Source organism: Eucyclogobius newberryi, unplaced genomic scaffold, assembly GCF_026437365.1.
Source record: "Eucyclogobius newberryi isolate DKJ021-1_F unplaced genomic scaffold, fEucNew1.0.hap1 SCAF_341, whole genome shotgun sequence".
Lineage (NCBI taxonomy): Eukaryota > Metazoa > Chordata > Actinopteri > Gobiiformes > Gobiidae > Eucyclogobius > Eucyclogobius newberryi.
In genome coordinates this window covers 428-71,672 of record NW_027315992.1, presented here as the reverse complement: position 1 = coordinate 71,672, position 71,245 = coordinate 428, and the positions used below count along the sequence as shown (strand labels likewise).

Genomic DNA, 71,245 nt, shown 5'->3' with positions numbered 1-71,245 from the left:
GGACGTTTTGGTGTGTCGCCGCCTCTCGTGTGGGACGTTCTGGTGTGTCGCCGCCTCTCGTGTGGGACGTTCTGGTGTGTCGCCGCCTCTCGTGTGGGACGTTCTGGTGTGTCGCCGCCTCTCGTGTGGGACGTTTTGGTGTGTCGCCGCCTCTCGTGTGGGACGTTCTGGTGTGTCGCGGCCTCTCGTGTGGGACGTTCTGGTGTGTCGCCGCCTCTCGTGTGGGACGTTCTGGTGTGTCGCCGCCTCTCGTGTGGGACGTTCTGGTGTGTCGCGGCCTCTCGTGTGGGACGTTCTGGTGTGTCGCCGCCTCTCGTGTGGGACGTTCTGGTGTGTCGCCGCCTCTCGTGTGGGACGTTCTGGTGTGTCGCCGCCTCTCGTGTGGGACGTTCTGGTGTGTCGCCGCCTCTCGTGTGGGACGTTCTGGTGTGTCGCCGCCTCTCGTGTGGGACGTTCTGGTGTGTCGCGGCCTCTCGTGTGGGACGTTCTGGTGTGTCGCCGCCTCTCGTGTGGGACGTTCTGGTGTGTCGCGGCCTCTCGTGTGGGACGTTCTGGTGTGTCGCCGCCTCTCGTGTGGGACGTTCTCTTTTGTCGCCGCCTCTCGTGTGGGACGTTCTGGTGTGTCGCCGCCTCTCGTGTGGGACGTTCTGGTGTGTCGCCGCCTCTCGTGTGGGACGTTCTGGTGTGTCGCCGCCTCTCGTGTGGGACGTTCTGGTGTGTCGCCGCCTCTCGTGTGGGACGTTCTGGTGTGTCGCCGCCTCTCGTGTGGGACGTTCTGGTTTGTCGCGGCCTCTCGTGTGGGACGTTCTGGTGTGTCGCCGCCTCTCGTGTGGGACGTTCTGGTGTGTCGCCGCCTCTCGTGTGGGACGTTCTGGTGTGTCGCCGCCTCTCGTGTGGGACGTTCTGGTGTGTCGCCGCCTCTCGTGTGGGACGTTCTGGTGTGTCGCCGCCTCTCGTGTGGGACGTTCTGGTGTGTCGCCGCCTCTCGTGTGGGACGTTCTGGTGTGTCGCCGCCTCTCGTGTGGGACGTTCTGGTGTGTCGCCGCCTCTCGTGTGGGACGTTCTGGTGTGTCGCCGCCTCTCGTGTGGGACGTTCTGGTGTGTCGCCGCCTCTCGTGTGGGACGTTCTGGTGTGTCGCCGCCTCTCGTGTGGGACGTTCTCTTTTGTCGCCGCCTCTCGTGTGGGACGTTCTGGTGTGTCGCCGCCTCTCGTGTGGGACGTTCTGGTGTGTCGCCGCCTCTCGTGTGGGACGTTCTGGTGTGTCGCCGCCTCTCGTGTGGGACGTTCTGGTGTGTCGCCGCCTCTCGTGTGGGACGTTCTGGTGTGTCGCCGCCTCTCGTGTGGGACGTTCTGGTGTGTCGCCGCCTCTCGTGTGGGACGTTCTGGTGTGTCGCCGCCTCTCGTGTGGGACGTTCTGGTGTGTCGCCGCCTCTCGTGTGGGACGTTCTGGTGTGTCGCCGCCTCTCGTGTGGGACGTTCTGGTGTGTCGCCGCCTCTCGTGTGGGACGTTCTGGTGTGTCGCCGCCTCTCGTGTGGGACGTTCTGGTGTGTCGCTGCCTCTCGTGTGGGACGTTCTGGTGTGTCGCCGCCTCTCGTGTGGGACGTTCTGGTGTGTCGCCGCCTCTCGTGTGGGACGTTCTGGTGTGTCGCCGCCTCTCGTGTGGGACGTTCTGGTGTGTCGCCGCCTCTCGTGTGGGACGTTCTGGTGTGTCGCCGCCTCTCGTGTGGGACGTTCTGGTTTGTCGCCGCCTCTCGTGTGGGACGTTCTGGTGTGTCGCCGCCTCTCGTGTGGGACGTTCTGGTGTGTCGCCGCCTCTCGTGTGGGACGTTCTGGTGTGTCGCCGCCTCTCGTGTGGGACGTTCTCTTTTGTCGCCGCCTCTCGTGTGGGACGTTCTGGTGTGTCGCCGCCTCTCGTGTGGGACGTTCTGGTGTGTCGCCGCCTCTCGTGTGGGACGTTCTGGTGTGTCGCCGCCTCTCGTGTGGGACGTTCTGGTGTGTCGCCGCCTCTCGTGTGGGACGTTCTGGTGTGTCGCCGCCTCTCGTGTGGGACGTTCTGGTGTGTCGCCGCCTCTCGTGTGGGACGTTCTGGTGTGTCGCCGCCTCTCGTGTGGGACGTTCTGGTGTGTCGCCGCCTCTCGTGTGGGACGTTCTGGTGTGTCGCCGCCTCTCGTGTGGGACGTTCTGGTGTGTCGCCGCCTCTCGTGTGGGACGTTCTGGTGTGTCGCCGCCTCTCGTGTGGGACGTTCTGGTGTGTCGCCGCCTCTCGTGTGGGACGTTCTGGTGTGTCGCCGCCTCTCGTGTGGGACGTTCTGGTGTGTCGCCGCCTCTCGTGTGGGACGTTCTGGTGTGTCGCCGCCTCTCGTGTGGGACGTTCTGGTGTGTCGCCGCCTCTCGTGTGGGACGTTCTAGTGTGTCGCCGCCTCTCGTGTGGGACGTTCTGGTGTGTCGCCGCCTCTCGTGTGGGACGTTCTGGTGTGTCGCCGCCTCTCGTGTGGGACGTTCTGGTGTGTCGCCGCCTCTCGTGTGGGACGTTCTGGTGTGTCGCCGCCTCTCGTGTGGGACGTTTTGGTGTGTCGCCGCCTCTCGTGTGGGACGTTCTGGTGTGTCGCCGCCTCTCGTGTGGGACGTTTTGGTGTGTCGCCGCCTCTCGTGTGGGACGTTCTGGTGTGTCGCCGCCTCTCGTGTGGGACGTTCTGGTGTGTCGCCGCCTCTCGTGTGGGACGTTCTGGTGTGTCGCCGCCTCTCGTGTGGGACGTTCTGGTGTGTCGCCGCCTCTCGTGTGGGACGTTCTCTTTTGTCGCCGCCTCTCGTGTGGGACGTTCTGGTTTGTCGCCGCCTCTCGTGTGGGACGTTCTCTTTTGTCGCCGCCTCTCGTGTGGGACGTTCTGGTGTGTCGCCGCCTCTCGTGTGGGACGTTCTGGTGTGTCGCCGCCTCTCGTGTGGGACGTTCTGGTTTGTCGCCGCCTCTCGTGTGGGACGTTCTCTTTTGTCGCCGCCTCTCGTGTGGGACGTTCTGGTGTGTCGCCGCCTCTCGTGTGGGACGTTCTGGTTTGTCGCCGCCTCTCGTGTGGGACGTTCTGGTTTGTCGCCGCCTCTCGTGTGGGACGTTCTGGTGTGTCGCCGCCTCTCGTGTGGGACGTTCTCTTTTGTCGCCGCCTCTCGTGTGGGACGTTCTGGTTTGTCGCCGCCTCTCGTGTGGGACGTTCTGGTGTGTCGCCGCCTCTCGTGTGGGACGTTCTGGTGTGTCGCCGCCTCTCGTGTGGGACGTTCTGGTGTGTCGCCGCCTCTCGTGTGGGACGTTCTGGTGTGTCGCCGCCTCTCGTGTGGGACGTTCTCTTTTGTCGCCGCCTCTCGTGTGGGACGTTCTGGTGTGTCGCCGCCTCTCGTGTGGGACGTTCTGGTGTGTCGCCGCCTCTCGTGTGGGACGTTCTGGTGTGTCGCCGCCTCTCGTGTGGGACGTTCTCTTTTGTCGCCGCCTCTCGTGTGGGACGTTCTGGTGTGTCGCCGCCTCTCGTGTGGGACGTTCTGGTGTGTCGCCGCCTCTCGTGTGGGACGTTCTGGTGTGTCGCCGCCTCTCGTGTGGGACGTTCTGGTGTGTCGCCGCCTCTCGTGTGGGACGTTCTGGTGTGTCGCCGCCTCTCGTGTGGGACGTTCTGGTGTGTCGCCGCCTCTCGTATGGGACGTTCTCTTTTGTCGCCGCCTCTCGTGTGGGACGTTCTGGTGTGTCGCCGCCTCTCGTGTGGGACGTTCTGGTGTGTCGCCGCCTCTCGTGTGGGACGTTCTGGTGTGTCGCCGCCTCTCGTGTGGGACGTTCTGGTGTGTCGCCGCCTCTCGTGTGGGATGTTCTGGTGTGTCGCCGCCTCTCGTGTGGGACGTTCTGGTGTGTCGCCGCCTCTCGTGTGGGACGTTCTGGTGTGTCGCCGCCTCTCGTGTGGGACGTTCTGGTGTGTCGCCGCCTCTCGTGTGGGACGTTCTGGTGTGTCGCCGCCTCTCGTGTGGGACGTTCTAGTGTGTCGCCGCCTCTCGTGTGGGACGTTCTGGTGTGTCGCCGCCTCTCGTGTGGGACGTTCTGGTGTGTCGCCGCCTCTCGTGTGGGACGTTCTGGTGTGTCGCCGCCTCTCGTGTGGGACGTTCTGGTGTGTCGCCGCCTCTCGTGTGGGACGTTCTGGTGTGTCGCCGCCTCTCGTGTGGGACGTTCTCTTTTGTCGCCGCCTCTCGTGTGGGACGTTCTGGTGTGTCGCCGCCTCTCGTGTGGGACGTTCTGGTGTGTCGCCGCCTCTCGTGTGGGACGTTCTGGTGTGTCGCCGCCTCTCGTGTGGGACGTTCTGGTGTGTCGCCGCCTCTCGTGTGGGACGTTCTGGTGTGTCGCCGCCTCTCGTGTGGGACGTTCTGGTGTGTCGCCGCCTCTCGTGTGGGACGTTCTGGTGTGTCGCCGCCTCTCGTGTGGGACGTTCTCTTTTGTCGCCGCCTCTCGTGTGGGACGTTCTGGTGTGTCGCCGCCTCTCGTGTGGGACGTTCTGGTGTGTCGCCGCCTCTCGTGTGGGACGTTCTGGTGTGTCGCCGCCTCTCGTGTGGGACGTTCTGGTGTGTCGCCGCCTCTCGTGTGGGACGTTCTGGTGTGTCGCCGCCTCTCGTGTGGGACGTTCTGGTGTGTCGCCGCCTCTCGTGTGGGACGTTCTGGTGTGTCGCCGCCTCTCGTGTGGGACGTTCTGGTGTGTCGCCGCCTCTCGTGTGGGACGTTCTGGTGTGTCGCCGCCTCTCGTGTGGGACGTTCTGGTGTGTCGCCGCCTCTCGTGTGGGACGTTCTGGTGTGTCGCCGCCTCTCGTGTGGGACGTTTTGGTGTGTCGCCGCCTCTCGTGTGGGACGTTCTGGTGTGTCGCCGCCTCTCGTGTGGGACGTTTTGGTGTGTCGCCGCCTCTCGTGTGGGACGTTCTGGTGTGTCGCCGCCTCTCGTGTGGGACGTTCTGGTGTGTCGCCGCCTCTCGTGTGGGACGTTCTGGTGTGTCGCCGCCTCTCGTGTGGGACGTTCTGGTTTGTCGCCGCCTCTCGTGTGGGACGTTCTCTTTTGTCGCCGCCTCTCGTGTGGGACGTTCTGGTGTGTCGCCGCCTCTCGTGTGGGACGTTCTGGTGTGTCGCCGCCTCTCGTGTGGGACGTTCTGGTTTGTCGCCGCCTCTCGTGTGGGACGTTCTCTTTTGTCGCCGCCTCTCGTGTGGGACGTTCTGGTGTGTCGCCGCCTCTCGTGTGGGACGTTCTGGTGTGTCGCCGCCTCTCGTGTGGGACGTTCTGGTGTGTCGCCGCCTCTCGTGTGGGACGTTCTGGTGTGTCGCCGCCTCTCGTGTGGGACGTTCTGGTGTGTCGCCGCCTCTCGTGTGGGACGTTCTGGTTTGTCGCCGCCTCTCGTGTGGGACGTTCTGGTTTGTCGCCGCCTCTCGTGTGGGACGTTCTCTTTTGTCGCCGCCTCTCGTGTGGGACGTTCTGGTGTGTCGCCGCCTCTCGTGTGGGACGTTCTGGTGTGTCGCCGCCTCTCGTGTGGGACGTTCTGGTGTGTCGCCGCCTCTCGTGTGGGACGTTCTGGTTTGTCGCCGCCTCTCGTGTGGGACGTTCTGGTGTGTCGCCGCCTCTCGTGTGGGACGTTCTGGTGTGTCGCCGCCTCTCGTGTGGGACGTTCTGGTGTGTCGCCGCCTCTCGTGTGGGACGTTCTGGTGTGTTAACTGCTTGGCGTCCTCTGCACAGATGGGCGTGGTCTGTGCGCAGCAGCCTCTGGAGGGTGAACTCCTGCAGAGGTGTCAGCAGCTGCAGTGTCGTCTCTCCACGCTGCAGATCGAGAACGACGAGGTACCAACTTTTATCAGAACTCGTTTTGTAAGATTCAGATTTTCCTTAATAACAACAATGACTTTTATCGCACATTTTATTCCGTATCGTGATTTGGGCCACATTTCCTGGCGCTCTGACCCTGATCCCCCCTGCCCCCGTCCCCGTCCCCTTCTGTGTGTGTCCCAGGTGAAGAAGACGATGGAGGCCACGCTGTCCACCATCCAGGACATGGTGACGGTGGAGGACTACGACGTGTCCGAGTGTTTCCACCACAGCAACAGCATGGAGTCGGTCAAGTCGTCCTTCAGCGAGTCGTACCTGAGCAAACCCAGCCTGGCCAAGCGCCGCGCCAACCAGCAGGAGACGGAGCAGTTCCACTTCACTGTACGTCAGGAGGGTTCAGGGGACGGGACAGGGACGGGGACACTTCACTGTACGTCAGGGGGATTCAGGGGACGGGACAGGGACAGGGACACTTCACTGTACGTCAGGGATTATTCAGGGCACGGGACAGGGACACTTCACTGTACGTGGTTATTCAGGGGACAGGACAGGACGGGACACTGTTACATTGAGATGAAATGACTCTTGATAATACCTTTTTTTAAACTCAAATGTCACTGGCATCGTCACGGCAACAATGGTGAATCTTCTGTTGTAGAAGCTGAAAGAGTTTCTGGAGGGAAGGAACCTGATCACCAAACTCCAGGCCAAACACGACCTCATCAACAAGACGCTGGGAGAAAGTCAGTATTCACCCTTTTTATCCTTTTTCCTCCTCTTTTCTTCCGTTTTCTCCCATTTTTAAAACAATTTTCTCTTTTCTCCTCTCTTCTCCTGTACTCTGGGCTCCTTCTGCTCTAGTGAATTACATTTTAGACTTTTGTGGGTTCTATTGTTCATTTTAAACGCTTTATATTGGTATAAAACTGTTTAATATTAAAGACTTTCCGTTCAAAACTACAAAACTGACTTCTCGTAGGTTTTTAGTCTGGAAAATGCCATGTTTGAACCCAAAGTCCCAAAGGGGTACGAAGTTCAGTCTTTTCTGGTCATGAGTTACCCAAGTGTGGGACAGCAAGTGTGGGACAGCAAGTGTGGGACAGCAAGTGTGGGACAGCAAGTGTGGGACTGCAAGTGTGGGACTGCAAGTGTGGGACAGCAAGTGTGGGACAGCAAGTGTGGGACTGCAAGTGTGGGACAGCAAGTGTGGGACTGCAAGTGTGGGACAGCAAGTGTGGGACTGCAAGTGTGGAACTGCAAGTGTGGGACTGCAAGTGTGGGACAGCAAGTGTGGGACTGCAAGTGTGGGACAGCAAGTGTGGGACAGCAAGTGTGGGACTGCAAGTGTGGAACTGCAAGTGTGGGACTGCAAGTGTGGGACAGCAAGTGTGGGACAGCAAGTGTGGGACTGCAAGTGTGGGACAGCAAGTGTGGGACTGCAAGTGTGGAACTGCAAGTGTGGGACAGCAAGTGTGGGACTGCAAGTGTGGAACTGCAAGTGTGGGACAGCAAGTGTGGGACTGCAAGTGTGGGACAGCAAGTGTGGGACTGCAAGTGTGGAACTGCAAGTGTGGGACAGCAAGTGTGGGACTGCAAGTGTGGGACAGCAAGTGTGGGACTGCAAGTGTGGGACAGCAAGTGTGGGACTGCAAGTGTGGGACAGCAAGTGTGGGACAGCAAGTGTGGGACAGCAAGTGTGGGACAGCAAGTGTGGGACAGCAAGTGTGGGACAGCAAGTGTGGGACAGCAAGTGTCCACAGCTCACAGGAAATAGCGCGTCTGCTTTCCAGATGCATTTATTTTTAGTCTCACATATAAAGTCTATGATAATAGTAAAAAGAAATATAGTTCATTGAATTTGTGTGTTTGCTTTGGGTTTTAGTGACTTTTAATCATATTTCTTTGGACTTTGTAGAAAACCACGATAATGACAAAGTTAAACTGATTAAACTTTTACAGAATGTGTTAAAATGCACTGTCCCTGAAATGAAGAAATAAATTAATAAAACACATAAGACACATTGTTTTTAATTGTGGTAAATATTAGATTTTAGGTTCAGTCTAATTCATTTCTTTAAGTGGTTTGATTTGCACAAAAATCCGATCGTTGTGATTTCTGGTCTTATGAACGTCGGCTGCTGTTTCAGGCTCAAATCTGATTATTACTAAATCTGATGCGAGTAGTCTGATTTCCTCGAGTAGTCTGATTTCCTTCTGATCTTGGTCCCTCTGATTATTCACATCACGTTTTCACACTTTGCAGGTCATTTGAATAAACTTAAATGAGAGAGAATGAGATTTTTGCGTCTGAAATGCTGTTTCCTTCACCACAGGAAGATGAGGCTAAAATGATCTAATGTGACACAAATGTAAAAAATGGTTTAGAATTAGTTAAAAAATCATCGTTCTTTGTTTTCCAAATACAACAGTCTAAATCCAATAATGATCTGATTTATGTCAGACGTGTTATCTGATTATTCTTATTCCATGTCATTAAAGCGATTAAGTCGGAGCCTGAATCTGGAGTAAGAGTTTGTAGTTTGTTTTCACCACATGAAACATGTTTGTGATGTGGAAGTGGAAGTGGAAGTGGAAGTGGAAGTGGAAGTGGCTCTAATCTTGTCACATCCTGTTTCCTGTTTCCTCCAGGTCAAAAGACCGACTGTTGCCTCGCCAGGTACTGTACACCCACACTCACTGTAGTTCTGACCCAACTGTAGTTCTGAAATAGACTTTACGTGTTGTATTTATGTTGTTTTTCCATGTTTTCTTTCAGTGGACGGAGGAACTCGTCCGTACGGAAGCAGGTATGAGCTTTTTACTGCCGTGTTTGTGGAAGTCATTTACAATATTTACAAGTGCCTTCTCCAGGAATGAATCTAAACTTTAGTCACTTCACCATTTTAAAGCACAAATGTGTAAATGTGTGTGGAATAAACCTGGACTAAACCAGGTCTAAACCAGCACTAAACCTGGACTAAACCAGGTCTAAACCAGGACTAAACCTGGACTAAACCAGGACTAAACCAGGTCTAAACCAGGACTAAACCTGGACTAAACCAGGACTAAACCTGGTCTAAACCAGAACTAAACCAGGACTAAACCTGGACTAAACCAGGACTAAACCAGGTCTAAACCAGGACTAAACCAGGACTAAACCAGGACTAAACCTGGACTAAACCAGGTCTAAACCAGGACTAAACCAGGAATAAACCAGGACTAAACCAGGACTAAACCAGGTCTAAACCAGAACTAAACCAGGACTAAACCTGGACTAAACCAGGTCTAAACCAGCACTAAACCTGGACTAAACCAGGTCTAAACCAGGACTAAACCAGGTCTAAACCAGGACTAAACCTGGACTAAACCAGGACTAAACCAGGACTAAACCAGGACTAAACCAGGACTAAACCAGGTCTAAACCAGAACTAAACCAGGACTAAACCTGGACTAAACCAGGTCTAAACCAGCACTAAACCAGCACTAAACCAGCACTAAACCAGGACTAAACCAGCACTAAACCAGGACTAAACCAGCACTAAACCGGGAACAAACCAGGACTAAACCGGGACTAAACCGGGCTAAACTCCCTGGTCATCTAAAACCTACAAAAATCTAGTGGACATGTGGTTCAGCGATGTCAGCGCTCGTTAAGCAAATGTCATTTACATTTATTCCTCCTGATGGTTATTATATATATATATATATATATATATATATATATTTATATATATATATATATATATATATATATATATATATATATATATATATTTATATATATATATATATATATATATATTTATATATATATATATATATATATATATTTATATATATATATATATATATATATATATATATATATTTATATATATATATATATATATATATATATATTTATATATATATATATATTTATATATATATTTATATATATATATATATATATATATATATATATATATATATTTATATATATTTATATATATATATATATTATATATATATATATATATATTATATATATATTTATATATATATATATATATATTATATATATATATTATATATATATATATATATATATTATATATATATATTATATATATATATATAGTAAGTCACTCTGTCATTCATGTTGCATTAGAGTGTGTTCTCTCCACGAGCTCTCCACGTCTCTGAGTCGGATGTGACAAAAACCAACAAACAAAGAAGAACACGGTGTCATAGCAACAGACGAGTGTGTGTGCACCGGGGGCCCTAGTGCGCTCACCGGGGCCTATAGTGTGAAAATGAACAAACATGAACCTTGATTCATTCTGCTATTTGTTTATTTATTTATTTATCACTTCTTCTTTCTTGTAATAAATGTCTCAGTTGGAGCAGGTTTTACTTAACAAACATATTACATACACATGTAACAAACATGATCCTGACTCGACCTGCTTCTGAACACGAGGAGCAGTTTGACCTTTTGTGTCTCTTTTCTCTCTTTTCTCTCTGTTGTTGTGGTTTGTTGTGGTCAGGACTCCGGTGAGGTCATCCCTCTGATGGTGGAGAGCTGCATCCGCTTCATCAGTCGTCACGGTGAGGAGTGTGTTTCCTGTAAACGGCCTTGAAGTGCACGTGACCCGATGTGGCCACGCCTCCTGATTTGGCCACGCCTCCTGATGTGGCCACGCCTCCTGACGCAGCCACGCCTCCTGACGTGGCCACGCCTCTTTCTGTTTGTGAATCGTAGGTTTACAGCACGAGGGAATCTTCAGAGTGTCCGGGTCACAAGTGGAGGTCAACGACATCAAGAACGCCTTCGAGAGAGGTACAAGAGGAGTTAGATTACAAGAGCAAATCTGTGTTAAAAAAGCATCAGAAATGTCCAGGTTTGAGCCGTAAACACGACTTCATTTATGTATCTCATTCATATTCACAATAAACTCATTCATATTCACAATAAACTCATTCATATTCACAATAAACTCATTCATATTCACAATAAACTCATTCATATTCACAATAAACTCATTCATATTCACAATAAACTCATTCATATTCACAATAAACTCATTCATATTCACAATAAACTCATTCATATTCACAATAAACTCATTCATATTCACAATAAACTCATTCATATTCACAATAAACTCATTCATATTTAGCTTTAGTTTGGTTTATAATTTGACTTCCTGGTCACATGGGCAGCTGTGACATCACTCTCGACCTACAAAGACTGAAACTGGTTTAAATGACGTAAAACATAAAGTATACGACAAATACAAATACATAAAAACACTAGTATTTGCTGAATGATTGTTTGAACTGTCAGTCAAACTTTCCTGTAAATGATCTGTGTATTTGGAGTAGAAGTTGTGATACTTCTAGTTAAAATCAAGATGTTTAAACTTCTAACGAGCGCGGTGATCCTTTCTCTCCTGGTGGACGAGTGAGGTACTGCATGTGTTCTACACGGCTTTAGAAATGTATAGAATTGTAATTTATTGTAGATTTTCTTAGTAATAATTCAGTTTATATTTTGTGAAGTCTTCTTGATCACTGCTTTAACACTGACCGTCTCTGACCGTCCCTGTCCTGCTGAAGGTGAGGACCCTTTGGCCGGAGACCAGAATGACCACGACATGGACTCTATCGCTGGCGTCCTGAAGCTGTACTTCAGAGGACTGGACACGGCTCTGTTCCCCAAGGAAGTCTTTCACGACCTCATCTCATGCGTCTGTACGTATCCTCTGCTCCTCTTCCTCTGCTCCTCTTCCTCTGCTCCTCTTCCTCTGCTCCTCTTCCTCTGCTCCTCCTCCTCTGATCCTCTTCCTCTGCTTCTCCTCCTCTGCTCCATGAGTGCGTCTCCTCTCTGCGTCTCCTCTGCTCAGTGGTTGCAGTGCTGTGTGACACCAGTAGGGGGCGTAGTACTTGTGACTCCTGGTTCTCGACACGAGTTTCCCCAAAACCACCAAACACACGAGCAACAGACAAACCTCCAGCTGAAGCTCTGACCCAGCTCAGGATCTGGAGATAAGACCCTCACCCTGCATTTGACCCGCACATGACCCACACGACCCGCACATGACCCTCACACGACATGCACACGACCCACACTTGACCCGCACATGACCCACACACGACATGCACACGACCCAGATCTGGAGGTTCTCTTTAAGGCCTGTAGACAGTGGTCAAGATCAGGACAGGACCAGATCAGGACAAGACCAGATCGCAGATACAAGTGGTGTAAAGTAGTTTCCTCCCTTAAAGACGGTGTGAGGAGCTCGGAGTAGAGCCGCTGCTCCCTCAGGTGGACAGAGGACATTAGCATGTGCTGCTGCTGGAGGGACTTGTGTTTGTCTTTAGAGGAAAAGTGAGATGAGCCTCATAAACACTTGACCACCGGGCGTGAAATGTGCTTGAATATAGTTGTGATACTTTGATACTTTGATACTTTGATACTGAACGTTTGTGTGTTTCAGCGATGGAGAGCCTCCAGGATCGAGCCGTCCACATCCGGAAGGTGCTGCAGCCTCTGCAGAGCAAAACTCTGATCATCATGAGATATCTCTTCGCCTTCTTAAACCAGTGAGTGCCACCACACAACGGGCGGGGCCAACGGGCGGGGCCTTGTCCTGTGGACAAATGAAGGACGCTCTGGGTCACTTTACACGCCATTAGACCTGGTTTAGGACTGTTTTACTCCTGATTCTTAGTTAGAGCTCCTGAGCCTGTATTTTACCTCCAAACACAGGTAGAGTTAGTCCAGGTTTAGACCACTTCTAGTCTAGTTTAGTCCCTCTTGCTCCCTGCTCTGACCCTTGGTCTGACCCTTGGTTTGACCCATGGTCACATGTCTGGTGGCGTTTAAAGGTGAAGCAGCTGTACCTAATAAAAAGGCCGGTGCTTTGGCGACGTCTGCGTCGTATTTGGAGAAGTAGAAATATTCTCCACATTCTTGAACCGAGCGACGTCTCAGACGAGTTATTGAAGTTATTGGAGTTATTGAAGTTATTGGAGTTATTGAAGTTATTGGAGTTATTGGAGTTATTGAAGTTATTGGAGTTATTGGAGTTATTGAAGTTATTGGAGTTATTGGAGTTATTGGAGTTATTGGAGTTATTGGAGTTATTGAAGTTATTGGAGTTATTGGAGTTATTGGAGTTATTGGAGTTATTGAAGTTATTGGAGTTATTGAAGTTATTGGAGTTATTGAAGTTATTGAAGTTATTGGAGTTATTGAAGTTATTGAAGTTATTGGAGTTATTGAAGTTATTGAAGTTATTGAAGTTATTGAATTTTCCGTTTCTCGTCTTGATTATTTGCACTTGAGCCACATCTGACTGGACAAAGCTCATACGACTCATCACACAGACATATACATATATATATATATATATATATATATATATATATATATATATATATATATATATATATATATATATATATATATATATATATATATATATATATATATATATATATATATATATATATATATAATACTATCTGGTTATTAGCATAATAGATGCTAATAACCAGATGAATGTGAGAGTAAATACTGCAGAAGAATGTTCCAGAGCTGTTCCAGTGTTGCAGGGGAAGATCCTCACTCCAGTTATGTTCCTGGTGTGTTCACGTTGTGTTCCTGGTGTGTTCACGTTGTGTTCCTGGTGTGTTCATGTTATGTTCACTTTGTGTTCATGTTATGTTCACGTTGTGTTCCTGGTGTGTTCACGTTGTGTTCACTTTGTGTTCCTGGTGTGTTCACGTTGTGTTCACGTTGTGTTCCTGGTGTGTTCACTTTGTGTTCCTGGTGTGTTCACGTTGTGTTCACTTTGTGTTCCTGGTGTGTTCACGTTGTGTTCACGTTGTGTTCCTGGTGTGTTCATGTTATGTTCCTGGTGTGTTCCTGGTGTGTTCACGTTGTGTTCACGTTGTGTTCCTGGTGTGTTCATGTTATGTTCACTTTGTGTTCCTGGTGTGTTCACGTTGTGTTCCTGGTGTGTTCACGTTGTGTTCCTGGTGTGTTCATGTTATGTTCACTTTGTGTTCCTGGTGTGTTCACGTTGTGTTCACGTTGTGTTCCTGGTGTGTTCACGTTGTGTTCCTGGTGTGTTCATGTTATGTTCACTTTGTGTTCCTGGTGTGTTCACGTTGTGTTCACGTTGTGTTCCTGGTGTGTTCACGTTGTGTTCCTGGTGTGTTCACGTTATGTTCCTGGTGTGTTCACTTTGTGTTCCTGGTGTGTTCACGTTGTGTTCACTTTGTGTTCCTGGTGTGTTCACGTTGTGTTCCTGGTGTGTTCACGTTGTGTTCACGTTGTGTTCCTGGTGTGTTCACTTTGTGTTCCTGGTGTGTTCACGTTGTGTTCACTTTGTGTTCCTGGTGTGTTCACTTTGTGTTCCTGGTGTGTTCACGTTGTGTTCCTGGTGTGTTCATGTTATGTTCACTTTGTGTTCCTGGTGTGTTCACGTTGTGTTCACGTTGTGTTCCTGGTGTGTTCACGTTGTGTTCACGTTGTGTTCCTGGTGTGTTCACGTTGTGTTCCTGGTGTGTTCACGTTGTGTTCCTGGTGTGTTCCTGGTGTGTTCACGTTGTGTTCCTGGTGTGTTCATGTTATGTTCCTGGTGTGTTCCTGGTGTGTTCACTTTGTGTTCCTGGTGTGTTCACGTTGTGTTCACTTTGTGTTCCTGGTGTGTTCACTTTGTGTTTCTGGTGTGTTCACGTTGTGTTCCTGGTGTGTTCACGTTGTGTTCACGTTGTGTTCACGTTGTGTTCCTGGTGTGAACACAACGCACAACGCAGACGGGCTGGACGTAAACTCCGAGAGAAGAGAGGAGAAAACAGGAAGTCGGTTCCCACCGTAGTCATGGGTAACGTGAGGTCCCTTCAAAATAAAATGACGGAAATAGCGAGCCTCATGCGGTCCCAGAGGATTTATAGGGACAGCAGCGTCTTGATTTTCACAGAGACCTGGTTAACAGCAGAAATGCCAGACTCTATTGTAGGATTGGACATTTTTCATCTGCTGCGGGCGACAGAACGAGAGAATCCGGGAAGAAAAGAGGTGGAGGTCTGGCGGTGTATGTGAACACGAGCTGGTCCAAACCCGAACACTGCACAGTGAAGCAGCAGCTATGTAACAGGGATATTGAACTATTGGCTATTGGCATGAGGCCAAATTATCTGCCCCGGGAGTTCTCACATGTGATTTTGATCGCAGTCTATGTGGCCCCGTCTGCCAATGCTGAAAATGCTTGTGAAGCACTGCTCTCCTGCACTTGTAGGCTGCAAACACAGCATCCACAGGCTCTCTTCCTCATCTCTGGTGACTTTAACCACGCTTCTCCCTCTTCTGTTCTACCAACATACACCCAGTATGTCACCTGCCCCACCAGAGAGAATAGAACATTGGACTTGTTTTTTGCCAACACCAAGGAGGCTTATTCTTCTTCCCCCCTCCCTCCCCTGGGCAGCTCGGACCACAACCTTGTACATCTGAGGCCTGTGTATGAACCCATCGTGCGCAGGCAGCCTGTGGTGTCCCGTGAGGTGAGGATGTGGTCTGCTGAGAGCGAGGAGGCTCTGAGGGACTGCTTCAGCACCACTGTCTGGACTGAGCTTTACGACCCACATGGGGAGGACATCAGCACCATCACAGAGTGCATCACGGACTACATCAACTTCTGTTTTGAGAACATTGTTCCCTCCCGGACGGTGCGGTGTTTTCCAAACAACAAGCCATGGATTAACCGTGAACTGAAGGCTCTGCTGAAGGAGAAGAAGAGAGCCTTCAGGTCAGGGAACAAGGAGGAGCTGAGGACTGTGCAGAAGGAGCTGAGGAGGAAGATCAGGCAGGCTGAGGCCGGCTACAGGAGGAGGATGGAGGAGCAGCTGCAGCAAAAGAACATTCTTGAAAACCATCTCGGGCTTCAAAATCCCCCCTGCCCAGACAGAGGGGGATCTACAGTGGGTGAATGATTTAAATGCTCACTTCTTGAGGTTTGATCAGTCACCCGCCCCTCCCCCTGCACAGCTGCATGCTCCCTCTTCCACAGCTGGACAATGGCCTGCATCTGTTCCTCTTCGCTTATCTGCCCCGGACCATCAGCTCCCCACTTCGCCTGGACTCACCCATCCCCCCAGCACACGGTCCCCCTGCCAACCACTGACTGTCACAGCAGCACAGGTGAGGAGTGAGCTGAAGAGGATTAAAGTGAGGAAGGCAGCAGGACCTGATGGCATCAGCCCCAGGCTCCTTAAGTCCTGCGCAGATGAACTGTGTGGAGTTATGGAGCATGTCTTCAACATGAGCCTGAAGCTGAGGGTGGTACCACAGGTCTGGAAGACCTCCTGTCTGGTACCTGTGCCTAAGACACCGCGCCCCAAAGACCTCAACAGCTTCAGGCCAGTGGCTCTCACGTCCCACCTGATGAAGACACTGGAGCGGCTGGTCCTGGACCACCTCCGCTCCACCGTGAGCTCAGCCATGGACCCGCTGCAGTTTGCATATCGGCCTGACATCGGAGTGGAGGACGCCGTCATCTCCCTGCTGCACCGCTCTCTCTCTACACCAATTCAACACCATCCAGCCGCTGCCCCTGAGGGACAAGCTGGAGACGGCTCCTGAGGGACAAGCTGGAGACGGCTCCTGAGGGACAAGCTGGAGACGGCTGGTGTGGAGTACGACCTGCAGAGTGGATCACAGACCGACCCCAGTTTGTGAGAGCCCGGAACTGTGTGTCTGACACTCGGACCTGCAGTGTGGGGGCGCCCCAGGGCACTGTCCTTGCGCCCTTTCTCTTCACTCTTTACACTGCAGACTTCAGACATGACACGGACAGCTGTGTCCTGCAGAAGTTCTCTGACGACTCTGCCATCATCGGACTCATCACGGACGACGATGACGCGGAGTACAGAGGACTGGAGCAGGACTTTGTGGAACCACCTCCTCATCAACGCGGGGAAGACCAAGGAGATGGTGGTGGATTTCCGCAGACGCCACCCCACTGCCCCCTCACCAGTGAACATCCAGGGACGGGACATTGAGAGAGTGGACTCATACAAGTACCTGGTGTTCATCTGAACCACAAACTGGACTGGACTCATAACACAGACTGTACAGGAAGAGCCAGAGTCGGCTCTACCTCCTGAGGAGACTCAGGTCTTCAGGAGTGACAGGGCCACTCCTGAAGACCTTCTACGACTCTGTGGTGGCATCAGCCCTCCTGTAGGTGTGGCCTGCTGGAGCAGCAGCATCACAGAGAGGGAGAGGAAGAGGCTGGACAGAGTCATCAAGAAGTCCAGCTCCGTCCTGGGCTGTGCTCTGGACTCGGTGCAGGAGGTGGGGGACAGGAGGGTCCTGGCTAGATTCACATCTATGCTGGACCATGAGTGTCACCCCCTGCAGGACACTCTGTCCCCTGCAGGACACTCTGTCCGCTCTGGAGAGCAGCTTCAGTGAGAGACTGATCCACCCTCGATGTGTGAAGGAAAGGTTCCGTAGGTCTTTCCTTCCTGCTGCTGTCAGACTTTATAACAAACCCTGTTAGTCCTGAACACTCACAATACTGACCTAACCATGTGCAATTCTGTCATATGTGCAATTACTGTTGTGATTCATGTGCAATGGTATTTATTTGTCTATGGGAGTTTTTATTTATAGGAGATCTTCTACTGAAAGTGTTTTTCAGACTTCCTATAAGTGATCTGTTCTTCTGTATCTACCTCTGTATCTACCTGCGTTGCAACAATGAAATTTCCCCATGTGGGACAATAAAGGATTATCTTATCTTATCTTAAAAAGGTTGAAATATTTAGGTATAAATTGTATTATTGATGAATAGCAGAAAATCGTTGTTCTTTTTTATTTAATAACGCTGCTGTCTTTGTTCTAAAAGCTGCTGTCTTTGTTCATGTTTTAGAGTCGAGATAACAATTAAAATGATCCAAATGTGATTATTTTAGATTAATGGGAGAATAAAAGTGACTCTAATCAGTCTCTAGTGTTAGTATTGTGTCTGGTTTGATTGTTTAAGGCTGAAATGACTTGTACATAAAGTAACCCCCTGTCCCCCCCTCGTCCCCTCGTGTCCCTCAGCTTGTCCCAGCACAGTGAGGAGAACATGATGGACCCCTATAACCTGGCCATCTGCTTTGGCCCCACCCTCATGTCGGTCCCTGAAGGCAATGACCAGGTCTCGTGTCAGGCTCACGTGAACGAGCTCATCAAAACCATCATCATCCACCACAGCCACATCTTCCCCTCCGCCCACGACCTGCAGGGGGCGGTGTACAGCGTCCCGGGGGCTGGAGACCATTTCTGGTGAGAGCCTCGTGTTCTGGACAGAGTTTGGTTCCAGATAATCATTTAAAAGACAGATTTAGCTTGATGTTGTTGCTAAATGTTCAGTTTGTTCCTCTGTAAAGCTCTAAACGGCTCCGTTTATGTGTCTTAAACCACATATTCTGTCCGTCCGTCTCATAAACTGTTGCTTCTCCCGCAGTGACACGCACTGTGAGCCCCCCCTGGTGGAGGAACCGGCTCCTGACCTCTCAACCATCGAAATGAACTTTGGTAAAAATCCTCTTCAGTCTATGAAACATTTATGTAATATACACACTGTTTTAGAAAGGAATTATAAATATTACTGTAAATGACTTTCAAGTAACATGCTGTTGTAAATATTACTGTGGAAATATGTGTCATACATTTCAAATACTAACAAAATACTGGCAAACGCCCTCTGCAGGTTTATGTCTTGATATTGCATAAATAAACTGAAGACACAGACATTTGTGCTAAAAGCAGCTCGTGGACTTTTACTGTGTCGTTACTAAGAGACACGTTATTTACTTTCATAAACATAAAAACTCATCTCTGATTCATTGATACCATTTATTACAACTAAAACAATCCCCAAGTGATGTATCCAAGGTAACCAAGTCATTTTGGAGATGGAACTGAGTAGAATAATATTTCCTTATAATGTGTGAATTATTGCTCTTTCAAAATATGTGAGTGTAATACCTCATTCGTCCAGCAGGGTTCCATCGATTAAAACATTCAGTTGCATCATCTGGACTCAAACAAGTCATTCTCAATCTGCAGATCCCCTTATATCCTGCTTAACTGTTACTGACAGTCTTTTCTAAATGTATTCAAACGTCCCTGTTCTTGTCAAAGTCTAAAAGCTGCTTTAATTCTCTACTTTCTTGAGGCAGATTTGATTGAAGAAGACATAATTGTGTCTTATTTGTCCCGTTTCCTGTGAGCTTTGCTGCTTTGCCTCTCGCTCAGACGTGCAGCACAGTTTGGACGCTCTGGCTCTCCTGCTTTGCAATAACCGGCCTTTTTCCATCTCTTTCCTCCACTTCCTGTTTTTTCTTCCTGTCTGTCCGTGCCACTTCCTGTCCCCGTCCGTTTCCTTAAACACAGGCTCGTTGGCTGTTTCAGACCTGGACCCGTTTGAAGTGGTGGCCCGCTTCGACTACACCGGGCGGACCAATCAGGAGCTGTCCTTCAAAAAGGGGGCGGTGCTTCTGCTGCACCAGCGAATCTCCACAGACTGGTGGGAGGGGCGTTACTGCGCCAAGGACGGCCTCATCCCGCATCAGTACATCATCATCCCAGAGTGAGAATCACACTTTATTTTATTACAACTTCATAAGGAAATAATATTTAGTAGATTTTGTCCATCTTTTCCTTTCATTTGTGGAGATTTTCTCCAAGAAGGAAATAAAAACACTAATAACAACATTTACTGTGATTCTCTTCATATTAGTCACATTTCTGAATTCATTATTATTTTGTCTATTAAAACTTATGAAAATGCCTCTTAATGTTAATTTCTCAAAACAAACTTGTAATAATTTACATCTAATAAAACATTTTTAAAAAGTCTATGTTTTAACAGGAGTATGTGTAGATAATATAGATTATTATGTCTATTATTATTATTATTATGTATATTATTATTATTATAATGTTTATTATTATTATTTCTATTTAAGAGTCAAAACTTTTAAATGGGTCAGGATTTGGACAAAAACGTTTCAGTTTTTTTTATTTCCATGTCCGACAAACGAAGTGAATAAAGCAGCTTAAAGACACGAGTAAGAAACTTTTTCATATCAGGAAACTGTATTTGACTGTGAGGATTCTTCACTAAACATCTAAATATAATTCCGTTTAAACTAACATGAACGTTCACTTTCTCTAACCATATTTATGAACACAAATACCACAAATATAACATCTTATTGGGCTGAAAATAGCAAAGACAAAGCAAAAGTCTGTATGTAATGACTGCGAGGGGCGGAGCTGGGGGCGTCGTCTATGTCTGTCCTCAGGGCGTCCCTCCTTCCCGGTCCAGTACATGATGTGGTGTGTTCCTCAGGCCCGATGGCGGCAGAGGAAGTCCTAAACTGGACCCGGACATGAAGGAGCTGCTGGAGGAGCGAGTGGCCACCAGGGGCAGCGCTGCGTCACCCACTGGAGCTCACGTGGCCGACATTTACCTGGCCAACCTCAACAAGTACGTTATTACTCACGTCACGACTGCTTTAGCACACACATGACTCTGTTTATGGACCTGAAGAAATAAGAACGTGTCATTTTCATCTTCTTATAAGTCAAACGTTGTAAACGTTTTAAAAGTGTGAAGTGTGAAGTGTGAAGTGTGAAGTGTGAAGTGTAAAGTGTGAGCTGTTGTGCAGGATGAGGATGCGTCCCGAGTCCACCGGCGTCAGGAGAACCTTCCGTGGCTCGGACAGCGACGCCACATGTCCCAGCGCGGGCGTCAGGACCGCCTCTCTGCCTGTGGGGGGCGCTCTGGTGAAGGAGAGCCCCGACAAGAGGCCGGTCAGTGCCCACAGCATCCTCAACTCTGTGACCAGGCACTCGTCCCTCAAGAGCAAGGCAAGTGACCCCTGTGTGCTCAGGTCTGTGCTCTGTACTCAGGTCTGTGCTCTGTGCTCAGGTCTGTGCTCAGGTCTGTGCTCTGTGCTCAGGTCTGTGCTCAGGTCTGTGCTCTGTGCTCAGGTCTGTGCTCTGTGCTCAGGTCTGTGCTCAGGTCTGTGCTCTGTGCTCAGGTCTGTTCTCAGGTCTGTTCTCAGTATGTCCCTTTGGTGTGTTCAGGTGGAGAGCCCGCAGTTGCGTAAGTCGACCCCCGCGGGGCGCTCTAAGAGCTTCAGTAACCACAGGCCTCTGGACCCGGAGGTCCTGGCTCAGGTGGAGAACAGGTCACAGGTGAAAACACAGTTTTGAAGTGATGTAAATATAAACTGTGTCTAAAGGTTTTAGCTCCTGAAAGAGACAAAAACATAAACCACAAAGTTTCATTCCTTTTTTTTAATCCAAATTCCTTTTTTTACTTCCTCAGTTCAGACTGTTTTGTTTTGTAAATCTACAACAGTCGTTCTGCTTTATTAAAGGGCGTGTCCACAGAGCCGCCGCCCAAACTCACATGTTATGTTTGTGCTCCTGAAACTGCCGCTATTTGGCCGCGTTTTAGCGCCGTTTTAGACCACGCCAGGTTAAAGTTAGGGTTAAGGTTAGGGTTAGTGGGTTAGGGTTAGTGGGTTAGGGTTAGTGGGTTAGGGGGTTAGGGTTAGGGTTAGGGTTAACCATGAGGCTATAAGGGAAATGCCGTGGTCCCTGAAACTGCGCGGCTATTTGACCGCGCCGCGGCTCTCCAGCCACGGCCTTATATAAATGAGAATCTAGACGAGAAATCTGATCTGAACAGTATAACTGTACTATAGTACTAGTACTAACTGTACTATAGTACTAGTACTAACTGTACTATAGTACTAGTACTAACTGTACTATAGTACTAGTACTAACTGTACTATAGTACTAGTACTAACTGTACTATAGTACTAGTACTAACAGTACTCAGCATCGACACCTCGACCATCACCCCCTCTACCCTGGTACGCAATCTCGGTGTCATCATGGACCCCACCCTCTCCTTCACTCCCCATGTCAGCCACATTGTCAAGACCTCATACTTCCACCTCCGCCGCATCGCCAAAATCCGACACTGCCTCACCCTCCCCGCTGCTGAATCCCTCATCCATGCCTTCATCTCCTCCCGCCTCGACTACTGCAACTCCCTCCTCACTGGCATCTCCTCCCATTCCCTCCACAGACTCCAAATGGTCCAAAACTCCGCTGCCCGCCTCCTCACCCACACCCGCCTCCTCACCCACACCCGCCTCCTCACCCACACCCTCCTCCTCACCCACACCCGCCTCCTCACCCACACCCTCCTCCTCACCCACACCCGCCTCCTCACCCACACCCGCCTCCTCACCCACACCCGCCTCCTCACCCACACCCGCCTCCTCACCCACACCCGCCTCCTCACCCACACCCTCCTCCTCACCCACACCCGCCTCCTCACCCACACCCGCCTCCTCACCCACACCCGCCTCCTCACCCACACCCGCCTCCTCACCCACACCCTCCTCCTCACCCACACCCGCCTCCTCACCCACACCCTCCTCACCCACACCCGCCTCCTCACCCACACCCGCCTCCTCACCCACACCCGCCTCCTCACCCACACCCGCCTCCTCACCCACACCCTCCTCACCCACACCCTCCTCCTCACCCACACCCTCCTCCTCACCCACACCCTCCTCCTCACCCACACCCGCCTCCTCACCCACACCCGCCTCCTCACCCACACCCTCCTCCTCACCCACACCCTCCTCCTCACCCACACCCGCCTCCTCACCCACACCCGCCTCCTCACCCACACCCGCCTCCTCACCCACACCCGCCTCCTCACCCACACCCGCCTCCTCACCCACACCCGCCTCCTCACCCACACCCTCCTCCTCACCCACACCCTCCTCCTCACCCACACCCTCCTCCTCACCCACACCCTCCTCCTCACCCACACCCGCCTCCTCACCCACACCCGGTCCCGTGATCACATCACTCCCGTTCTCCGCTCTCTCCACTCTCTCCCCATCAAGCAGCGCATAAACTTTAAAATACTCCTCCTCACCTTCAAAGCTCTTCACCACCTTGCCCCCCCCTACCTGTCTGACCTCCTCATCCCCCACCGCCCCACCCGAGCTCTCCGATCCTCCTCCTCTCTCACCCTGACTGCACCAACATCCCGACTCAAAACTTTTGGCGACAGAGCATTCTCCCGAGCAGCACCCCGACTCTGGAACTCCCTCCCCCAACCTGTCCGCCACTCTCCCTCACTCACAACATTCAAATCCCGCCTAAAAACATGACCTCTTCACCCAAGCCTATGACCTCCCCTACCCCTAGCCTCCTCTACCCCATTGCCTACTCTTCTACCCCCTGTTACATCCCCATCTTTTTCTCTCTACTTCTTCTGTCTTGTTCATTTTATCTGTATATTAATGTGTTCTGTACGTGTTGTCCCCCCTGTCTGTAAATACACCCCCTTTTTTATTATGTTCAGCGTCTTTGGGTCACTGAAAAGCGCTATATAAATAAAAGTTATTATTATTATTATTACTAACTGTACTATAGTACTAGTACTAACAGTACTATAGTACTAGTACTAATCAAATCAAATCAATTTATTTTTGATTTGATTCTATTCTTGTACTAACAGTACTGTACTAGTACTAACTGTACTATAGTACTAGTACTAACAGTACTGTGTGCGCTTTAACAGTTCTGTGTGTACTTTAACGTGTACTTTAACAGTACTGTGTGTTCTTTAACAGTACTGTGTGTACTTTAACAGTACTGTGTGTTCTTTAACAGTACTGTGTGTACTTTAACAGTACTGTGTGTACTTTAACAGTACTGTGTGTACTTTAACAGTACTGTGTGTACTTTATCAGTACTGTGTGTACTTTATCAGTACTGTGTGTACTTTAACAGTACTGTGTGTACTTTAACAGTACTGTGTGTACTTTATCAGTACTGTGTGTACTTTAACAGTACTGTGTGTACTTGCAGGACATGGAGGCAGCCATGAGCAGCGCTCTGAGCGAGCTGCGTGAGCTGGAGCGTCAGAGCTCGTGCAAACACACTCCTGATGTGGTTCTGGACACGCTGGAGCAGCTGAAGGGCGTGGCAGGAGGCTCAGGGGGGGCGTCAGAGCCCTCCAGCCCGCTCCACTCCAGGCTCCTCCGGGACAGCGAGGGCCCGGGCTCTCACCACCCTCACCCGCTCCAGCGCAGCGCCTCCTCTGCCAGCGACGTGCCCTCCTCATTCAGGCCCAAGAGTCAGCCCCGGAGCCCCCTGCCCTCTGCCACGTCCCCGTCCCTGTCCTCCTCCGCCCTCTCCACCTCCGTGCCCTCCTTTAGGGAGCTGAGGCCCCCAGCGACCAGGCCCAAGCCTGTGGTGTTCCCCAAAGGCACAGGGGGCAACGGGAGTCCTGCCATGGGCTCCCCGACCTCCACAGTGCCCCCCTCAGGCCCTGCAGCCGGGGGCCACTCTCTGTCCCATACGCCTCCTCCACCTCCTCCACCACAGGCCAACGACAAGTCATGTCCTGCTTAGGCCCCTGAGCGTCTGTGAGGAGGGGCCCCGCCCTGAGGGGTCCCACCCTGAGGGGCCCCACCCTGAGGGGCCCCACCCTGAGGGGCCCCACCCTAAGGGGCCCCACCCTGAGACTTGTGTCCCACAGACGTGTTTGTGGCTTCATTAAATAAAAAAAAACATGTTGAGCTTTTATAAAGCCTAAAAATGCATCAAATCTTCCATAAAATATAAAAGAGAATTCATCTGTCAAATAATGACAATAATTTAATATGAAATAATATTTCATAACAAATGTTGAGATTTACTTCTCTAAATTTTAAATTTGTCAAATTGAATCAAAATGAGCTTTGGTCACGAATATAAGAACATTTCTATGTAGCACAGACCATCAGAGCCTGGACCATCAGAGCCTGGACCATCAGAGCCTGGACCATCAGAGCCTGGACCATCAGAGCCTGGAGGACCATCAGAGTCTGGACCATCAGAGCCTGGAGGACCATCAGAGCCTGGAGGACCATCAGAGCCTGGACCATCAGAGCCTGGAGGACCATCAGAGCCTGGAGGACCATCAGAGCCTGGACCATCAGAGCCTGGAGGACCATCAGAGCCTGGAGGACCATCAGAGCCTGGACCATCAGAGCCTGGAGGACCATCAGAGCCTGGACCATCAGAGCCTGGAGGACCATCAGAGCCTGGACCATCAGAGCCTGGAGGACCATCAGAGCCTGGAGGACCATCAGAGCCTGGAGGACCATCAGAGCCTGGAGGACCATCAGAGGCTCTTCTAAAGGATCATGACTCCAGATGCACCAGTTTGAGAGTGCAGAAGAGGAGGGGGGCGTGGCCTAAAGCACTATAGTAAATGTGTCTCATTGACTCTTTTGTGGAAAAGTGTTTGAACATTAAGACTGTGAAGCTCCAGCTCTGATTCGCTGCTGGATGAACAAAGTCGGAACTTTTTGAATCACTCAAAGACTTTTAAAAAAAATGGTCCCAAACGTGACAAACGCCCCATGACCAAGAGCTTTATTGTTTGATCACCTCTTCCATGACGTGTCGATGGTGTTTTATTGTGTTTTTATGGTGTCGTTTCAAGAAGAGACATTTGAACAGCTGCGTTTGGGAGAACATTGAAAGGGCCAAAGTACACATTATACTGCATCGTGCTTGGATTTTGGATATTTGTGACTGAGACGAGTCAAAAAGAGAAAACAAAACCGCTTTTAGCCTGAAACATAAACGTTGCATGTTTTTTTTGGCCCAAATGTTGAGCTTTACCCAGAGTTTGGTCCCGTCGCCTTCACATGTAGCAGCGCGCCATCCGGTGCCTTTAATCCACCTGTGACACGGGCGTCGCCGGGTGGAAGAATCTGAAGTCGTGCGGTGAAAATGGCCAATCAAGAAAAACAAATGATGGTTCGGTTCAACGTTTGTGGATCGGAAGTTTCGCCCAAAAACGGTGTCAAAGTCAATCGTTCGTTAAGCGACAAAAAATGGCCAAACCAAAAGGGAGAAAACGACTTTGTGTGATGCGTTTTTTAAAGGACAAGTTCCATTAAAGGGGCCCCAGCTGCAGTAGCCACAAGCACCATGAAGCCGGGCCCTCGGCGTGTGTTAGCAATAAACGAAAGAGCGAGCGGTTCTTCTCTTCGCTCGGCGTATCGGGCGAAGACGCGGGCGAAACGTTCAAACCGGGCGTGGCCAGGTGGAGCTTTTCTGTGGCAGCTAAAAAAACATCCCATCAGGTTTTCTTTTTCTTTCTGTCAGGCTGGGGGCCACGGGTCAGGCTGGGGGCCACGGGTTAGGGTTAGGCTGGGGGCCACGGGTTAGGCTGGGGGCCATGGGTTAGGCTGGGGGCCACGGGTTAGGGTCAGGCTGGGGGCCACGGGTTATGGTCAGGTTGGGGGCCATGGGTTATGGTCAGGCTGGGGGCCACGGGTTAGGGTCAGGCTGGGGGCCGCGGGTTAGGCTGGGGGCCACGGGTTAGGGTCAGGCTGGGGGCCGCGGGTTAGGCTGGGGGCCACGGGTTAGGCTGGGGGCCACGGGTCAGGCTGGGGGCCACGGGTTAGGGTTAGACTGGGGGCTACGGGTTAGGGTTAGACTGGGGGCCATGGGTTAGGCTGGGGGCCACGGGTCAGGCTGGGGGCCACGGGTCAGGCTGGGGGCCACGGGTTAGGGTTAGACTGGGGGCCACGGGTTAGGGTTAGACTGGGGGCCATGGGTTAGGCTGGGGGCCTCGGGTTAGGGTCAGGCTGGGGGCCACGGGTTATGGTCAGGCTGGGGGCCACGGGTTAGGGTCAGGCTGGGGGCCACGGGTTAGGGTCAGGCTGGGGGCCACGGGTTAGGGTCAGGCTGGGGGCCGCGGGTTAGGCTGGGGGCCACGGGTTAGGCTGGGGGCCACGGGTTATGGTCAGGCTGGGGGCCACGGGTTAGGGTCAGGCTGGGGGCCGCGGGTTAGGCTGGGGGCCATGGGTTAGGCTGGGGGCCACGGGTTAGGGTCAGGCTGGGGGCCACGGGTTATGGTCAGGCTGGGGGCCACGGGTTAGGCTGGGGGCCACGGGTTAGGCTGGGGGCCACGGGTTAGGCTGGGGGCCACGGCAAGAAGCGGACACACTTTACCATAAGTTGGAAATTCACTTTTTCTCTGGACTAAAAGATTTCGACTCTTTTTGAATGTTCGATGTTTGATATTTGAACTGGAAAACGTGACGCGGACGATGGACGACGGCGGGAAAAGAAGACGCTGCATCGGGTCAAATGACTCCAACGCCTCTTATTTTGAGTCATTTTCACTCGATTTTTGTTCATTTTCTGCCTTATTTTTAATGCATTTTACAGTTTTGAGTAATTTATTTTTCAGGCTGCATTTTTGGACTTTAAATTAGAATTAGACTTCTTACTGACGCATCACGTTTCTTAAAATGATAATTCCTTCACAGAAATTCACACATTTTTGCAGATTTTCCCTTTTGTTTTTCCTGTTGCAGCGAGTGAGAAAAGCACAACCGCGACACCTCATCAGTGCGTTTTATATGAACATTATATTATAGTTTCTCATGTTGCTACGGGGAAAATGGTGAAAATGTTGGAGTGACAGGTGTAAGATGGCAGGTGCATGAACTGCCACAATCTTAAAAAAAACACAACTTTTGGCCAAATAAACGGACGATAAATGAACAATTAAGAGAAATATGATGCACACATTTCACATTTTTCATTTGTTTAGACACAAATCCTTCGAGATCGACCGAAATGTTTAATTTTTAACAGATATTTAAAACCCAGATGAGCTCTGCATATTGTGTATTTTTAGAACAATATTAAGGCGATTTTCACAACTTTTCCCCCATATTTTTGGTTTTACCTGAGCACAAACTCCATTATTGGCTGTACCGTTTGTGCACAAAGTCATTGAAAACGCTTCACAGAACAAGAAAAGACTCTCAGATCACAATACGGACAAATATAAGTGTAAATAGTCGTAATAAAAGAATATAACCTAAGATAAAGACCATTCAGTATTTTTTAACTAAAGGAAATGGCAACATTTGCTGATTTAAGGCTGTGATCTGAAGTCAAAAATGTTATAATTTCAGCAGAATCTTGAATTTAGCGCTCTCAAATTTGAAAACAGTTTAAAAATGTGCAATGAACCAGAATTCACATCTGGTTTAAAACATGAACGAAAAAACAAAATGGGTGAGACATTTTTACCGCCTTCGTCGCTGCGACCGTAACCCAGCTTTATTTTTGAAGACCAACCAAAACGTGCTGTAGCTCGCTCAATGGTAGCTCGCTCGATCGATGGTAGCTCGCTCGCTCGATTGTCGCTCGCTCGATCGATGGTTGCTCGCTCGATCGATGGTAGCTCGCTCGATCAATGGTAGCTCGCTCGCTCGATTGTCGCTCGCTCGATCGATGGTAGCTCGCTCGATCAATGGTAGCTCGCTCGATCGATGGTAGCGCACTCGATCGATGGTAGCTCGCTCGATCGATTGTCGCTCGATCGATGGTAGCTCGCTCGATCAATGGTAGCTCGCTCGATCAATGGTAGCTCGCTCGATCGATTGTCGCTCGCTCGATCGATGGTAGCTCGCTCGATCGATGGTAGCTTGCTCGATCAATGGTAGCTCGCTCGCTCGATGGTAGCTCGCTCGCTCGATTGTCGCTCGCTCGATCGATGGTAGCTCGCTCGATCGATGGTAGGTCGCTCGCTCGATTGTCGCTCGATCGATGGTAGCTCGCGCGATCGATGGTAGCTCGCGCGATCGATTGTCGCTCGCTCGATTAATGGTAGCTCGCTCGATCGATGGTAGCTCGCTCGATCGATTGTCGCTCGCTCGATCGATGGTAGCTCGCTCGATCGATCGTAGCTCGCTCGATCAATGGTAGCTCGCTCGCTCGATTGTCGCTCGTTCGATCGATGGTAGCTCGCTCGATCAATGGTAGCTCGCTCGATCGATGGTAGCTCGCTCGCTCGATGGTAGCTCGCTCGATCGATGGTAGCTCGCTCGATCGATTGTCGCTCGATCGATGGTAGCTCGCTCGATCAATGGTAGCTCGCTCGATCGATGGTAGCTCGCTCGATCGATTGTCGCTCGATCGATGGTAGCTCGCTCGATCGATTGTCGCTCGCTCGATCGATGGTAGCTCGCTCGATCGATGGTAGCTTGCTCGATCAATGGTAGCTCGCTCGCTCGATGGTAGCTCGCTCGCTCGATTGTCGCTCGCTCGATCGATGGTAGCTCGCTCGATCGATGGTAGGTCGCTCGCTCGATTGTCACTCGATCGATGGTAGCTCGCTCGATCGATGGTAGCTCGCGCGATCGATTGTCGCTCGCTCGATCGATGGTAGCTCGCTCGATCGATTGTCGCTTGATCGATCGATGGTAGCTCGCTCGATCGATTGTCGCTCGATCGATGGTAGCTCGCTCGCTCGATTGTCGCTCGCTCGATCGATGGTAGCTCGCTCGATCGATGGTAGCTCGCTCGATCGATGGTAGCTCGCTCGATCGATGGTAGCTCGCTCGATCAATGGTAGCTCGCTCGCTCGATGGTAGCTCGCTCGCTCGATTGTCGCTCGCTCGATCGATGGTAGCTCGCTCGATCGATGGTAGGTCGCTCGCTCGATTGTCACTCGATCGATGGTAGCTCGCTCGATCGATGGTAGCTCGCGCGATCGATTGTCGCTCGCTCGATCGATGGTAGCTCGCTCGATCGATTGTCGCTTGATCGATCGATGGTAGCTCGCTCGATCGATTGTCGCTCGATCGATGGTAGCTCGCTCGCTCGATTGTCGCTCGCTCGATCGATGGTAGCTCGCTCGATCGATGGTAGCTCGCTCGATCGATGGTAGCTCGCTCGATCGATTGTCGCTCGCTCGATCGATGGTAGCTCGCTTGATCGATGGTAGCTTGCTCGATCAATGGTAGCTCGCTCGCTCGATGGTAGCTCGCTCGCTCGATTGTCGCTCGATCGATGGTAGCTCACTCGATCGATGGTAGCTCGCTCGATCGATTGTCGCTCGCTCGATTAATGGTAGCTCGCTCGATCGATGGTAGCTCGATCGATTGTCGCTCGCTCGATCGATGGTAGCTCGCTCGATCGATTGTCGCTTGATCGATGGTAGCTCGCTCGATCGATGGTAGCTCGCTCGATCGATTGTCGCTCGATCGATGGTAGCTCGCTCGATCGATTGTCGCTCGATCGATGGTAGCTCGGTCGATCGATGGTAGCTCGCTCGATCGATGGTAGCTCGCTCGATCGATGGTAGCTCGCTCGATCGATTGTTGCTCGCTCGATCAATGGTAGCTCGCTCGATCGATTGTCGCTCGCTCGATCGATTGTCGCTCGCTCAATCAATGGTAGCTCGCTCGATCGATTGTTGCTCGCTCGATCGATGGTAGCTCGCTCGATCGATTGTCGCTCGCTCGATTGATTGTCGCTCGCTCGATCAATGGTAGCTCGCTCGATCGATGGTAGCTCGCTTGATCGATTGTCGCTCGATCGATTGTCGCTCGCTCGATTGTCGCTCGCTCGATCGATGGTAGCTCGCTCGATCGATTGTTGCTCGCTCGATCAATGGTAGCTCGCTCGATTGTAGCTCGATCGATTGTAGCTCGCTCGATGGTAGCTCGCTCGATCGATTGTAGCTCGCTCGATTGTAGCTCGCTCGATCAATGGTAGCTCGCTCGCTCGATGGTAGCTCGCTCGCTCGATTGTCGCTCGCTCGATCGATGGTAGCTCGCTCGATCGATGGTAGCTCGCTCGCTCGATTGTCGCTCGATCGATGGTAGCTCACTCGATCGATGGTAGCTTGCTCGATCGATTGTCGCTCGCTCGATTAATGGTAGCTCGCTCGATCGATGGTAGCTCGCTCGATCGATTGTCGCTCGCTCGATCGATGGTAGCTCGCTCGATCGATTGTCGCTTGATCGATGGTAGCTCGCTCGATCGATGGTAGCTCGCTCGATCGATTGTCGCTCGATCGATGGTAGCTCGCTCGATCGATTGTCGCTCGATCGATGGTAGCTCGGTCGATCGATGGTAGCTCGCTCGATCGATGGTAGCTCGCTCGATCGATGGTAGCTCGCTCGATCGATTGTTGCTCGCTCGATCAATGGTAGCTCGCTCGATCGATTGTCGCTCGCTCAATCAATGGTAGCTCGCTCGATCGATTGTTGCTCGCTCGATCGATGGTAGCTCGCTCGATCGATTGTCGCTCGCTCGATTGATTGTCGCTCGCTCGATCAATGGTAGCTCGCTCGATCGATGGTAGCTCGCTTGATCGATTGTCGCTCGATCGATTGTCGCTCGCTCGATTGTCGCTCGCTCGATCGATGGTAGCTTGCTCGATCGATTGTTGCTCGCTCGATCAATGGTAGCTCGCTCGATTGTAGCTCGATCGATTGTAGCTCGCTCGATGGTAGCTCGCTCGATCGATTGTAGCTCGCTCGATTGTAGCTCGCTCGATCAATCGTAGCTCGCTCGATCAATCGTAGCTCGCTCGATCGATTGTCGCTCACTCGATCAATGGTAGCTCGCTCGATCGATGGTAGCTCGCTCGATCGATTGTTGCTCGCTCGATCGATGGTAGCTCGCTCGATTGATGGTAGCTCGCTCGATCGATTGTTGCTCGCTCGATCGATGGTAGCTCGCTCGATCGATTGTCGCTCGCTCGATCGATTGTCGCTCGCTCGATCAATGGTAGCTCGCTCGATCGATGGTAGCTCGCTTGATCGATTGTCGCTCGATCGATTGTCGCTCGCTCGATTGTCGCTCGATCGATGGTAGCTCGCTCGATCGATTGTAGCTCGCTCGATCGATTGTAGCTCGCTCGATTGTAGCTCGCTCGATCAATCGTAGCTCGCTCGATCAATCGTAGCTCGCTCGATCAATCGTAGCTCGCTCGATTGTAGCTCGCTCGATCGATTGTAGCTCGCTCGATTGCAGCTCGCTCGATCGTAGCATGCTCGCTCGAGTAGTAGCTCGCTCGATTAGTAGCTGTAGCTCGATCGTAGCTCGCTCGATTGTAGCTCGATCGTAGCTTGCTCGATTAGTAGCTGTAGCTCGATTGTAGCTGTAGCTCGATTGTAGCTGTAGCTCGATTGTAGCTGTAGCTCGATTGTAGCTGATCTAGAGCATCTCCACTTTTATCTATAGAATTAAAAACATGTGAAATATTTTCCAAAAGAGAAAGAAATGGAACGAGGCCTTTATTTCTTTATTGTTAGATATGAAGTATTAGTCCATGTCCAATCAGAATCCTGTATCTAAAGTGGGGCAGGGCTTATGCAATGAGACTCTTCTGTGATTGGTTGACTGTTTGTTGTTGAAACTGCATTGATCCACTTGAATTTGAAGTTTCACACTTTTATCTACATAAAGTCTATTAAATGACATAAAGAGAGTTTTATGTGCGCTTTGAAACTACAATATTTCTTTGTAAAAGCAGAAAAATGCATATTATATAAAGAATGCATGTTTTCTGAGCACAAAATGCATTCCCAGCCCAGCGTTTCTTAAAATGTACAATATTTTACTTTTTTGACGCCAGCTTTTTGTGCACAGAAGTTTTTCTGTTGTTTTCCTTCTGAAAATCAATCATTGTGCAGCTTTTGGCCTGTGCAAACTGTGGGATCTGAATATTGTGAAATATGCATTTGTTTTGTGTCCGGTGGAAATTAAAACTAAAAAAAAAAAGAGAGACCGTAACGTTAAATCTATTTATAGTTTTATCTGTATTTCTGGAAGATCCTGTGTCAGATGTACTTTGTATATACACACGTGTACATTTCAGAGGTACATTTTCGGTTTTCTTTTCCTTTTTTTTGGTACAATATTAATGTACAGTAATAGCAATAGTGGTTTAATCAAATAGGCCTTATATAATTCTATGTGTAGTTCTTGTAGTAAATCTGTTTTTTTAATAAACATTGCTTGCGATAAAATGACTTTTTTTATTTTCCCCAGGTTAAAAAAACAAAACATACATTGATTATGATTTTAGTTTGTTAATATTAATCTAAAATGTCATAATTGAACCAGGTCCATCGATTTCCTGTTTAAAACGTGACGTGGATTTTACCTTTTTTCTTTTTTTTAATTGGTTGAAAATGGCAACAAGACATTTATTTAATCTTATGTTTTGAAGTACCAGGATGTGGGCGGGACTAAGGGGAAGGTGAAAACACAGGATTACTCAAACATGCACCAATCAATGGAAATACAGCTGAACTAATGAAGAGGAAACACTTGTGACATGGTAAAAGTCTATTTAACATCATATCTCTCCTTTTATACATATTTACACTGATCATTATGTTCAACATTATGTGCTTTTGTCATAAATGTTAAGCAGAATGTACAGAATGTACAGAATGTACCAGCAGGAAAGTCACATGAGTCTTAAAGTGTCTCTGACTCATTGAAATAAAATACAGTTAAGTTTTAAATATTCAACATTTTGCTACAAGTTATACAAATGTTATCCCAGAATAGCCAATTTGTTAGATTTATCATTTTACTTCCTATTTGTAATTGTTGACATCACACTAGGAAATTACACAGCAAACACCGGGAACAAACTCATCTAATGTCACATTTTTTTTATTTGACATATTAAAATCTATGACAGCGACTTATTTTTGTTTAATCATGTTTAGAGCGTCAAAAAGTAATTTCTTTTGTGTAAATTCTGCATAAACTTTGACTGGAACGAGTGTCACAAGTGTGATGTCACTTCCTGTCATTTTCTACAGATTTTTCAACTTTTCTCCGCAAACATCTGCTCGACTGGTTTAAAACTATCATTTATATTTCACTAGCAAAGACCAGGCCACAACTATGGAATATGAAAGAATGTTTACTGATAATAGTGATGAAGGATCGACGATGGATCGATGATGGATGATGACATTTGGCTGGTAGGATGGGGCTCCGGCTCGGGTCAGTCGGCCGATTCAGAACCCCCAAAGATGATTTAAAGTGAAGATGATCTGTATCTGGACGTAAAGCCGGGCTGAAATGATGTTACTGAGAGAAGAGGAGCTGGTGCGTTTGAATCGAGTTTTGAAAGAGTTTTAGGCAATGAATATGGAAGATACGGAGTTCAGGCGAGTGCGATAGACTTGGCGGTGCCCGAATACGGTCACGAGTCAAGCGTTAGCGTAACGTCGTCTTGAGGAGAGAAATACTTGGATGTAGGAGTTGACGAGCTGCAGATAATAACTAAATCACGTCTGAATGAGATTGAGAATGAGGATAGTCTGATTTAAGATGGTTCCTGAAGATCGAAGAAGAGGAATTGGGGCGATCGTCGAAGTTCAGTGCAGAGCGTCGGATTTCGGGACAGTGAATCGTGAGTAGGAGTTAGTCGATTCTGGTGACTTGAGTATGAGCGATGCAGGTGATGGATTGATAGAGGAGTAGACTGAGGTGTGGTATAATAGAATATCTCTTACTGATCTACCAAAGACGTGCTGTCGAATGAGTTCCTTCTGACGGATCGAACCCCCAAAGAACGATAGTGGGGTATAATTGGAACAGACGTGGAGGACCCGTTAGAGTAGCAGAAATTAGCTGCCTTCCATTGGGCCTTGAACCGAGAAGAGTCATCCTAGTGCAGGATGGTCGCCTGAAAACATTTAAATGCGGGAGTCTTCTACTTCTGTGTTTTGAGAGGTGCTCTAGGTTGTCCGTCGTAGGGACGAGAAGCAGATTCTTGGTCTGAAATGGAGGAGTCTTGCCCTGTAGGAGGATGTGAATGTCTGGTAGAGGAGACTAAGCCCTTGAGGACTTTCTAGTGCGTATGGCGCCTGGAATGAGCTGGAAGGGGCTGGAGTGCACTGAGCGGTCTTCGATGCATCAATTGATGGGTTGAGGTGCACGCTGAGAGATGTTTCTTCTGAGAAAGAAAGGGAATGTGAGATGATTGAGCCCGGTGCCCAGGCACTGCTCCGGAGAGCGACAGCGTCCCAGAGCCCGCTGAGACCCTGGTGAGGACACAGAAAAGGCTCGAGCAGGATGAATGAGGAAGGGTCGGATGGATGGATGGATGAATGGAGAAGGGGGGCCGTGGATCGGAGCGAGCGAGGCTGCTAGCTTGGATTAGAGCAGCAAGGCCTAGCATGGGTGGAGTAGTATGCTAGCATGTGTTGGCGTAATGGTAATGGTGAATGGGAGGAGGGGTGGAAGAGAAAATGAGCGGCGCTGGTGTGGAATATGGCAGAAGCCTGAAGGCGATGTGAGCATAAGATGAGGTAGGGTGAAAAGCAGGAGTTGGGGTAAAAAGTGAGACTGAAGGTGGCATCAAGCTAGTGTGCCAATGTGAAGATGAGAAACAGCCGGAATTGCAAGAAATACAGAATATCCGAAGATGCCTGAGGCGAGCATGTGGCAGCGAAGCCAAACATGTGACGTGATGTAGTGAAAGCATAAACTCTGAGCCTACGAGGTGTGAAGAAGACACAGAAGTGTAGTTTAGTAAGGCTGAGCAAAATAATAGGTCTGTTTATCATCGTAGCGTCTGAAAGAAGTGCCCTCTGACTTCGGCCCGATGCAGGCCGGCTGCGGTCCGGTCTCTAATGTCTGTGTGGAGACGCGCACAGGCGGGCGGGGCGCACGGGCGGAGCTCACGGGGGCTATGCCTTGGCGGGAACTGTGGTGCAAGCTGAGGCCGCACAGCCGGTTGGATGAAGAGGAAAAGAGTGAGAAGCAGAGCGCATGGGTCTGTTACTGTGGAGTACAGGTCGGTGTTCATGTGTAGACTCCCCGGAGGTGAGGGTCCACAGGAGGCGCGTGTGGAGGAGATGATGGTGATCGGAGGTTATGGAATCACGCCAACCGTGAGTGTGCGCGGCAGAGAACGGACCTGCGTTGGCGAGTCTTCTGGGGAACGTGGGGAAAGTTCAGACTGGGAACACGTCAGAATCTGATGAAAACGGCTAAGGCTAAAGCTAATGCTGACGCTCTGTCGAGAGAGCAGAGGCAAGAGACGCTGCGAGAGGCCTGTATAAATAGGGCTTCTGGGTAATTGGAGGCGTGGTTAAAGAGTGGACAACTACATTTACAACAAGTATAAAAACACCAAATAAAGTCCAAATTAAAAAAGGCCTTATTCCACCTGCGTCTCTGTTTAGACCTGTTTGAATCAGTTGAAACAATAAAATGCTGTTTGTCCAGAACTCTCCACAGTTCTATTACATATTTGGTGGATTGATGGTGTTGCAGAAGTTATTATTAAACTTCAATCAATTCAGTACAACATATAATATTTACCTTTTATTCTGCAATCCACACGCCTTTCAAAATAAAAGGGCTGAGGACAAACTTGTTTTGGAGTGAATTTGACCAATACATTTCTCTGATCAAAACCTTGAACGTCATAATTATTGCAATAAAACGAGGTCAAAATAAACTCTTTCAAATCAAAAACACGCAGCTCTTCTTTAAAATGTGCTCCTTATTGTTATTCATGTGTTATAGTCATTCATAAAGTCTGTTTTTGTGGAAAAACACTTGTCAGCGCAGTTTGTGAGAACAGATCACAGATACGATCTTTGCACAAACTCACAGATACGATCTTTGTGCGACTTGACGCTTTACGTCATGCGTCACCGGAACTCACTTCCGCAGACGCAGCGCAGCCTACGGGTATTTCCCGGTATTTCCGCCTCCTCGGCACTTTGTGGGCGTGAAAAAGCGACACAGAGCGACCACTTCCTAAACATTGAGCCGCGAATGAGCCCCGCGAATGAGCCCCGCGAATGAGCCCCGCGAATGAGCCCCGAGCTCCGGGTTCAGCCGAAGAAGAAGAAGAGCCGCGGATCGAGCTTCACTCGCGGCTGCAACGCGCGCGTCTCCAGCGCGGATGGAGCGGCAGAACCAGGTGAGACGCGTCACGTCTGGAGCTTTAACTTTAACTTCTGTCCAACTTGTCCAAACTTGTCCGAGTTTTACTGTCGTGAGCAAATGTCCAACAGTGACGTATGTGACGTTCTCTTACCCAGACCATAAGAGACTTTATAAATGTGTAATAACGTGAAATATGTTCAGATCCAGTGTGAGGACAAAGAGTTGGACAAACTGGGACAAACTGGGCCTGTGTCAGAGTTATGGACCACTACAGACACTAGAGTGGGACAAACTGGGACAAACATGAACAGTGGAGGCTCAAGGATAGAGACGCTTTAAAACTGTATTTTGTCTTTATTTCCCCGTTAAAAACTGTCAAAGTTCTCTCTATATCTATATATGTATATGTATATCTATACATATACATATACAGTATAGTTAGATATAGATATGTATATATATATAGTTAGGTATAGATATATATATAGTTAGATATAGAGTTAGGATGAAGTGGTGTAGAAGGGCGGAGCCGATGTCCTCTGGGACGTCCAGATACAGACCGACTGGTGATGGACGAATATATTCTATTATTAGGCCCGAGCGCCACAAGCTGGCGAGAGGCCTATTAATCTCGTAAGGCCGTGCGAAGCACGGCTGCAAAAGTGCGCACGTAGTGCGCACGAAATCGAGCGCGAAGCGCTCGCCCACTTCCAAACACTCACTAACGCACTTCTTCACTCACGCACGCCCCGTGCAGACTAATTAATAGTAGGAAAATGGAACATTACCGTTGTAAACGGGCGAAGCCCGTGCAAAAGTGCGCACTAAACGAGCACTTTACATTGGGATGACGACCGCGAAGCGGTCGTCATCCCCATAAAAAGCACTCATTTGCGCTAAGTAGCTCACGAATACGTTCCCCATCTCTTGCATGTTCCGTTCATATAAACATGTAATGCAAAAATTGAACATTATTACTGTATAGAGGGCCAAAAACACAAAGTGGGCAGAGCCCACTCAAAATTAACGAAAGTACCCGTCAGTGACCAGGGACCCACACCATGAGGTAGGAAAGCGCGAGCGCTTTCCGAAAATGTATAGTTTATGATATTTGAAAAATGGGAAACATTGTTTTCGTATCGGAATATTATTCTTCTTCTTTCTTCTTCTCGGGACACGCCCCCTATTTTTCACCCAGTGAACATTGACGAAAAGTCACAAAAATGTTCACACCTCTAAAAATCGTGCCTCTCTACATTCTGGCTATTTCCCTTTTCTAAAATAAAAAAAATTGGCGCGTCAGCGCCCCCAAATGTACCAAAAATGCATTGAGAGATGGGAAATGACCCAAAAAAAATCTGATCGTAGAATCATGAAATTTGGCGCCGAGGTAGATGGTGACAAGAGAAGTAAAAAATATTATTACGGCAATGCCGTCCGCCCAACCAAATGTCGGCCATATTGCTTCAAAAATGGCTAAACATGACTTCGGAGTTTTTCCAAACGTCGTACTTTTACGAACTCCTCCCAGGGCGTTGGCCCTAAAAAGCTGAAATTTGGTGAAAATGCTACTGAGGAGTGGGACATCAAAAGTTATCCAAATGACATTGATACCTCTCACGGTCTCTGTGCGGCGAAGCCGCAAACTGTAGCTAGAATTTCAGAAATCTCCCATATTTAACATTTCTGCCGTTTGCGCAGATAAAGTCCGAATTGCGTCAAATTAGAATCAGTTGTTAAACTCTTTGCCCTAAACCTACTTGAAGTGAAATAAATTCATTTGGCGCCACAGCGCCCCCTACAGATTTTATATGGAGGTTAAATGTTTAGTTTTGCGAAATTATATTAAATTTGACACACAACTCAATTTTAGCATCCCCATCAAAAAAGTCAATGAGACCCATGTCATAATTGTTATGGCGTTGCCGTAACGATGACCGAAACCTTTCATGTTATTCCAATGGGGAAATCGCCAGAACATGTTTACACTTTAGACTTTCACAAACTCCTCCCCCTCAGGGCGTCAGCCCTATTAACCTGAAATTTGGTGAGACTCATCTTCAGGACCATCAAAAGTTATCCACATTTTCATTCAAAGAGTCACGGTGTCTGTGCGGCAAAGCCGCACATTTTGCCAAGAATTCAAAATAAAATTGCTTTTTGATGGTAAAACAAAGGGGAGAAGATGTGACAGCGTCACAGATTCAGCAGTAGGCGTAATAAAAGGACAATTGGGGCGCGTTAGCGCCCCCTCCTCTTGCGGCGTGGCGGCGGCGTGGCGAGGGCCGATCATTGCCGCTTGCGGCTATATTTTAGTTTAGTTTTATTAAAAACACTTCTTCTGAACATGAGCAAAACAAACTTTTAATCCTTCAACATGAAATGTAATAGAATGTGTTTCAGAGGACGTGGACCTCTCAGTGAAAAGACAGTGATTGACACCTGTCTTTAGGGGACATTCTGACATGTCACAAACCAAATGTTTCAAAGATGAAAATGTTTGATTCTTTATGATTTCAAGTCTTCAAAGATGGCGCTGATGACGGCGAGCACAGCCAATCACCTGTGGTCCCTGCAGGACGTCCTGGGACAGGGCGCCACGGCCTGTGTCTACAAGGCCCGCAACAAGGTCTGTCCACATGACGTGTCCACATCATGTCCACAGGGTCAAGGACCTTCTGAGTGTTGTGTGTCCCTCTGTGAGTGTTGTGTGTGTGTTGTGTGTCCTTCTGAGTGTTGTGTGTCCCTATGTGAGTGTTGTGTGTCCCTCTGTGAGTGTTGTGTGTGTGTTGTGTGTCCTTCTGAGTGTTGTGTGTCCCTATGTGAGTGTTGTGTGTCCCTCTGTGAGTGTTGTGTGTGTGTTGTGTGTCCTTCTGAGTGTTGTGTGTCCTTCTGAGTGTTGTGTGTCCCTATGTGAGTGTTGTGTGTCCCTCTGTGAGTGTTGTGTGTCCCTATGTGAGTGTTGTGTGTCCCTCTGTGAGTGTTGTGTGTTCCTCTGTGAGTGTTGTGTGTCCCTCTGTGAGTGTTGTGTGTCCTTGTGTGACTTGTGTGTCCTTGTGTGACTTGTGTGTCCGTGTGTGACTTGTGTGTCACTTGTGTGTCACTTGTGTGTCCTTGTTGTGTGACTTGTGTGTCCTTGTTGTGTGACTTGTGTGTCCTTGTTGTGTGACTTGTGTGTGACTTGTGTGACTTGTTGTGTGACTTGTTGTGTGACTTGTGTGTCCTTGTGTGACTTGTGTGTCACTTGTGTGACTTGTGTGTCCTTGTTGTGTCCTTGTGTGACTTGTGTGTGACTTGTGTGTCCTTGTTGTGTGACTTGTGTGTCCTTGTGTGACTTGTGTGTGACTTGTGTGTCCTTGTGTGACTTGTGTGTCACTTGTGTGACTTGTGTGTCCTTGTTGTGTGACTTGTGTGTCCTTGTTGTGTGACTTGTGTGTCCTTGTTGTGTGACTTGTGTGTCCTTGTTGTGTGACTTGTGTGTCCTTGTTGTGTGACTTGTGTGTCCTTGTTGTGTCCTTGTTGTGTGACTTGTGTGTGACTTGTGTGTGACTTGTGTGTCACTTGTGTGACTTGTGTGTGACTTGTGTGTCCTTGTGTTACTTGTGTGTCCTTGTGTGTCCTTGTGTGTCCTTGTTGTGTGACTTGTGTGTCCTTGTTGTGTGACTTGTGTGTGACTTGTGTGTCCTTGTTGTGTGACTTGTGTGTGACTTGTGTGTCCTTGTGTGACTTGTGTGTCACTTGTGTGTGACTTGTTGTGTGACTTGTTGTGTGACTTGTGTGTGACTTGTGTGTCCTTGTGTGACTTGTGTGTCACTTGTGTATGACTTGTTGTGTGACTTGTTGTGTGACTTGTGTGTCCTTGTTGTGTGACTTGTGTGTCCTTGTTGTGTGACTTGTGTGTCACTTGTGTGACTTGTGTGTCCTTGTTGTGTGACTTGTGTGTCCTTGTTGTGTGACTTGTGTGTCACTTGTGTGACTTGTTGTGTGACTTGTGTGTCCTTGTTGTGTCCTTGTTGTGTGACTTGTGTGTCCTTGTTGTGTGACTTGTGTGTCCTTGTTGTGTGACTTGTGTGTCCTTGTTGTGTGACTTGTGTGTCCTTGTTGTGTGACTTGTGTGTCCTTGTTGTGTCCTTGTTGTGTGACTTGTGTGTCCTTGTTGTGTGACTTGTGTGTCCTTGTTGTGTGACTTGTGTGTCCTTGTTGTGTGACTTGTGTGTCCTTGTTGTGTGACTTGTGTGTCCTTGTTGTGTGACTTGTGTGTCACTTGTGTGACTTGTTGTGTCACTTGTGTGTCCTTGTTGTGTCCTTGTTGTGTGACTTGTGTGTCCTTGTTGTGTGACTTGTGTGTCCTTGTTGTGTGACTTGTGTGTCCTTGTTGTGTGACTTGTGTGTCCTTGTTGTGTCACTTGTGTGTCCTTGTTGTGTGACTTGTGTGTCCTTGTTGTGTCACTTGTGTGTCCTTGTTGTGTCCTTGTTGTGTGACTTGTGTGTCCTTGTTGTGTGACTTGTGTGTCCTTGTTGTGTGACTTGTGTGTCCTTGTTGTGTGACTTGTGTGTCCTTGTTGTGTGACTTGTGTGTCCTTGTTGTGTGACTTGTGTGTCCTTGTTGTGTGACTTGTGTGTCCTTGTTGTGTGACTTGTGTGTCCTTGTTGTGTGACTTGTGTGTCACTTGTGTGACTTGTTGTGTGACTTGTGTGTCCTTGTTGTGTGACTTGTGTGTCCTTGTTGTGTGACTTGTGTGTCCTTGTTGTGTGACTTGTGTGTCCTTGTTGTGTGACTTGTGTGTCCTTGTTGTGTGACTTGTGTGTCCTTGTTGTGTGACTTGTGTGTCACTTGTGTGACTTGTTGTGTGACTTGTGTGTCCTTGTTGTGTGACTTGTGTGTCCTTGTTGTGTGACTTGTGTGTCCTTGTTGTGTGACTTGTGTGTCCTTGTTGTGTGACTTGTGTGTCCTTGTTGTGTGACTTGTGTGTCCTTGTTGTGTGACTTGTGTGTCACTTGTGTGACTTGTTGTGTCACTTGTGTGTCCTTGTTGTGTCCTTGTTGTGTGACTTGTGTGTCCTTGTTGTGTGACTTGTGTGTCCTTGTTGTGTGACTTGTGTGTCCTTGTTGTGTCACTTGTGTGTCCTTGTTGTGTGACTTGTGTGTCCTTGTTGTGTCACTTGTGTGTCCTTGTTGTGTCACTTGTGTGTCCTTGTTGTGTCCTTGTTGTGTGACTTGTGTGTCCTTGTTGTGTGACTTGTGTGTCCTTGTTGTGTGACTTGTGTGTCCTTGTTGTGTGACTTGTGTGTCCTTGTTGTGTGACTTGTGTGTCCTTGTTGTGTGACTTGTGTGTCACTTGTGTGACTTGTTGTGTGACTTGTGTGTCCTTGTTGTGTGACTTGTGTGTCCTTGTTGTGTGACTTGTGTGTCCTTGTTGTGTGACTTGTGTGTCCTTGTTGTGTGACTTGTGTGTCCTTGTTGTGTGACTTGTGTGTCCTTGTTGTGTGACTTGTGTGTCACTTGTGTGACTTGTTGTGTGACTTGTGTGTCCTTGTTGTGTGACTTGTGTGTCCTTGTTGTGTGACTTGTGTGTCCTTGTTGTGTGACTTGTGTGTCCTTGTTGTGTGACTTGTGTGTCCTTGTTGTGTGACTTGTGTGTCCTTGTGTGCAGAGGAGTGGGGAGCTTGTGGCGGTCAAAGTCTTTAACGTGGCCAGTTATAATCGCTCACACCAGGTCCAGATGAGAGAGTTTGAAATGCTGCGAAAACTCAACCACAAGAACATCATCAGATTTCACGACGTGGAGGAGGTGAGTCGTGAGGGAGGAGGTGGAGGAGGAGGTGGAGGTGGGTCGTGGTGGAGGAGGTGGGTTGTGGAGGAGGAGGTGGGTCGTGGTGGAGGAGGAGGTGGGTCGTGGAGGAGGAGGTGGGTTGTGGAGGAGGAGGTGGGTCGTGGTGGAGAAGGAGGTGGGTCGTGGAGGAGGAGGTGGGTTGTGGAGGAGGAGGTGGGTCGTGGTGGAGGAGGAGGTGGGTCGTGGAGGAGGAGGTGGGTTGTGGAGGAGGAGGTGGGTCGTGGTGGAGAAGGAGGTGGGTCGTGGAGGAGGAGGTGGGTTGTGGAGGAGGAGGTGGGTCGTGGTGGAGAAGGAGGTGGGTTGTGGAGGAGGAGGTGGGTCGTGGTGGAGAAGGAGGTGGGTCGTGGAGGAGGAGGTGGGTCGTGGTGGAGAAGGAGGTGGGTCGTGGAGGAGGTGGTGGGTCGTGGAGGAGGTGGTGGGTCGTGGAGAAGGAGGTGGGTCGTGGTGGAGAAGGAGGTGGGTCGTGGAGGAGGAGGTGGGTTGTGGAGGAGGAGGTGGGTTGTGGAGGAGGAGGTGGGTCGTGGTGGAGAAGGAGGTGGGTCGTGGTGGAGGAGGTGGTGGGTCGTGGAGGAGGAGGTGGGTCGTGGAGAAGGAGGTGGGTCGTGGTGGAGAAGGAGGTGGGTCGTGGAGGAGGAGGTGGGTTGTGGAGGAGGAGGTGGGTTGTGGAGGAGGAGGTGGGTTGTGGAGGAGGAGGTGGGTCGTGGTGGAGAAGGAGGTGGGTCGTGGAGGAGGAGGTGGGTTGTTGAGGAGGAGGTGGGTTGTGGAGGAGGTGGTGGGTCGTGGAGAAGGAGGTGGGTCGTGGTGGAGAAGGAGGTGGGTCGTGGTGGAGAAGGAGGTGGGTCGTGGAGGAGGAGGTGGGTTGTGGAGGAGGAGGAGGAGGTGGGTTGTGGAGGAGGAGGAGGTGGGTCGTGGTGGAGGAGGTGGTGGGTCGTGGAGGAGGAGGTGGGTTGTGGTGGAGGAGGTGGGTCGTGGAGGAGGAGGTGGGTCGTGGAGGAGGAGGTGGGTTGTGGAGGAGGAGGAGGAGGAGGTGGGTTGTGGTGGAGGAGGTGGTGGGTCGTGGAGGAGGAGGTGGTGGGTCGTGGTGGAGGTGATGGGTTGAGGAGGAGATGGGCCCGCCGCTCTCTGCTCCAGGTGTAGAACCCTGTAGAACCCTGTAGAACCCTGTAGACCCCTGTAGACCCCTGTAGAACCCTGTAGAACCCTGTATAACATGATGAACCCTGTAGAACCCTGTAGAACCCTGTAGAACCCTGTATAACATGATGAACCCTGTAGACCCCTGTAGAACCCTGTAGAACCCTGTATAACATGATGAACCCTGTAGACCCCTGTAGAACCCTGTATAACATGATGAACCCTGTAGAACCCTGTAGAACCCTGTATAACATGATGAACCCTGTAGAACCCTGTAGAACCCTGTAGAACCCTGTATAACATGATGAACCCTGTAGACCCCTGTAGAACCCTGTATAACATGATGAACCCTGTAGAACCCTGTAGAACCTTGTAGAACCCTGTAGAACATGATGAACCCTGTAGAACCCTGTAGAACCCTGTAGAACCCTGTAGAACCCTGTAGAACCCTGTATAACATGATGAACCCTGTAGACCCCTGTAGAACCCTGTATAACATGATGAACCCTGTAGACCCCTGTAGAACCCCGTAGAACCCTGTATAACATGATGAACCCTGTAGACCCCTGTAGAACCCCGTAGAACCCTGTATAACATGATGAACCCTGTAGACCCCTGTAGAACCCCGTAGAACCCTGTATAACATGATGAACCCTGTAGACCCCTGTAGAACCCTGTAGAACCCTGTAGAACCCCGTAGAACCCTGTATAACATGATGAACCCTGTAGACCCCTGTAGAACCCTGTAGAACCCTGTAGAACCCCGTAGAACCCTGTATAACATGATGAACCCTGTAGACCCCTGTAGAACCCTGTAGAACCCTGTAGAACACGTGGACAGTGTTGTTCCTCCTCTAAGTGTGTGTGACGTTGTTCTTGTGCAGCTCCCGTCTAAGCAGAAGGTTCTGGTGATGGAGTTCTGTCCTGGAGGAAGTCTGCTCAACGTCCTGGAGGAACCAGAGAACGCTTTTGGATTGGACGAGGCCGAGTTCCTCACTGTGCTGCAGTGTGTGGGTCAGTGCATGTACTACTACTACTACTACTACTACTACTACTACTACTACTACTACTACTACTACTACTACTGCTACTACTACTACTACTACTACTACTGCTACTGCTGCTGCTGCTGCTGCTGCTGCTGCTGCTGCTGCTGCTGCTGCTGCTGCTGCTGCTGCTGCTGCTACTGCTACTACTACTACTACTACTACTACTACTACTACTACTACTACTACTACTACTACTACTACTACTACTACTACTACTACTACTACTACTACTACTACTACTACTACTACTACTGCTACTGCTACTGCTACTGCTACTACTACTACTATTTATAATCCTACTACTACTAACTGCTACTGCTACTACTACTGCTACTGCTACTGCTACTACTACTACTACTACTACTACTACTACTACTACTACTACTACTACTACTACTACTACTACTACTACTTCTGCTAACTAATAATACTACAGTAGTATTATAAGTTAGTAGTAGTAGTATTACTACTATTACTACTACTACTACTTACTACTACTAATTACTACTACTACTCCTACTACTACTAGTACTACTACTACTACTAATAATACTACTAATAATAATACTACTACTATTACTACGACTTACTACTACTAATACTAATAATACAAATGAATATAATGAGAATGAGAATGCTCTGCTCTCAGTGCAGGGCATTAACCACCTGAGGGAGAACGGCGTGGTGCACAGGGACATAAAGCCGGGGAACATCATTCGTCAGGTCGGAGAGGACGGACGCTCACTTTACAAACTCACTGACTTTGGAGCAGCTCGAGAACTGGAAGATGGCGAGAAGTTCATGTCCATCTATGGCACAGAAGAGTATCTGGTGAGAGATGGTCAGCTTCCTGTCACATGGGCACAACCACACCTTCTATAGCCCGCTGTGTGCGCGCCCCGCTGTGTGCGCGCCCCGCTGTGTGCGCGCCCCGCTGTGCGCGCCCCGCTGTGCGCGCCCCGCTGTGCGCGCGCCCCGCTGTGTGTGCGCCCGCTCTGTATTGTGTGCTCGCTCGCTTTGTGCTTTTCAAAATTGGGTGAAGATGAATCCGACACATATTTTAGACTTTAAACTGATACAATAATTGCTGCTGTGGAAATAATTTAGAAACATTATTGTATAATATTGAAAAAAAGAACTGAATTAGTTCATGTAGAAAGTGAACTTTCCCAACACTGCTTTTAGCCTCATTTAAACTGCTTCTGCTTAGTTTTATGATTTGTGAAATGAAAAGGATCATGTTAAAAATGTTATGTTTAATGTCGTCTAATTAGCCAGGATTTTGTAAAATTTTACAATTGTTCTGCTTTTTTTAAACACAAAACATTTACTTCTAACATGGTGCCGACCGATAGGAATACTTTGAGGACCTCCTTAATCCCTCAGTCACGTCTTCCGAAGTGGAAGTAGAGACCGGGGACTCAGAGGCTGGCTCGTCCATCACCCAAACTGAAGTCACTGAGGTTGTTCACAAACTCCTCAGTGGCTCTGGGGGTGGAAGAGATCCGCCCTGAGGACCTAAAGTCTCTGGATGTTGTAGGACTGTCTTGGCTGACACGTCTCTACAACATCGCGTGGCGGTCGGGGACCATGCCTCTGGACTGGCAGACCGGGGTGGTGGTCCCTCTGTTCAAGAAGGGGGACCGGAGGGTGTGTTCCAACTACAGAGGGATCACACTCCTCAGCCTCCCGGGTAAGGTCTATTCCAAGGTACTGGAGAGGAGAATCCGACCGATAGTCGAACCTCGGATTCAGGAGGAGCAGGGTGGTTTTCGTCCCGGTCGTGGAACACTGGACCAGCTCTATACCCTCCATCGGGTGCTCGAGGGTTCATGGGAGTTTGCCCAACCAGTCCACATGTGCTTTGTGGATCTGGAGAAGGCTTTCGACCGTGTTCCTCGGGGTGTCCTTTGGGGGGTGCTCCGGGAGTACGGGGTCCGGGGCCCTTTGGTCAGGGCTGTCCGGTCCCTGTATGACCGGAGCAGGAGCTGTGTTCACTGCAGTGAGTCAGACCTGTTCCCAGTGCATGTTGGACTCCTCAGGGCTGCCCTTTGTCACCGGTTCTGTTCATAATTTTTATGGACAGAATTTCTAGGCGCAGTCAGGGGTCGGAGGGTGTGGTCAGGGGTCGGAGGGTGTCCGGTTTGGGGACCACAGGATCTCATCTCTGCTGTTTGCAGACGATGTTGTCCTGATGGCTCCATCAAACCCGGACCTGCAGCTGCACTGGGACGGTTTGAGCCGAGTGTGAAGCGACTGGGATGAGAATCAGCTCCAAATCCGAGGCCATGGTTCTCGACCGGAAAAAGGTGGCTTGCCCTCTCCAGGTGGGCGGGGGGTCCTTGCCCCAAGTGGAGAAGTTCAAGTATCTCGGGGTCTTGTTCACGAGTGAGTGAAGGATGGAGCGTGAGATCGACAGGCGGATCGTGCAGCGGCTGCAGTGATGCAGTCGCTGCATCGGACCGTTGTGGTGAAGAGGGAGCTGAGCCGAAAGGCAAAGCTCTCTATTTACCGGGCGGTCTACGTTCTGACCTCACCTATGGTCATGAGCTTTGGGTAGTGACTGAAAGAACAAGATCGTGGATACAAGCGGTCGAAATGAGTTTCCTCCGCCGTGTGGCTGGGCGCTCCCTTAGAGATAAGGTGAGGAGCTCGGCCACACGGGGGGAGCTCGGAGTAGAGCCGCTGCTCCTCCAGCTGAGGTGGCTCGGGCATCTGTTCCGGAGCCTCCTGGGCGCCTCCCTCGGGAGGTGTTTCAGGCATGTCCCACCGGGAAGAGGCCCCGGGGAAGACTCAGGACACGCTGGAGAGACTATGTCTCTCGGCTGGCCTGGGAACGCCTCGGGATCCCCCCGGAGGAGTTAGAGGAAGTGTCTGGGGAGAAGAAGTCTGGGAGTCCCTGCTCAGACTGCTGCCCCCGCGACCCGGCCCCGGATAAAGCGGCAGAAGATGGATGGATGGATACATTTACTTCTAACACATACATTTACTTCTAACAAATACATTTACTTCTAACAAATACATTTACTTCTAACACATACATTTACTTCTAACAAATACATTTACTTCTAACAAATACATTTACTTCTAACACATACATTTACTTCTAACAAATACATTTACTTCTAATATACATTTACTTCTAACAAATACATTTACTTCTAACAAATACATTTACTTCTAACACATACATTTACTTCTAACAAATACATTTACTTCTAACAAATACATTTACTTCTAACATACATTTACTTCTAACAAATGCATTTACTTCTAACAAATACATTTACTTCTAACACATACATTTACTTCTAACAAATACATTTACTTCTAACAAATACATTTACTTTTAACACATACATTTACTTCTAACAAATACATTTACTTCTAACACATACATTTACTTCTAACAAATACATTTACTTTTAACACATACATTTACTTCTAACAAATACATTTACTTCTAACATACATTTACTTCTAACACATACATTTACTTCTAATATACATTTACTTCTAACAAATACATTTACTTTTAACACATACATTTACTTCTAACAAATACATTTACTTCTAACAAATACATTTACTTCTAACATACATTTACTTCTAACATACATTTACTTCTAACATACATTTACTTTTAACACATACATTTACTTCTAACAAATACATTTACTTCTAACACATACATTTACTTTTAACACATACATTTACTTCTAACAAATACATTTACTTCTAACATACATTTACTTCTAACAAATACATTTACTTCTAACATACATTTACTTCTAACACATACATTTACTTCTAACACATACATTTACTTCTAACAAATACATTTACTTCTAACACATACATTTACTTCTAACACGTACATTTACTTCTAACACGTACATTTACTTCTAACACATACATTTACTTCTAACAAATACATTTACTTCTAACACATACATTTACTTCTAACACATACATTTACTTCTAACAAATACATTTACTTCTAACAAATACATTTACTTCTAACGTACATTTACTTCTAACACATACATTTACTTCTAACACATACATTTACTTCTAACACATACATTTACTTCTAACAAATACATTTACTTCTAACGTACATTTACTTCTAACACATACATTTACTTCTAACAAATACACTGCACTGTTTCTTCTACATAATCGTACTTAAACTCGTCGTGAATCCCTCATTTCAACTGAAGGGTCTAAGTATATCTACTTCAAAATATCACACATGATAAACAGAAATTAAAATGTTACAATTTATAGATTTATATGAAAGAGATAATTTGGTCTGTGGGAAAAATAATTAGTGTTAAAATTGAGATAGAAAATTATTTTAGCAGTTTTAACCTAAGAAATGTGCTCTGAATATATAAATGAATTAGATTTGTTTAAAACGGCTGAATCAGGCGATAAACAAGCCTCTGTGTCCTGCACCAGCAGAGCGCCCTCTTGTGGATGTACAGAAGTGTGACAGTGTTGTAATACACAGTAGATATGGAATGTAACTTGTGCCTGCAGCACCCGGACATGTACGAGCGCGCCGTCCTGAGGAAGCCTCATCAGAAGTCCTACGGCGTGAACGTGGATCTGTGGAGCATCGGCGTCACCTTTTACCACGCCGCCGCCGGGGCCCTGCCCTTCACGCCGTACGGAGGGCCGCGCAAGAACAAGCCCACCATGTACGTGCAGGACGCAAGTATTCTAGTATTCTAGTCACACCCACGGCGACGCCTCATACTCACGGCGACGCCTCATCCTCGCGGCGACGCCTCATCCTGCGGCACACTTCCTGTTTAAGGCAAGGCAAGGCAAGGCAAGGCAAGTTTATTTGTAGAGCACATTTCATACACAAGGCAATTCAAAGTGCTTCACACAGCAGGAAAAATGCATTCAAATCACAAAGAAATTACAGAAATACAATAAAATTAACTAAATTAAAAATTATCAATCCAACTGATTTTCTAAACTAATAAAATCACAAACAAAAGAGAAGAGTGCAAAGAAAAAATCCTTTCAGTCATATGCGCAGCTAAACAAAACAGTTTTTAGCTTAGATTTGAACATTGTCAGAGTAGAAGCCTGTCTCACATCTTCAGGAAGACTGTTCCAGATTTTAGCTGCATAAAACTGAAACGCAGATTCCCCATGTTTTGTCCTGACTCTGGGCACCAGCAGGAGGCAGGTCCCTGAGGTCCTCAGAGTCCGAGATGGTTCATATGGCACTAACATATCCAAGATGTACTTTGGTGCTAGGCCATGGAGAGACTTGTACACAAGCAGAGCTGCTTTAAAGTCTATTCTCTGAGCCACAGGGGGCAGTGCAGAGACCTGAGAACAGGACTAATGTGATCATACTTCCTGGTTCTAGTCAGGACCCGAGCAGCAGCGTTCTGGATGTACTGCAGCTGTTTTACAGCTCGTTTGGAGAGGCCAGTGAGCAGGCCGTTACAGTCTAATCTACTGGAGACAAACGCATGGATAAGTCTCTCTAAATCTGGTTTTGACACTATATTTTTGATTTTGGCAATGTTTTTTAGATGGTAAAAAGCTGCTGATGTTATTGATTTGACGTGGCTATTAAAGTTCAAGTCTGAGTCCATTATTACCCTCAGATTTCTAATTTGGTTTGTAGGTTTTAGAGCGAGACTCTGGAGGTGACCGCTAACACTTTCTCTTTGTTTCTGTGGGCCAAAAACGATTATTTCAGTCTTGTCTGAGTTCAGCTGGAGAAAGTTGTTTTGCATCCACAAACTGATCTGTTGGATGCAGTGACAGAGTGAATCTACTGGTCCAGAGTCACCTGCCGATAGTGAAACATAGATCTGAGTGTCGTCTGCATAATTGTGATAGGACACATTTTCACTGCGTATCAACTGACCCAACGGCAGCATGTAGAGGTTGAACAGAAGGGGACCCAGGACTGACCCTTGGGGCACTCCACAGGTCAGGGTCATGTGGTCTGAGACACAGCTGCCAATTTCAACAAAGTACTTCCTGTCTTCCAGATAGGACCTTAACCAGTTTAGGGCAGTGCCAGTGATGCCCACCCAGTCCTCTAGTCTCTGTAAGAGGATCCCATGATCGACAGTGTCAAAAGCAGCACTCAGATCTAACAGAATTAAGACTGAGGCTTTGCCCGTGTCAGTGTTCAGGCGGATGTCATTTGTCACCTTGACAAGAGCAGTCTCAGTGCTGTGATGAGGTCTAAAACCTGACTGAAAAACATCAAATGAGTTGTTTATTAAGAGGAAATCTGTGAGCTGTTGGTAAACAACCTTTTCAAGGACTTTGCCCCAAAATGGCAGATTAGAGATGGGCCGGTAATGACTCAGTACTGCGGCATCAAGACTGCTCTTCTTTAGGAGAGGCTTTATGACCGCAGTTTTCAAAGACATTGGGAATGTTCCAGATTGAAGCGACATGTTAACTATGTGAGTGAGTGGTGCTAACAAACTGTTCAGCACAGACTTTAGAAATTTGGTGGGTAACACATCAAGGCAGCATGTAGATGAACTCAGACTGGTGATGATCTCATGGACAGTTTTGTCAGTTACTGGTGCAAAGTGAGTTAGCTCTAAGTGTCTTGGTGGTTTTAGGGTAATTTTTTGCATTGTGGGATTTATAGCATTTTTAATGCCCTGAACTTTGTCATTAAAGAATAATGCAAACTCATTACACTTGGATGTGGAAATGAGTTCTAACGGCAGCTGAGCTGGAGGGTTTGTTAATCTGTTTACTGTGGCAAACAGGACACGCGAGTTGTTACTGCAGCTTCCAATTATTTCAGAAAAATATCTTTCCCTAGTTCTACATAAGATTAGGTTGTACATGTTCAGCTTTTCTTTGTAAATCTCTTTTTGAACCTGGAGCTTTGACTTGCGCCATTTCCGTTCGGCCCTGCGGCACTCCCTTTTCTGTGCCCTGACCGAATCATCATTTCTCCACGGCGCCTTCTGCTTATTTTTAACCATTTTAGCCTTTATAGGGGCGATGGTGTCCAGAACATTCAAAACACTAGATGTAACAGAGTTCAACAAATCATTTACATTAGAACATGAGACATTTTCAAAGTTTATCATTTCCATAAACAGTGCACCTGTGCCATCACTTATGTGTCTCCTCTGAACAACTGCAGGACCAACCGGAGGTTTGGGAGAAACAGACAGGTTAAAGAAGACACAGAAATGATCAGACAGAGCAACATCGATCACATTAACATTTGAAATATTTACCCCCTTTGTAATTATGAGATCTAGAGTGTGTCCTTTGCTGTGGGTGGGGCCTCTCACATGCTGAGTAAGACTGAAGGTTTCAAGGACAGCATCAAGCTCTTTAGCGTTTCTGTCACAAATATTATCAACATGCACATTGAAATCACCTGTAATGACCAAACCATCAAAGTCTGTGCATATGACTGAAAGCATCTCAGTAAAATCATCAATAAAACTTTGGCAGTGCTGGGGAGGCTTGTATAAAACAATGAAGAGAATGGATGGAGACCGTTTTAGCTCCATTTTAAAGGATACATACTCAAATGATGAAAACACCCCAAAAGACAACCTGCGGGTAATTATTTCATCTCTAAAGACAGCACAGACTCCACCCCCTTTTTTGTTTTCTCGTGTTTCAGATTCAAACTTAAAGTTGGGTGGAGCAGATTCTATCAGAACTACATTTCCTGTGTTTTTGTCAAGCCATGTTTCAGTTAAAAACATAAAATCAAGATTATAAGAAGAAATACAATTATTAATTAAGAGATATTTGTTACATAAGGATCTGACATTTAGCACAGTAAGTTTCAGACTAGTTTCAGTGGGACTGGGCTTTATCTTTTCACAGGGAATATGAATCACATTTCTCAGATTGGGCCTGACTCGCATTTTGTTTTTCCATCTGTGTGATGATGTGGCTACAGAAATAGCACTAGGGGGGGCTCTTTTTACATAGGGCCCCGGGTTGGTTTGATTTTTAATGTGACAATAAGTCCCGGCAACGCTGAGACCCAGTGCATCCTAGCTATGGGAGATACCAGGTGAAAGGCGAGGTTGGATGGGTGGTGGGGCTTTTGTAGCCAAGGAGAGTTTGGGACCAGGTGAGAGGCGAGGGGGGATGGGTGGTGGGGCTTTTGTTGGTGTAGTCGGCATAGCCCTTGCTATATTGGGCGTGAGTGGAGCCATCTTAATGCCTGATTTGATCAGACTTTCAAAATGGCTGGGAAGGCCCATGGGTGAGAGTGGAGATGAGAAGGAGAATGATGAATCTTTAGTGGGAGTAGATGTTGCAGGGGGAACCCAGGGCTGGTGTGAAGGCAGGGGCGATGACAGGGATGTTGTTGGGCTTGTCACAGATGGGTCCAAGGCCTTTGAAGATTGTTCCTTTGCTGGAGGTGAATGTGGACCAGCTGGAGCTGAATCCTTTGCTGGTGGTGGTGGAGCAGCTGCTGATGAATCCTTTGGTGGAGGCTGAGGTTGTGGTGCTTTTGATGTTGAAACATTGGCTCGGTCTCTGGCTGATGGAGCAGGAATTCTTCTCTCATTCCTTTCTTCTCTAACTATCTGCTCAGGACCCTGTCCAGGCCCAGTCCAATGCCTCAGAGCGTGGAGCAGGTTCTCTGTCAGCACCCTCACTCCACCTCTGCATAGGTGGGGGCCATTTCTCTTAAACAGGTCCTCTCGTTTCCAGAATAGATAGAAGTTCTCAATGTAGTGTAGTCCTCTAGGGGTACACTCTTTGGACAGCCATGTGTTCAGCTGAAGAAGCCGGCTAAACTTGTTTATCCTCCTGTCGATGTTTGGAAGAGGTCCACTTATGAATGTTTTGATTTCCATTTTATCAAGCACGTCGAATAACTTCAAGAAGTCTTTTTTCAAAACTTCAGTCTGTTCCTGCCGCATGTCCACTGCACCCACGTGCACAATCAGCTGTTTAGCTCCTCCATGCTTAGCCATAATATTTGGAAGGAGTGACGTTATCTCAGAAACAGTGGCGCTTGGAAAAGAATGTGTGTTTATCTTTTCATGCGTCACGTGACTTATCGCGCCGTCCCCAACTAAAACAATCTTGACCTTGGCTCCTGGCACAGATCCTCCTCGCTGTATTTTGGCCACGTCATCTTTCCTTTTTTCATTTAATTCCATCTCTGAAAGTGGTAAAAATCTGTTGGTGAGCTGTATTTTAGGTGACTTCACGTTATCTTTGTATCGTTTAGGCTTTGCTCCAAGAAACAGCCTGGTCTTTCTGGTTTTTAGACAGTTTTGGAAACGACACAGAGTCACTGCGGTTTAGGTTGAAAGTAGCAGTTTTTCTTGTAAAAAGTGTGCTCTTCTTACCGTCGGTTGACACAGGAATGGTATCGTGAAGAACTTTTTCAGATTCCAAAACAAATATCCGTGTTTTCAGCTCATTAATTTCTTGTTGATATTTCCGACAGCGTTCACAGTTCTCCCTTCTTCTCACGGACATGTCGCTGGCGTCAGATATGTCGTTAAAACTGGAAAAATGTTCTTAAAATCCTTGGTTTACTTGAAAAAGTCTAAAGCAAAAATGTTTGGAAGACAAAAACTGATTAAAAAGCAAAATAAATAAGGAAAGCAGCGATAGCAAGCGGAGCGAGCAAAAAAGCGTGTGCACTCTTCGGAAGCAGGAAACAGGAAATGTTAATTAAGCCCCTCCTCCAGGAAGCATTATGTACCTGTAACACGCAAAAATGTTACAGTTACAGAATTTCCTTCTGTGACGTCATCAATTACAAACAGGAAGTGAAATTACAAACCTAAAAAAAATAGCTATTTTGTGATAACATATTTATAAATTTGAGCAAAATTAAAAATATATTAAACTTGACTGCGTTTTAGTTCAATGAGTGATCCAACCTGTAGGGGGCGCTTTAAATCACTTTTCTGCTCAGAATGCAACACAAAGTCAAGGGAAACCCACTAACATTATTGATTTATGTATTTATTTTCTCGCTCAAACAAAACATAAAACATGGATAAAGATAATTAACATATATATTTTATGTGTTGTTACTTTTGAGTGTTTGTGTTTTCAGGCACAAAATCACCACAGAGAAGCCGACAGGGGCCATAGCCGGGGTGCAGCGCGTGGACGGGGGCCCCATCGAGTGGAGCTACAAGCTTCCTCACAGCTGCAGGCTCACGCAGTAGGAACCAGAGACATCTTTGTTACCACTGTCTATATGCAGGCTCACGCAGTAGGAACCAGAGACATCTTTGTTACCACTGTCTATATGCAGGCTCACGCACTAGGAACCAGAGACATCTTTGTTACCACTGTCTATATGCAGGCTCACGCAGTAGGAACCAGAGACACCTTTGTTACCACTGTCTATATGCAGGCTCACGCAGTAGGAACCAGAGACATCTTTGTTACCACTGTCTATATGCAGGCTCACGCAGTAGGAACCAGAGACATCTTTGTTACCACTGTATATATGCAGACTCACACAGTAGGAACCAGATACACCTTTGTTACCACTGTCTCTATGCAGGCTCACGCAGTAGGAACCAGAGATATCTTTGTTACCACTGTCTATATGCAGGCTCACGCAGTAGGAACCAGAGACATCTTTGTTACCACTGTCTATATGCAGGCTCACGCAGTAGGAACCAGAGACATCTTTGTTACCACTGTATATATGCAGACTCACACAGTAGGAACCAGAGACACCTTTGTTACCACTGTCTATATGCAGGCTCACGCAGTAGGAACCAGAGACATCTTTGTTACCACTGTCTATATGCAGACTCACACAGTAGGAACCAGAGACATCTTTGTTACCACTGTCTATATGCAGACTCACACAGTAGGAACCAGAGACATCTTTGTTACCACTGTATATATGCAGACTCACACAGTAGGAACCAGAGACACCTTTGTTATCACTGTCTATATGCAGGCTCACGCAGTAGGAACCAGAGACATCTTTGTTACCACTGTCTATATGCAGGCTCACGCAGTAGGAACCAGAGACATCTCTGTTACCACTGTATATATGCAGACTCACACAGTAGGAACCAGAGACACCTTTATTACCACTGTATAAATGCAGACTCACACAGTAGGAACCAGAGACACCTTTGTTACCACTGTCTATATGCAGGCTCACGCAGTAGGAACCAGATACACCTTTGTTACCACTGTCTATATGCAGACTCACGCAGTAGGAACCAGAGACACCTTTGTTACCACTGTCTATATGCAGGATCACGCAGTAGGAACCAGAGACATCTTTGTTACCACTGTATATATCCAGACTCACACAGTAGGAACCAGAGACACCTTTGTTACCACTGTCTATATGCAGGCTCACGCAGTAGGAACCAGAGACATCTTTGTTACCACTGTCTATATGCAGGCTCACACAGTAGGAACCAGAGACATCTTTGTTACCACTGTATATATGCAGGCTCACGCAGTAGGAACCAGAGACATCTTTGTTACCACTGTATATATGCAGACTCACACAGTAGGAACCAGAGACACCTTTGTTACCACTGTCTATATGCAGGCTCACGCAGTAGGAACCAGAGACATCTTTGTTACCACTGTCTATATGCAGGCTCACGCAGTAGGAACCAGAGACATCTTTGTTACCACTGTATATATGCAGACTCACACAGTAGGAACCAGAGACACCTTTGTTACCACTGTATATATGCAGACTCACACAGTAGGAACCAGAGACACCTTTGTTACCACTGTCTATATGCAGGCTCACGCAGTAGGAACCAGATACACCTTTGTTACCACTGTCTATATGCAGACTCACACAGTAGGAACCAGAGACACCTTTGTTACCACTGTCTATATGCAGGCTCACACAGTAGGAACCAGAGACACCTTTGTTACCACTGTCTATATGCAGGCTCACGCAGTAGGAACCAGAGACACCTTTGTTACCACTGTCTATATGCAGGCTCACGCAGTAGGAACCAGAGACACCTTTGTTACTACTGTCTATCTGCAGACTCACGCAGTAGGAACCAGAGACACCTTTGTTACCACTGTATATATGCAGGCTCACGCAGTAGGAACCAGAGACACCTTTGTTACCACTGTCTATATGCAGGCCCACGCAGTAGGAACCAGAGATACCTTTGTTACCACTGTCTATATGCAGGCTCACGCAGTAGGAACCAGGGCCACCTTTGTTACCACTGTCTATATGCAGGCTCACACAGTAGGAACCAGGGCCACCTTTGTTACCACTGTCTACATGCAGGCTCACACAGTAGGAACCAGGGCCACCTTTGTTACCACTGTCTATATGCAGGCTCACGCAGTAGGAACCAGGGCCACCTTTGTTACCACTGTCTATATGCAGGCTCACACAGTAGGAACCAAGGCCACCTTTGTTACCACTGTCTATATGCAGGCTCACACAGTAGGAACCAGAGACACCTTTGTTACCACTGTCTATATGCAGGCTCACGCAGTAGGAACCAGAGACACCTTTGTTACCACTGTCTATATGCAGGCTCACACAGTAGGAACCAGAGACACCTTTGTTACCACTGTATATATGCAGACTCACGCAGTAGGAACCAGAGACACCTTTGTTACCACTGTCTATATGCAGGCTCACGCAGTAGGAACCAGAGACACCTTTGTTACCACTGTATATATGCAGACTCACACAGTAGGAACCAGAGACACCTTTGTTACCACTGTCTATATGCAGACTCACGCAGTAGGAACCAGAGACACCTTTGTTACCACTGTCTCTATGCAGGCTCACGCAGTAGGAACCAGGGCCACCTTTGTTACCACTGTCTATATGCAGGCTCACGCAGTAGGAACCAGGGCCACCTTTGTTACCACTGTCTATATGCAGGCTCACGCAGTAGGAACCAGAGACACCTTTGTTACCACTGTCTATATGCAGGCTCACACAGTAGGAACCAGAGACACCTTTGTTACCACTGTCTATATGCAGACTCACACAGTAGGAACCAGAGACATCTTTGTTACCACTGTCTATATGCAGACTCACACAGTAGGAACCAGAGACATCTTTGTTACCACTGTATATATGCAGACTCACACAGTAGGAACCAGAGACACCTTTGTTACCACTGTCTATATGCAGGCTCACACAGTAGGAACCAGAGACACCTTTGTTACCACTGTCTATATGCAGACTCACACAGTAGGAACCAGAGACATCTTTGTTACCACTGTCTATATGCAGACTCACACAGTAGGAACCAGAGACATCTTTGTTACCACTGTATATATGCAGGCTCACGCAGTAGGAACCAGGGCCACCTTTGTTACCACTGTCTATATGCAGACTCACGCAGTAGGAACCAGGGCCACCTTTGTTACCACTGTCTATATGCAGACTCACACAGTAGGAACCAGAGACACCTTTGTTACCACTGTCTATATGCAGACTCACGCAGTAGGAACCAGGGCCACCTTTGTTACCACTGTCTATATGCAGGCTCACACAGTAGGAACCAGGGCCACCTTTGTTACCACTGTCTATATTTTCCCTTGGACTCTAAGAGCAGGAAGATAATTCAATTTTTTTGATTTTTTGCCTTATATAATTTATATAAAACATATTTATATAAAAAAACTAAAAATTGACTCATTTATTTTTTTAGACCTTTTTTTTGGTAACTTTTTTAAAACAACACATGAAACAAGACAAACATCCTAACCACATCCAAAGTTGGTCAAATCTGTTCAATTTTGTTCATTTTCTCTTTATATTTCTCAATCCCAATTTGGCCAAAGGGCGAAAGGCGCTCTGACTCTGACCTCTGACCTCTGACCTGTGCGTACGCGTAACTCCTCCCCTGTGTTACTTGTCCAGGGGCCTGAGGGTGCAGCTGGTCCCCGTGCTGGCCGGGGTCCTGGAGGCCGACCCGGACAAGTGCTGGGGCTTTGACCAGTTCTTCACGGCGACCACCAACATCCTGCAGAGGCTCGCCGTGCACGTGTTCTCACTGCAGCAGGGCGCGCAGCTCTGCGCCTACGTGCACCACTACAGCACGTACGTCCAACCATTCACCTTCTCTCATCATGAAGGAGATAAGATAAGACTTTATTTGTCCACACAATGGGGAAATTGCGATGTTGCAACGCAAGTAGATACAGAAGAGAAGAGCAGAAAACTTATAGGATTCTTAATAGAAAAACTCTTATAAACAAAACTCCTATAGACAGAACCTCTCATATTCTTAATAAGGAATGGAGGGAAAATAAAATAAAAATATTAAATAAAATGAAAATAGCTAGCATAAGACAAATAATACTAATAATAGTGGTAAAGTAAACACTTATTTACATCAGTAATTGCACATGAATATGAGGGTAAATAATGAGCGCGTCTGCGGCTGTGAGAGCGACACTTGTTGTATCCTTACCAAAATAAAAGCGCAGACGTAGCTCAGTTGGTGTTAGTTTAGGCAGTTAAATCCCCTCATGAACGTTTGCTTCCTGTTGTGTCCTTGGGCTAAACTCTGAACAGATTTTGGCGCCGTCTTCTCACTTGGAGCAATAGAACGGCTGCACCAAAATCTGTTCACATCAGCCGACCAAACACATGACGGAGACCGAGACGTCAATGTACGACACGTAAAGGCCGGTCTGAACTTACGATTGGTTTCTTATTATATTATTTCAAGATTATGAGGATGTAAAGGCACAAGAGCAGAAGATAAGCAGAGAAGGACTGAGCTAACCGCCGTCTTTTGACCGTTTAATCTGCCTTTTCAATTATGTTTTCTAGTACTTCACTGTGTTTTTAGTAGTTTTGCGTGAGATCCTGAGCATTTTGTGACACGTCATCATTGCTCGAAGCACAGAGCACGTTTCTTTCTTCTTCCCGCTCAGAGCCTTTATCCACTCAGCTCCTTTTGCTTGGAATATGTTGGAAAAAGACTGGAAACGGACTGAGGTCTTGTCCTTAAATGCCTTTAAAACCAGGCTTTTCTATAACTTATAACCTCTCAGTGGGATCCTCCAGGTTAAATAAAGCTTAAATAAAGGTAAAATAAAGGGTAAATTAAGGTAAAATAAATCCTAAAAACACAGTTGTAGCTCTCCTTTCCTCTCAGTGGGATCCTCCAGGTTAAATAAAGGTTAAATAAAGGTTAAATAAAGGTTAAATAAGGGTTAAATAAAGGTTAAATAAAGGTTAAATGAAGGATAAATAAAGGTTAAATAAGGGTTAAATAAAGGTTAAATAAAGGTTAAATAAAGGTTAAATAAGGGTTAAATAAAGGTTAAATGAAGGTTAATTAAAGGTTAAATGAGGGTTAAATGAAGGTTAAATAAAGGTTAAATGAAGGGCTAAATAAGGGTTAGATAAAGGTTAAATAAAGGTTAAATGAAGGTTAAATGAAGGTTAAAGGTTAAATAAAGGTTAAATAAAGGTTAAATGAAGGTTAAATGAAGGTTAAATGAAGGTTAAAGGTTAAATAAAGGTTAAATAAAAGGTTAAATAAAGGTTAAATAAAGGTTAAATAAAAGGTTGAATAAAGGTTAAATAAAGGTTAAATAAAGGTTAAATGAAGGTTAAATAAAGCTCTCTGTGCCTCTGTGCTCTGCAGCGTGGCCGTGTTCCTGGAGGATGTCAGCGCTCAGACGGGTTTGCCTCCTCAGCAGCAGACGTTACTGCACCTGGGCCACGAGCTGCCACTAGAGGGCAACATGAAGGTGGTGAACCTGCCCCACACGTCTCCACAGCGCCCCCTGCTGCTGCTCAGCCACTGCCCCGACAACAGCTCCAGCCTGCCCTTCAGAGAGCGTAAGAGAGCAGTCTGAGGCCGCTCACATCAGAACACGCTCATAAAGAAGTGGAAACAGTTACTTCTTTGTGCCATTTAACATCGTTTTGAGGGACATTGTGACTATAGGTTAATCAATAATTCAGTGATTTTTCAGGCCCCAATAGAATCGTAAGAACAAAAAAAAAAAAGACAAATCGTGACAATTTTAGAAGCAAAAGTAAGTATTTTGTATTAAATCTCAGTGAGGAATCTGTCTGTTTTTGTCACATTGATTTTATTTTGTCAAGTTCGATTTCATAAACATGGAAATTAAAGTTTATATTAAATTTTATATTTTCATTAATTGTGATGTTCTTCCTCACCACAGTCATAACACAAGCGTTTTATAGTTTTATATAATCCCTTGTTTTGAGTGTTGAAATTATTACTTCACTGTTTGTGACGTATTTTTTACCCCATTTAATTGACATGTATTTGTATTTGCGCTGCTAGTTTTATATTTGAATAAGTCGTATGTCTTTTGTTCTGTAGCTGAGTCTCCAGTCATTCCACCTAAGTTCGATGTGATCGCAGACTACAGTTTCACTAAGGTAATCCTGCATTTCACTCTTTCCTTTTGACGTATAAATCTACAAACTTCAAACACTGTGTTTTCTTCAGACAATAGTTGGAGTTGTTCATCAATATCTTCGAATAGTTAAAATGCTGCATTTACATCGAGACCTGCTGTTACAAGGATATTACTGCTACATGTGAGACGCTGGTATTACGTTATTTTACTGTCTGGAAGTGTTTTTCATGTGTTTTTGTGTGATATTGTCCTCAGAATGAAGCTGCGTGGAGAGTGCAGAGAAGCCATGTTCAGTATCTCAAAGATCACGTTAAGACTTCAGTCCTGTTTCAATGTTGAGCAAAGGATCTACGCTCTGTGAGTATTGACTGTCACGATGTTTCTGTGCTTTTAACCTGAGATGATACAACTCCACCTCAAATACCTCAGATGTCCTGTATATTGGGCTAAACTGACCATTTAATCAGGTTTTAATGCTGTTTCCTGGTCTCGTTTGAGCTTGTTTGAGTCTGAACCTCCTGACGTCCAGGAAGTTCCTCAGTGTTTTTAAAGTTCCCGTTAAGAGGGATCAGTCAAATACAGAAAAGAAGTTACTAATGATATTGAGTAACACAAACTGGTGCAGGAAGTAATATTTTGATGCCTGGTTTGTCCTGGGAGAGAACTATTATTTATTATTATTTATTTTTCTGTACAAGGATTAATAACACAGTAGGTGCCTAAAAAAGTATTGTTCAGGTGTCGTAGAAGTCCCAGTATCCGGGGAAAGTCAAAAGGAACTCATCAAACACTGATTATTTAAGTGCTCAAAGTGTCTTATGTCTATGATTCTTAACCCTGGATTACATGTATCATAGCGCCGGGGCCCTACTTTGGCCCCCGGCGCTATGATACATGTAATCCAGGGTCAAAAAGGTTCAGAATGTGTGTTTTAGCTTTTTATACAGCTCAACTCAATACGTTGACTTCATTTATGTGCATATTCATTATTGAAAGTACTTTACAAGATGCAGCAGAACTAAGTAACTCGTTAGAGCTCCCCCTGCTGTTCCCTTGTGAAATTACAGAAAATAGGAAGCAAAAACTATTAATATTATTCTTTTTTTTCTTTTTTTCTCATAATAAGAGTAGAATCATATAGAAAAACATTTCACATCGACAAATATAAAACAGAGCCAGGGTTTCTCAGGAGAGTTATCTTCAGGTCGATGCCAGCTGCTTTTCCGCTCAGAGACAGCAGGGGGCGACGACGGACACTTCAAACTCCCTTAAAAAACATATTTAATAATAATAAATAAATATAGCCGCAAGCGGCAATGATCGGCCCTCGCCACGCCGCCGCCACGCCGCAAGAGGAGCCCCAATTGTCCTTTTATTACGCCTACTGCTGAATCTGTGACGCTGTCACATCTTCTCCCCTTTGTTTTACATCAAAAAGCTATTTTATTTTGAATTCTTGGCAAAATGTGCGGCTTTGTCGCACAGACACCGTGACTCTTTGAATGAAAATGTGGATAACTTTTGATGGTCCTGAAGATGAGTCTCACCAAATTTCAGGTTAATAGGGCTGACGCCCTGGGAGGAGTTTGTGAAAGTCTAAAGTGTAAACATGAAAGGTTTCGGTCATCGTTACGACAACGCCATAACAATTATGACATGAGTCATTGACTTTTTTGATGGGGATGCTAAAATTGAGTTGTGTGTCAAATTTCATATAATTTCGCAAAACTAAACATTTAACCTCCATATAAAATCTGTAGGGGGCGCTGTGGCGCCAAATGAATTTATTTCACTTCAAGTAGGTTTAGGGCAAAGAGTTTAACAACTGATTCTAATTTGACGCAATTCGGACTTTATCTGCGCAAACGGCAGAAATTTTAAATATGGGAGATTTCTGAAATTCTAGCTACAGTTTGCGGCTTCGCCGCTCAGAGACCGTGAGAGGTATCAATGTAATTTGGATAACTTTTGATGTCCCACTCCTCAGTAGCATTTTCACCAAATTTCAGCTTTTTAGGGCCAACGCCCTGGGAGGAGTTCGTAAAAGTACGACGTTTGGAAAAACTCCGAAGTCATGTTTAGCCATTTTTGAAGCAATATGGCCGACATTTGGTTGGGCGGACGGCGTTGCCGTAATAATATTTTTTACTTCTCTTGTCACCATCTACCTCTGCGCCAAATTTCATGATTCTACGATCAGATTTTTTTTGGGTCATTTCCCATCTCTCAATGCATTTTTGGTACATTTGGTGGCGCTGACGCGCCAATTTTTTTTATTTTAGAAAAGGGAAATAGCCAGAATGTAGAGAGGCACGATTTTTAGAGGTGTGCAAATTTTTGTGACTTTTCGTCAATGTTCACTGGGTGAAAAATAGGGGGGTTGGTCCCGAGAAGAAGAAAGAAAGAAAGAAAGAAAGAATAATATTCCGATGCGAAAACAATGTTTCCCATTTTTCAAATATCATAAACTATACATTTTCGGAAAGCGCTCGCGCTTTCCTACCTCATGGTGTGGGTCCCTGGTCACTGACGGGTACTTTCGATAATTTTGAGTGGGCTCCGCCCACTTTGTGTTTTTGGCCCTCTATACAGTAATAATGTTCAATTTTTGCATTACATGTTTATATGAACAGAACATGTAAGAGATGGGGAACGTATTTGTGAGCTACTTAGGGCAAATGAGTGCTTTATTCGCGGTCGTCATTCCAATGTAAAGTGCTCGTTTAGTGCGCACTTTTGCACGGGCTTCGCCCGTTTACAACGGTAATGTTCCATTTTCCTACAACTAATTAGTATGCACGGGGCGTGCATGAGTGGAGGAGTGCGTTAGTGAGTGTTTGAAAGTGGGCGAGCGCTTCGCGCTCGATTTCGTGCGCACTACGTGCGCACTTTCGCAGCCGTGCTTCGCACGGCCTTACGAGATTAATAGGCCTCTCGCCAGCTTGTGGCGCTCGGGCCTAATAATAATAACTTTTATTTATATAGCGCTTTTCAGTGACCCAAAGACGCTGAACATAATAAAAAAGAAGGGGGGGGTATTTACAGACAGGGGGGACAACACGTACAGAACACATTAATATACAGATAAAATGAACAAGACAGAAGAAGTAGAGAGAAAAAGATGGGGATGTAACAGGGGGTAGAAGAGTAGGCAATGGGGTAGAGGAGGCTAGGGGTAGGGGAGGTCATAGGCTTGGGTGAAGAGGTCTGTTTTTAGGCGGGATTTGAATGTTGTGAGTGAGGGAGAGTGGTGGACAGGTTGGGGGAGGGAGTTCCAGAGTCGGGGTGCTGTTCGGGAGAATGCTCTGTCGCCAAAAGTTTTGAGTCGGGATGTTGGTGCAGTCAGGGTGAGAGAGGAGGAGGATCGGAGAGCTCGGGTGGGGCGGTGGGGGATGAGGAGGTCAGACAGGTAGGGGGGGGCAAGGTGGTGAAGAGCTTTGAAGGTGAGGAGGAGTATTTTAAAGTTTATGCGCTGCTTGATGGGGAGAGAGTGGAGAGAGCGGAGAACGGGAGTGATGTGATCACGGGACCGGGTGTGGGTGAGGAGGCGGGTGTGGGTGAGGAGGCGGGTGTGGGTGAGGAGGAGGGTGTGGGTGAGGAGGAGGGTGTGGGTGAGGAGGCGGGTGTGGGTGAGGAGGCGGGTGTGGGTGAGGAGGCGGGTGTGGGTGAGGAGGCGGGTGTGGGTGAGGAGGCGGGTGTGGGTGAGGAGGCGGGTGTGGGTGAGGAGGCGGGCAGCGGAGTTTTGGACCATTTGGAGTCTGTGGAGGGAATGGGAGGAGATGCCAGTGAGGAGGGAGTTGCAGTAGTCGAGGCGGGAGGAGATGAAGGCATGGATGAGGGATTCAGCAGCGGGGAGGGTGAGGCAGTGTTGGATTTTGGCGATGCGGCGGAGGTGGAAGTATGAGGTCTTGACGATGTGGCTGACATGGGGAGTGAAGGAGAGGGTGGGGTCCATGATGACACCGAGATTGCGTACCAGGGTGGAGGGGGTGATGGTCGAGGTGTCGATGCTGAGTGAAAAGGGACCAGTTTTATTGAGAGTGGATTTGGTGCCAATGAGGAGGAGCTCTGTTTTGTCACTGTTCAGTTTGAGGAAGTTGAGAGTGAGCCATGATTTTATTGTAGAGATGCAGGTTTGGATGTGGCTGAGGGGAGGGTTTTGGGTGGATTTGGTGGTGAGGTATATCTGGGTGTCGTCAGCGTAGCAGTGAAAGTCCAGGTTGAGTTGGCAGAGGATGTGACCAAGGGGGAAGATGTAGCAGATGAAGAGGAGGGGGCCGAGGACTGAGCCCTGGGGGACCCCCTGCGTTACTGGGGAGAGGGTGGATGAGTGACCGGAGAGGGAAATGAACTCTTGCCTGTTGGTGAGGTAGGATGTGAGCCAGTCAAGTGCAGAGCCCTCAACACCCAGTTGGCGCAGCCTTTGTAGGAGGATGGAATGGTTTATAGTGTCAAAGGCTGCGCTGAGGTCTAGTAGTAACAGGATGTTGAGGGCCCCGGAGTCTGCAGAGGTGAGGAGATCGTTGAGGGCCCCGGAGTCTGCAGAGGTGAGGAGATCGTTGAGGGCCCCGGAGTCTGCAGAGGTGAGGAGATCGTTGAGGGCCCCGGAGTCTGCAGAGGTGAGGAGATCGTTGAGTACTTTGACCAGGGCTGTTTCAGTGCTGTGAAGTGGGCGGAAGCCAGATTGGAGGGGTTCATAGAGGTTGTTTGACTGGAGGTGGGTGTGAAGTTGGGCGGCGACGATGCGTTCCAGCGTTTTTGAGAGGAACGGCAGGTTGGAGATGGGGCGGTAGTTGGAGAGGTTGGCGGAGTCTAGGGTGGGTTTTTTGAGGATGGGGGTGATCGAGGAGGATCGTGAGGAGGTCGAGAGAGCAGGTGGTGGTTTTGGAAGCGGTGATGAGGTCTATGATATGAGAGGAGTTAACAGAGGAGAAGGTGGTGAGGGGAGGGAAGGGTGGGTGGTCAGGGAGAGAAGGGGGGGCAGGGGTGGGGGTGGTGATGGAGTTAATGGAGACGGCAGTCATGGAGCTGTTGATTTTGGAAATTTTGTCATTGAAGGCAAGGAGGAAAGAGTTGCAGAGGTCAGGGGAGGAGGGTGGAGTGATGTCCGGTGGCTGGAGCAGCTTGTTGACGGTGGAGAACAGGGTGCGAGGGCTCCGGTGGGAGCTGTTGATGAGGGTGGAGAGGTGGGCAGATTTGGCGGCTTGGAGAGCGTCACGGTAGGAGGAGATGTGTAATTGGAAGGCTTCTGGACGGTGAGGCGGGTTCTTTTGAGGAGTCGTTCGAGTTGGCGGCCAGTCTGCTTCATGGTGCGGAGTTCAGGGATGTACCAGGGGGCGGGGTTGATGTATGAGACAGAGGAGGTTTTCCAGGGGGCTAGGGAGTCAAGGGAGTCGGAGAGGGTGGTGTTGAGCATGACAGCATAGTCGTCGGGGGAAGAGGGGGGGGAGTCAGGGGGGAAAGCAGAGGATATGAGCTGGGAGAGCGTGAGGGGGTTGACTGACTTGATATTGCGGTAGGTGATGGTGCGTTTTTTGGGGTTGTGGGGCGAGGGTAGGGGGGCAGAGAAAAGGATGCAGAGATGATCAGAGAGTGGGAAGGGGAGGGGGTGGGGCTTAGATATGGGTAGGAGAGAGGAACAGACTAAGTCCAGAGTGTGGCCTTTGGTATGGGTGGGGAAGTCAATGTGTTGGGTGAGATGGAAGCAGTCCAGGAGAGAGAGGAAGTCGGATGTCAGTGGGGCGTTGGGGCAGTCAATGTGGATGTTGAAGTCACCAGTGAGTAGGAGGCGGGCAGAGAGAGAGAGGATGCCATGGTGAGGAGTTCAGACAATTCAGTGAGGAAAGAGGGGTGGGGCTTTGGGGGACAATAGATCAGGATAGCGGTGATAGAGTTGGGGAGGGAGAAGGCGAGGTATTCAAATGATGAGATGGATGGAAGGTTGAGGTTCAGTTCAGTGATGGATGTAGATTTTTTATGAATAACAGCAAGACCTCCCCCACGCCCGGAGAGGCGGGGTTTGGCAGTGTAAGTGTAGTTGGAGGGAGTGGCTTGGTTGAGAGCATAGAAGTCCAGGGGCTGTTGCCATGTTTCACAGAGGAGAAGCAGATCAATGTTATTGTCCAGTAGCAGTTCAGATATAACAGGTGATTTGTTGGAGAGGGAGCGGCAGTTCAGCAGTGCAAGGGAGATGGATGGGGGCGCGGAGATGGATGGGGGCGCGGAGATGGATGGGGGCGCAGGGGTGGGGGGGCGGAGGTTGCTGAGGTTGGCAGTGCGGCAGGTGGGGGTGACGGGGGGGGCGAAAACTAGTCCAGAGTGAGGGGATAGGTGAGCCGTCGTTGGAGTGTTGGTTATGGGAGAGACCAGAGCCCCTGTGGATGTAGCGGGGCCGGCGAAGGATCCCAGCTGAGCTAGCTGCAGAGGCAGCAGCAGCTGGGAGACGGTGGTTATGGTTGAGGAGGTGAAGGTCAGCAGCGGTGTAGGTGAGTAGGCGAGAAGTTGGTGGAGCGGTGGCCTGGAGGCGCGGGAGTGATAGTCCGAGGAGGAGATGGAACGTAGCAGCAGATGAGAGTAATCCAGTTAGAATGTTGGCGGTGGCTAGAGGCTGGTTAACTAGAAGCTGGTGGGCAGAGAGTTGTGAAAAAGCAGCAGTGGACCGGGTGTTGAAGCTGGTGGAGTGAGTGGCGTTGGTTGCCCCAGACCTTGTCTGCACGGCAGGGAGGCCCCGCGATACCATGACGGACCTCAGCAGGTGTTAAGCCAGCTGTTAGCTGGCGGCTAGGGCAGTAGATAGTCCAGGAGTGAGGGAGGAGATGATCGATGGACGGTGCAGTAATGTCCGATGAAGTTAAGGAACAGGGATGTAGACAGAAGACAACACAGAGACGCGGGAACAAAACAAAACAATGGAAACGACTAACAAAACAAAGACGTTGGGACAGAAGCGGCAGTCCACATACCAGACGCCGGCGTTGCTCTAGCCCAATCAAGACGCATTTGAGTCCAGTTTTGTGACCAGATCGCCCCCGTCTGTGGAGCGGGAAAGCAGAGAAACGGGGCTGTACCTTGGTTGTATGGGGCTGCTTTTCTCCGGGTGGAGCCGGTGCCCCGCTCTCCGTGTCTGCTCCTGTGGCGGGCTGGGGCCACACCTTCGCCCAGGTACAGACCTCCGGGGCGGCGGGTGCGGGAGCGCGGAGCCGGTGTTCGGGCGTGGAAACGCCGGTGCAGCGGAGGAGAAGCGGCGCCGCGTGCCGCTCGTGGTGGTGCGTGCGGCTCGTGGTGGTGCGTGCGGCTCGTGGTGGTGCGTGCGGCTCGTGGTGGTGCGTGCGGCTCGTGGTGGTGCGTGCGGCTCGTGGTGGTGCGTGCGGCTCGTGGTGGTGCGTGCGGCTCGTGGTGGTGCGTGCGGCTCGTGGTGGTGCGTGCGGCTCGTGGTGGTGCCGGTTGACGTATATTATATTTAACTATAACAGGGGCTACACAGACACTCAATAAGGTGAATATGTTACTTATTTCTGCTTTAAAACACCAGATGTGACACGTGCTGCATAAATCCAACGATTGATTCAAATGATTCAAATGTAACATCATATTTTTTACTTTCAGTGGTTCTAATGAAGATTCAGCCGACACCAGTCAAAAGCTTCACCAGGTGAGTTCAAATGGTACATCATAAAAACCATGCACTATATTTAATGTGGATATTAATAATGTGTAATCTTCAGGTCCACGAGCACTTGCCCATTTACTCGTCCGGGATCCAGGAGTTCCAGGACAAACTGGACCATCTTCTGATCGAACAGGCCAAACTCTCAGAGACACTGGACAGTGACAAGAGGTGAAAAGACACTTTATGGATCCACGAGAGGAAAGAATACGTCAAATCACTGAAAAGTACACGGAAGAGCAGTAAAATGTCACGCTCTTTCTTCCTCAGTGTCCAGAAGATGGAGATGCTGCTGCAGAAGATCGTGGCCGTCCATCACCAGTACAGGAAGGACCGGATGATCGGGAGTGAGTTCATCCACACAAACCACTTATTTATCCTCCTGGACCAGATTTATGTCTTATAAAGTATCGTGTCTGGTGTTTGAGGAAAAATGTAAAAAAAATATAGTCAAGTCCAGTTTTTCTGCAGAAACATTGTCATAATCGTAATGTTTTGTTCAGTTGCATCAATAACTTTATATTGTTGCTTCATCAATTTACGTTAAATACAAGGTTTTTTAATACATTTTAATAGATAAGTATTAAATCTTTGAGCTTATTACAAAGAAACATTAATTTATTCAAGTTGTGGTCTAGAATTGACTGTGACAATTTAGTTTTTGATATAAATAAATCCGTTGCACAGAGTGAGCAGTTCTAGTACAAAGTACAGTATTTGTACAGTATATCAGTTATATATAAGTTAGGAGTCAAAGTAGAAACGTAAAAAAAAAGTACTAGAATATTTCAGAACTATGTATTTGGGCCTTAAAACTCCTGCCACGGACACGATCAGTGGTTATATTTGGAGCATATTCTGACTGTAGGAAAAATGTCCATCGCAAAGAAATATATGACACAAACTGGGCCTAAAATCAATGACTTTATAACGAGCCTGAGGAAAATGTGTCCCCTACAGTGTCCCCTACAGTGTCCCCTACAGTGTCACCTACAGTGTCCCCTACAGTGTCCCCTACAGTGTTCCCTACAGTGTCACCTACAGTGTTCCCTACAGTGTCCCCTACAGTGTCCCCTACAGTGTTCCCTACAGTGTCACCTACTGTGTTCCCTACAGTGTCCCCTACAATGTTCCCTACAGTGTCACCTACAGTGTTCCCTACAGTGTCCCCTACAGTGTCCCCTACAGTGTCCCTACAGTGTTCCCTACAGTGTCCCCTACAGTGTTCCCTACAGTGTCACCTACTGTGTTCCCTACAGTGTCCCCTACAGTGTCCCCTACAGTGTCCCTACAGTGTTCCCTACAGTGTCACCTACAGTGTTCCCTACAGTGTCCCCTACAGTGTCACCTACAGTGTCCCCTACAGTGTCCCCTACAGTGTTCCCTACAGTGTCACCTACAGTGTCACCTACAGTGTCCTCTACAGTGTCCCCTACAGTGTCCCCTACAGTGTTCCCTACAGTGTCACCTACAGTGTTCCCTACAGTGTCCCCTACAGTGTCCCCTACAGTGTCCCCTACAGTGTTCCCTACAGTGTCACCTACAGTGTTCCCTACAGTGTCCCCTACAGTGTCACCTACAGTGTCCCCTACAGTGTCCCCTACAGTGTCCCCTACAGTGTTCCCTACAGTGTCCCTACAGTGTCCCTACAGTGTCCCCTACAGTGTCCCCTACAGTGTCCCCTACAGTGTCCCCTACAGTGTCACCTACAGTGTCCCTACAGTGTCCCCTACAGTGTCCCCTACAGTGTTCCCTACAGTGTCACCTACAGTGTTCCCTACAGTGTCCCCTACAGTGTCCCCTACAGTGTCCCTACAGTGTCCCCTACAGTGTCACCTACAGTGTCCCCTACAGTGTTCCCTACAGTGTCACCTACAGTGTCCCCTACAGTGTCCCCTACAGTGTCCCCTACAGTGTCCCCTACAGTGTCCCCTACAGTGTCCCTACAGTGTCCCCTACAGTGTCCCCTACAGTGTCCCCTACAGTGTCCCTACAGTGTCACCTACAGTGTCCCCTACAGTGTCCCCTACAGTGTCACCTACAGTGTCCCCTACAGTGTCCCCTACAGTGTCCCCTACAGTGTCACCTACAGTGTCCCCTACAGTGTTCCCTACAGTGTCACCTACAGTGTCCCCTAGAGTGTTCCCTACAGTGTCCCCTACAGTGTCCCCTACAGTGTCCCCTACAGTGTCCCCTACAGTGTCACCTACAGTGTCCCCTACTGTGTCCCCTACAGTGTCACCTACAGTGTCCCCTACAGTGTCCCCTACAGTGTTCCCTACAGTGTCACCTACAGTGTCCCCTACAGTGTCACCTACAGTGTTCCCTACAGTGTCCCCTACAATGTCCCCTACAGTGTCACCTACAGTGTTCCCTACAGTGTCCCCTACAATGTCCCCTGCAGTGTCACCTACAGTGTCCCCTACAATGTCACCTACAGTGTTCCCTACAGTGTCACCTACAGTGTCACCTACAGTGTCACCTACAGTGTCACCTACAGTGTCACCTACAGTGTTCCCTACAG

The 71,245-nt window shown here is 48.2% G+C and overlaps 2 protein-coding genes across 2 annotated transcripts in view; both read left to right on the top strand.

Annotated features, from left to right (window-relative positions):
- srgap2 (SLIT-ROBO Rho GTPase activating protein 2) overlaps positions 1–24,374 on the top strand; it is a gene marked incomplete at its 5' end in the record, with an annotated part of 33,831 nt that extends 9,457 nt beyond the window's left edge. The window contains 16 exons of the mRNA XM_072461926.1: positions 5,738–5,839; positions 6,008–6,205; positions 6,483–6,567; positions 8,474–8,501; positions 8,601–8,631; positions 10,354–10,414; positions 10,569–10,646; positions 11,426–11,560; positions 12,307–12,412; positions 17,931–18,155; positions 18,337–18,407; positions 19,269–19,464; positions 20,230–20,367; positions 20,549–20,750; positions 20,970–21,080; positions 23,793–24,374. Of these exons, the coding sequence (XP_072318027.1) occupies positions 5,738–5,839; positions 6,008–6,205; positions 6,483–6,567; positions 8,474–8,501; positions 8,601–8,631; positions 10,354–10,414; positions 10,569–10,646; positions 11,426–11,560; positions 12,307–12,412; positions 17,931–18,155; positions 18,337–18,407; positions 19,269–19,464; positions 20,230–20,367; positions 20,549–20,750; positions 20,970–21,080; positions 23,793–24,338 (2,313 nt within the window). The remainder of the gene's footprint in view (positions 1–5,737; positions 5,840–6,007; positions 6,206–6,482; positions 6,568–8,473; positions 8,502–8,600; positions 8,632–10,353; positions 10,415–10,568; positions 10,647–11,425; positions 11,561–12,306; positions 12,413–17,930; positions 18,156–18,336; positions 18,408–19,268; positions 19,465–20,229; positions 20,368–20,548; positions 20,751–20,969; positions 21,081–23,792) is intronic.
- A 12,245-nt stretch (positions 24,375–36,619) lies between these two features.
- Positions 36,620–69,118, top strand: LOC140375882 (inhibitor of nuclear factor kappa-B kinase subunit epsilon-like; the record flags this gene model as incomplete). Its single annotated transcript, XM_072461925.1, has 15 exons — positions 36,620–36,708; positions 39,196–39,303; positions 42,328–42,465; positions 44,526–44,655; positions 45,340–45,521; positions 49,236–49,396; positions 54,769–54,879; positions 58,564–58,743; positions 60,305–60,501; positions 61,016–61,074; positions 61,145–61,236; positions 61,311–61,412; positions 68,661–68,706; positions 68,780–68,892; positions 68,992–69,118. Coding segments are annotated over exons 1-15 (1,764 nt in total), but the record flags the coding sequence as incomplete, so codon positions are not given.
- Between the last annotated feature and the right edge of the window lie 2,127 nt (positions 69,119–71,245).